General features: G+C 37.8%; 3 protein-coding genes and 2 long non-coding RNA genes across 6 annotated transcripts; all 5 read left to right on the top strand.

Moving 5' to 3' along the window:
• Window positions 1-34,137: 34,137 nt before the first annotated feature.
• Window positions 34,138-38,099, top strand: LOC125682478 (uncharacterized). Its single transcript, XM_048923105.2, has one exon. The coding sequence runs from the start codon at window positions 35,372-35,374 to the stop codon at window positions 36,383-36,385; it is 1,014 nt and encodes a 337-aa protein (XP_048779062.2). The 5' UTR covers window positions 34,138-35,371; the 3' UTR covers window positions 36,386-38,099.
• Window positions 36,628-37,782, top strand: LOC125680122 (uncharacterized). The gene has a single exon (XM_048919560.2). The coding sequence runs from the start codon at window positions 36,628-36,630 to the stop codon at window positions 37,780-37,782; it is 1,155 nt and encodes a 384-aa protein (XP_048775517.2).
• Window positions 38,100-38,772: 673 nt separating the features above from the next.
• Window positions 38,773-40,089, top strand: LOC125680121 (uncharacterized protein F54H12.2-like). The gene has a single exon (XM_048919559.2). It carries the CDS (start codon window positions 38,773-38,775, stop codon window positions 40,087-40,089), a length of 1,317 nt encoding a protein of 438 aa, XP_048775516.2.
• A 13,072-nt stretch (window positions 40,090-53,161) lies between these two features.
• LOC125652061 (uncharacterized) lies at window positions 53,162-65,290 on the top strand. Of its 2 annotated transcripts, XR_008798030.1 has the most exons (4): window positions 53,162-54,043; window positions 55,325-55,682; window positions 61,333-61,513; window positions 62,547-65,290. It is a non-coding gene; the product is annotated as an uncharacterized LOC125652061 (long non-coding RNA). The 2 variants fall into 2 exon arrangements; XR_008798029.1 differs by having other exon boundaries at window positions 53,162-55,682.
• A 4,316-nt stretch (window positions 65,291-69,606) lies between these two features.
• Window positions 69,607-71,590, top strand: LOC125660778 (uncharacterized). Its single transcript, XR_007364472.2, has 2 exons — window positions 69,607-69,745; window positions 69,913-71,590. It is a non-coding gene; the product is annotated as an uncharacterized LOC125660778 (long non-coding RNA).
• Window positions 71,591-72,089: the final 499 nt, after the last annotated feature.

Here is a 72,089-nt window from a genome sequence, read left to right as displayed (position 1 = left end):
AGAACTGTCTGTTTTTTTCAAGTTCAATCGAACATATGTGTGTGTGTTTAGATTATAGAACGTACCTAGTTGATATTCTAGCTTAACCAACAACCATTTGCCTTCCATTGCGATTTTTGCCGACATTTTTAAATGCTTGGACAGTGTGTACAGTGTTTCAATTGATTACACAATAGTCGCTAAATGCATCGGATCTGCCAATATCACTTAGAAATCGAACGAGTTCGAGATTTAATGAATTGAAACTATGGAGGGCCGCCCTCCGTGCCTCTCCAATAATATATATATATTATATACCGGCAAGTACTGCCCTCATATAAACTCCGCAGCTGTATCGAATGGTGGTTTAGAGACATATATATTAAACATATTTGTACGAAATACAAGTTAATAGTTGAGAAGGTGTACAGTGTGTGATTATTTGTAAAATTAAGCAAGTATTTATCTAAGATATACTTGTTCTAATATTTTCGTGTTATATAAATACAAGATATAGGTGTTCAATTAGAAAACATAAAACATGAATCCTATGTTTCACGACGATAGTGTGTGCGAATCACCAAATGTCCACGATGCTCCCAATGCTGAAGTGTTTAAATTGCAGTCGAAGCGTTTCAATGTATCTAAGAAAGCTCCAAGTGAAAATCATCTTATGGGACATATGTATGTACCAGGCTACCATAATAAAATAGAGAATGGGTTTACGGGCTTTGATTTGGGACTGACGAGCACAACTCAATACGCATTGGTAAATGGCGATAAACTCAGGGATGGCAGTTACCGCCAGGTTATCGCGTTGGTGGACGATCCAAATCGATTGACAGACAAACCTCTAGTGATCGGTGGTGCTGCGTATAACGACTACATGCACAAAATTTTGTCCAGACAGAACTTCCGTACGGAGTGTCCGTTATGGGTGACACAATTCGTACACCTATGCATAGCACACGAACCCGGACAGATGATATCCATGACGTGCGATCGCACCATGTGGATGAAGATAGTGTCAGCATTTAATACGAGATATAGTAATAATGAAGTCTTCGTCCCGACACACAATTATACGGAAACTCCGAAATGTAGCGATGCGCGCACCGACTACTTCGCACCGTTAAACGACTATAAGTTCGTTATAATTATGACCGGAGACAAAACGAGTAACGAGCAGATACGAATCATGGAAAAGTTTGCAACGGGAGTCCTGTTAGACACGGATTTCAGTACGCATGCACCATGGCTCCAAATAAATGAATTTCCACCTAAGGTTATATTACTCTCGGACAAGGATCGGGAATATTCGCCAACTACCTTACAATGTATTGGAGGGGACAGGAAACCTCAGTGACAATAGAAGTTTTATATATGAATTTGTATTAAATGTGATGGTAGACTTGAATTTGTTTTGGTATGTAGTCAAATTGGAGGGCAGTACTTGCCGATATATAATATATATATATTATTGGAGAGGCACGGAGGGCAACTCCGCAGTTAGAAGGTTGAACACGTTCGATCATGGGAATTCCCCTAATCCTTAAAAAACGAACGAGTTCGAGGTTTAGTGAGACGAGCTGTGGAGGGCCGCCCTCCGTGCCTCTCCAATAATATATATATATTATATACCGGCAAGTGCTGCCCTCCAATACACCCGATGAAATAGCTTCAATTTAAACACAACCCTAGTACTAGAGGCGTATATATATCATTTGTCAACTGCTAGACATGTGTTTGTATTTATATTTGATGTATATTTTATATTGTGACCAGTACTCGCATGTTAAAATTTAAAAACATTTTGACGCTACACATGTGTTTGTGATAAAACATGTAGCCGAGTGTATCGTAACACCGTGTTGGCGATAAACTTGTACATAATTATATCGCGATACCACTGTTGGTGATAAAATTGTATAACCATTATTTTTATCACACACCTAGTATTTTGTAATAAAACCATTTTGTTGAACACGTTCATTTTTTGTGTTTTTATATTATTCATATATGAGGCAAACGTTACCATTTCTTGAACGTGATATGAACGTGATGATCATCAGCAGAATTTTGTGTAACCGGCACGTGAATGATCGTAACATTGTATATAGTTATAAATCGATACATGTTTCGTCATTCTCGCATCGAGTTATATGATATGATCTACATAACAAAACGCAACCAGAATGTTTTTTGGTCTACAAGTCATCGGGTTTATTCACATTCATAATCCTGGAAATAAATTTCCCAGCATTGATATAATTTACAAATTCGTCAATATTGAAAAATAATCCACAGAACAATGTCAACAATCTTAACACTAGACATATCGTTAAAAAGTTAATAATCATCCATATCAAACGCCTCCATCTATCTGCGAATGTGAGAGCGAATCCAATAAGTCCAGATACCACAGTGAACTCGGGCACCAAGTCTATACGACGTTCGTTGCGATTCCACACTAAAGCTCCAGAATACACCTCAGTATAGGCATCTGGTAATTCCGAATGTTCACTCATCGTACGCATACACTCCTTGAAACTAAACTCTTGTCTACACGTGTTTACTGATGATATCCCAGAATACTGTCTGTATCTGGAAATTGTTATGTTGGCCCCAATATTAGACCCTGTAGTGTGGTACTCTATGTTGATGAAGAAATCGTCATCGTCGACAAAACCTCTAGGTAATACGCCGTACACGTCTCCGAAAGATATATTGACATTGGAAACGTTCGGTACACTAGCCTGATACATGTCGATACTCCCTTGATAATTGAACTTGAGTCCGTTTTTAAGTAGTAAACTGGTCATTTTGTCGATAACTTGGACAACTGGTTTATGATAGGGTACGACCTCTCGAAGTTATTGATGGATTTTAACGCAGTTCTTCTGAACAACGTACAAATTGATCCTTTAACAGATTGATCTAAATCATATTGATATTTGGATATTTTCATTAATTCGCGATGTATCGTATTTATTATTAATATGCATCGAGGAGGGCTCAAGTTGTTTACAGCGATCGCAGTTTCTATAGACAATTCGTGACGGCGTAATATGGCTGCGATATCCTCATCCATCGTTTCGAGTGGCAGAGTGCAACAAGTAAAAAACGATGATGGTTTAGGACCATTTTTATTTAATAATCAGAACATTGTTCCAGCCGCACCATTTACAATATTCCCATTGGTGGCATCCAGTACCAAACCTATCAATGTGTATATTTGCTCACACAAACCAATAGTAAAACTTCCGAAGATAGAAGCTAGAATCGTACCATTCAATAATGTAGCAAACGCTCGTGTTAACGTGGAGTTACTACATGAAAGAATTGTTCGGGTGGAAATTGCGAATGCGTTACTTATCGGGATAAAAATGCACGATTCAAAGAATACGGTGGTTTTTAACACGAAGCATGAAATTAATTCTATTTTACAATCGCTCAATTATAACATTAAGAAGTACATTATGATACATCTACCGACAACGAAATTTTTCAAAGCGGATGCGATGTTGAATCAGTTTAAAAAAGGTGGTGCGTACTTGACTACACTACGAAAGAGAAACCTTAAGTACGATCATCCCAAGGTTGCGCATATGGAAGAGTCGGTGTTATATATGAATGGTATTAGTGAACACGAATGGACAGCTACGTATTGCATGGACTTCTCCCAGCAATTCATATTCACTCGTGACGACACTACACAATTCACTATGGGATTCGATATTGATTCGATAGTGGCACTAGGTCGAGACGGATGTATAGCGCTCGGGCAACCCGTTTTGTTAGATCCAGACTGTGATATAGATTATATAATGTCTAATTCAAAAAAATACAGTAATACTATGATGAATATGCGAGCTACCAAGCAGAAGCAGAAGCGACTCCGTCGGAAATAAACCGTTCTGATACAAAAAAAACTATGTAAATGGATCAAATAGCAACATACGAATACAAAGTTTGGGGTTATACCATGGGTACGAGAATGGGTGATGAGTTCGAATTACTAGAGATCGTTAAAGTTAGAGTTCAAGGAGGATACTGGATACGAAATAGGACCAATGTCACTTTTAGAGGGTATAACGACTGGACATTGTACACCAGACTCGCCGGTTCAATTGTTGTTCATAGCATGTGTATATTATATTCCGAAAATAATAAGATGCTGTACTACTTAGATCGAGATATTAACCATATGTTTGAAGGTGTTGGTATAAACTCACAAGCGTTATCGTTGAACGGGATGCTACTAAATATAGTCGACAGCACAGGATGTACAGTTAAGAAAAAAAAACGTAATTTCCATGGTCCGAACAAGTATATTCTGTATAAGCAAGTGTCCGTGATAATGCCTAACGAATGGAGGATGGAGATCAGTAAACCTAATCCACACATCAATGGTGCAGCCATAACTGAGGATGGTCGATTAACATTTAATACTAGAGACAAGGATCTTAAAAAAATGCCACAACAATGCAAACACATACGGGGATACACGATTGGATCTATAATAATCCCGACACATGTCGATGAATCACCGGTCATTAAGTGGTTCAATAAAAGCCAAGACTTTCCTTGTTCAATATGCAAAACTATCAAAACGATTGCTAAAGCTAACCCACGCGTAAACGTTAAATTGGCACTTGCGGAATCCGAACTATTAATGAATATGTAATATTTAATACAGCACCGCTCATGTGATTTTTTTTATTAAACTGTATCAGAAAAATAACGTACACGATCCCATGTGCGATCTACAAAATAGCACTCGTCTAAACGATTCGTCGATACGACCGTCTCGATTGGTTGGTTTGGTAATAACAGTGTCGTATGGGGGAATTTATTGATTGACTGTACGCACGATATCTATCCCATCATACTCCTCGATTATCTTATCGAACGATTCCGATACCCCAAAACATATTTGCATTCTATCGTCTATATATTTTCGCACACCTTCAAATATCGCCGTCTGTTCGTACCCATCATCAGTTTTAGTTGTTTTGGATGCTCCGATATGTAATTCATTAGGAGATCCCTTCCTCTTACGATTGCGCATATTTTCGCAATAGTATTAAGTGCGGAATTTTGAATTAATCAATATATATATATGTACCTGAATCATATAAATCGAACGAGTTCGATATTTTACCGATATATATGTGTTTAATTTTAGTTCATTTTTTAAGTAAAAAGAACATATTACACCATGTCGAGCTGTAATTTCTACGAGAAACGTTTGTTATATGTTCAAAATATGATGTATGTAAAAGTGAATTACAACCAAGTAGCATTAAAATGCCCAATGGCGAATATGTTCGCTATTAATAAGCCGTTTGCGGAATTGATATCTAGATCTACAAAGGACAAAAAGGGTGATGATAGGGTTCCAAAGTTAGGCTGTGTTCAACTCCACTGCCTATTGGTGGACGAAACGGAGCCCGATGCAGATAATGAAGATGCTCCAAAACCCGACGAATGTGGCGCTATATTAAAAGGTCGAACTGTTATAATCAACTGTATTTGTCCAGGATACTCGTGTTACGTCGACCCTTCGGTAGAGACCGGTGCAGCAAAGACGCCCGTATCTCGCAGAGTTAGCGAAATAGACTGTTTTGATATAAAAACTAAAACTTACAAACGCAAAGATATGTCTCGTGTAACATATGCATTCAAGGGTGCGCACGACCTACAATCTGTGGATCCAGAATTGATTTACGACAACAACATTGACGATATAACATCGTTCACAATCAACAAGAACAATAGATTCGATTGTGGGAAGTGCAAACGAGTAAAAGTCGATTCTTTGTGCATACCGTGCAAAGGGTTCCGATGCTTCGATTGTCATGACCACGATGATACCCACTGCAGCATAGTGCGATACACAAAGTATATCCTCATATCATCGAAGTTGATCAAATGTACAACGCCACTAACGACTAAAGTTGGATCCGTATTGGCAGAATATGTAACATTTGCACATCCTTCGGAATTGGATTGGGCCGACACTGTTCAGCACGAAGTGCATATGAATGACAAAACTGTTCAATTCTTTTTTTAAAGTATATTGTTTTTTTATTCATACACATGTGTAATGGTTATATATTGTGTGAATTTTACAAAATAAATGTTTCTTGCAAATATAATTACATAACGTTTGTCTATTGTGTACACAATAACAATGGTCTATACATAAAACAGTTATTATTCTATACGCACATAATCTAGCCTTGTAACAAATGAAAGTTTCAATATGGGATCGTTTAATAAATCCCCATTGTACAATTTCCTTTCTACACTGAACATTTTTTTACTATCTGGAGTCATGGCGTTGATTATATTATCAATCGTCACAGGTTGGTTTACACGCTGTTGATTCTGAGTGTTGGTGTAAATCGCATTGAATGCTAACACACCTTGACTAACATCGGTACATGTATAATTCGATATAACATAATCGGAAGGCTTTATTGCATAAAACTCTTTTTCCGAATCTATGTAAATAATACACATCCTGTGTTTACCATGACACGAATTAATTTGGATTGTTAACATATCGTTAGCAATTTCGCCCACAATACTGCTCTCGGTAATGACGACTATACCCATTTGGTATAGCTCATTAATGCCTACCGAGGATCCAACACCCTTTAAATATCCGGCATAACTGTTAGTTGAATATATTGAATAAAGCTTCGGTTCCCATACACCATAACCCCGATGTAATTTAGAGCTGACTCCGGTATAACACGTGAGCGTAATAAGCCTCATATGCTCTCGGTATCTGAATGAGTTTATGGCTGCTACAGTTTCCATGTGTTTTAAGCACAGTATTGTGAAACTAACCTTCGAAAAAATTTGTTCATTTGGGTCGTCTAACTTTATACGGTGGTTACTTTGTAATTTATCCACAATGTCATGTTTCACTTTTTCCATGCGCATTGGTCCATGTATCATACACAAGATGTGTATATATTTCGACCACTCCGGTCCACCACACGTTGTTAACACCAAATCCCTATTTATAAATTCAGTCTCGTACCAAGCTACAGGACATTCAAATTTTTTGGCGGTTTGTATCATATAGGCGGATTTGTAAATGAAAGTTTTAGGACGTTGTATCATATATGAAAACTCCTCATTTAAACATATCACCAATCTGGACGAAGTAACTGTTGGTATCTTGGGTTCCATATCGATTACTGTATTGGGGGCACTCATTATCGTAATCGTGCAGTCGTAGATTTGATAGTGGTGTTGGTTGTTAAGAAAGTTTCAGATCCAGTCTTAGTTTTATGTATGTAAGATAACATATCCGGATTGGATTGGTCTGATAAAACACATAAACAAATTTCCGCAATTTCGACGGCCACCAGCGCGCGATTTTCTTTGCGAGAATTTACATCTAAAGTTGTGGTTTTCATCGATAACTCTCTAATTATACCTATGCTATCGACTTGCATGTTGTACACTTGAGTACCCAGACCGTACAATAGAGATATTAATCCAGGGTACCATTGTGATATTACACAATTCTTACCTAACATTAGCCTACTAACTTTCGTTAATTGAGTTCCATTTAACAAAAACATTAGCATTTTACACAGCAATATTTCGCACGCTACATGTTGATACATCCATGGTGCGTAATCTGCAAACACCAGTACGTTCATCTCGTTAGTATAATCTATGGACGAGTCACTATTTGTTCTGGTTCTAAGTTCGTGTGCAGAAAATAGCCCGTTCAGATCAAAATCTATGAATCCTGATATGGATGTCTGCGTAACTAGTATATTATTGACAAACTTGAAAAACGTGTCGTTGTCATTCAATATGTCCTTTCGTATGTGTTTCCAGCTATGCTTGTAACAATATCTAGCCAGAGTCATCGCTGTATAATTTCCATTAGAAATCGAATTGACCATACTGCACATTCTATTTATTAACTTAATGTTCTTAGCCATCAATTTGGCGCGTCCAAGGTTCGTTACATACGATGTCTCCATATCTATACTAAACACACTATGCACATTGTTCAATAATTCACCAGTCTCCTTAATCAATTCTATTATGGGGATACCACCCATCACGAATCCATCAGATTGATAATTGTTGGCGGATTCGCTTTCGTGAGTGTAGAATTTGACCGGATATTTGCACCAATTTACACACGAATGTATTGATATTCGACTAGGGAAAAAGTTCGGTTTAAATATCGTCTTATGGTATGACGCCATCGATTTAGTAACACCCTTCCGAACGTTATCGTGTATAGCCACACTTCTAGTCAAGTGTACGATCGAGACTTTTGCTTGGTTCATAGCTGCAGTATTCGATAGTGGAATCCTATTGATAAAACCGGCTCTGGTATGATCTAAAGGATTTGCGGTTGGTAATGGCATATGGTAATCATTTTTGGCAGCCTTGTATTTGACAGTTCTAGTTCTCAAATTATCGATACAAAACGCCTCTCTAACGCACATGTTCATTATCCGATAGAAACATCCATTTACCATTTCTGTAACTTGATTGGCGAGCATACTATTCGATATCCAACCCGAAGGTTCTTGTGGGTACATATAATTCATCCTGTTTAGAGCACAATTTCTCTTAATTGGATCTGTATAAAAATCATACCTCGGTTCATCATCCGGTTCCGTATGCGACTTTCGAGTATCTATAGAGCTTGGATGTACAAATTGTATATTCACTTTGGGCAATATACGTGTAAATGGATCTGGGTTTTGTTGATCTTTAGCTTTAAGGTTAACGAAATGTGATTCGACATCAGATCGTTTATCTAATTTTTTTAGTTTATCTACAATGTCAAGATTTATCGATACATTTTTACGTCGATTCCGAGTTTTGCCTCTTCTTAAAACATCTTCGTTATTGGTTCCGATATCGCACCGTATGGCTAATGGGATAGATTCTTCATTGCGCATTCCATGTGTGTCACGCATTCCATGTGTGTCACTCATATCACAATGCAGAACGCCATCGATTGACACATTCGTTATTTTCCTTCTCTCCACCCGTTGTGAAACATATTTAATTTGATCATCCTCACACCCCTCTAAAAACGCGCCCTCAACGTTTTTAGTTGTAAGCTCAAAGTCGTCGTTATCAGGAACATCTACTACGATCGATTCGACATCGTCATTGTTGTAAAAACTTTTGTCTTCATCGCCACATCCCTTAACCCGTTTTGTAAATTCGCTTAACATATTGTTCATATCAACTATTGAATTAGCATCATCCTCGTCAGAGAATTCCATCAATTCCTCTTGGTCGAAATAACCAAAATTCATATGTTCTGTATCTTCATCATCGCAACAGCGGTTCAACGATGATTCGGGAGATTTACGTAAATGATCATCATCATCTATGACCATTTGCGTGTGTTTGCTGACGACATCATCACCACTAGCAGCACCATCATCATCATCACCATCATCATCATCACTACTAAGAGAATCGTCCGATGAAGATGAACTGAGCTGTGTAGGACGCGGTGTTTGATCATGTATTGAACTTTCAGACACTTCAACGAGCTGTGCACGAGGCAGTGTTTGATCATGTCTTGGACTTTCAGACGCTTCAACGATTGTAATATTGGATTCGTTACCACTGGTATAGCCATATGGGCCTCCACCATTATAATATGTCAACGAATCATCATCATCATCATAACCACGATCATAACTGGGACCGAGGTTATTGACATACAACAAATCGTCATTTTCTGAGGTTCTTCTGTCTTTTTTAGCACAGTCACTCGATTCATCGTCCGCAGAGCTAGCGTATCCATCTCTCGCATCACCACGTCCTGTTGATCCACTATTGATCGATTCCGTATCGTCATCGTCATCGTACTCCGTCAATTCGACGTCATTGTCTACACGACACCCTGAGCCCAATACAGTAGGCGTATCGTGAGTCTGTGGGGGAGAATTCGATCGAATAGACTCTCTACATAAGTTATCATGTTGAAAATATCGTGGTATAAGCTGTTCCCCACACGATATCGGTTGTAGTTGCGGTTGTGGTTGCGGTTGCGGTTCGGGTTGAGATGTGAATGTAAATGGTCCCGATTCGGAATGAGATCCAAAATTAAATTCTGATCGTACCGCTTGATTATTTTTAAACGAATCAGACTGCGGGTTAGATATAGCAGGCTGTGGGGTAGGTCGGACGGGTTGTGGAGCAGGCTGATTTTCAATTGTTCTAACATTGGCATTCGCACATTGTTTTTTAACCGGATTCGGTATTTCGGTAACAATATCACTATTTTCAGACTCACAATGTTTACGTTTGCTTCTTGTATTTGTTTTAGTTCCCATTTCTGCAATTAGCTGTGCTATCCCGTTCAATGTTTCAGTAGACAATTCTAAATTGATTTTTGTATGTCGCACGGAGTGTGTAGGTTGCATCGGCTGTGCAAGTGGTACATTTTCTTTACACACATCGGGAATTATCGGTGTAGAGGGTTTGGGCACATGTGATAGTACATGTTTACCCATTTCGGCTTTCGAAGTAGTTTGGTTGTAACCAGAATTCGCGCTAGTACATTTGTCGGTCGATTGCATGACGCCAATCTTACCAGTCCTAAGTAATTGTTCTTGATTCGCAACATAAAAGAAGTTGCAAAATTTTATCGCATGTTGCTTATCAAACGGTCTACTATTTGAGAACTTATCGCAGTATGTAACGAAATCGTCATCGTATATAATAGAATCCGTTGTAGCCACATTAATTATCGATCGTATGATGTGCTGTATCCAATTATTAGGAAGATCAAGTATAGTTTCAGTAAACATATCTCTTGGCGAACGTCTAGCTATATTTACAACTAACATCAACGCTATCTCCATGCTCATTAACTGTTGCCATTTGCATGCTGCCAAGATGCACGACATGTATGTCAAGTTTGTATTGGTTACACCATGCTTCTCCATAATCATGTCGGTAACACTTCGAGATAAATAATTCGGCGAATGTATGGTTATCGCACGCTCACCATTATTGTCAATATATGAATGTGTAACGCACACGGTATAATTATCTATCCAAGCTAAATATATCATTGGAAAGGATTCAGCATTGGGTTTATCGGTACGCGATTCAATATTCCCATCATCAAATATATAAATACGGTCAATGTACGCGTGGTGCATTATGCTTAAACATGCTTTGAAATACTTCACCCAATCACCTTCACATACACCGATCCCATCTATCGTTACTGTGTACGGATGTATAGCCCGATCAAAAAAACATTCTTCTGTTGCTTTTGGAGCAGTTGTATCCATGGGTTTCAAATTCCATACAACATCTGCATACGCATTTTTGGCGAATTTGGTACGATCGAATTCGATACGATCGAATCCGGCATCTATATCATGACCAATGTAACGCACTTGATTCGATGACTGATCATCGAGTATAACGCTAATATTGTCTTCATCTCTTTCGTATCCTTCATTATATCGTTCGTTACTTCTAGGCTCTGATGATTCTGCAACATAACGATCCACCGAAGGTTCTATTATAACCGAGTTGATTATAAGAGACGATGATTGATTTTCATGAGCAACCACACGTTGATATTTCATATCCGATGGATATATTTTCCCAGTAATGATAATGTTAAAGAAGTCTCGCAATATGCACGCGTATTTTCCGTGCACTAAAGATATTGAGTCCATCGTTTCACCAATTAAGTTAATTCTACAAAGAGTTAACGCTATTAGACACGATAATGGTCCACACATTTGTGTATATCCTTGGTTTATTGGCGATGTGAAAAATATGCTGGACGTTGGTGAGAAAACTCTCTTCACTTCTGCCACATCGATACTCGACAAAGAGCTAGAGTATTGTATCACATCATACGATCCATTGGTGAATCTCGCGTGTAACACAACGAAATGTGCATTTTTATGAAAAAACGCAATGTGGTCGCGAATACCTTTATTAATCGACACTGTTGTATTAGTTTGCATAATGTCGCTATGAATGATAAATTGGGCATGTCCATAGTTAAAGTTCAATATCGCAGCAAACCGACTAACACTATTGGCTGATTGTTGTTGATTTATAGAATTACAATTCATAGCTTCCGCGATAGCTATTTTTCGGGCAAGCTGGTCTGTCTCGTCACCGGCTCGCAAGGCTAACCGCATATCCGACTGATGTATTGGGCTTACCATTTTGATTTCTGTTTATCCCCGCTATCTTTTTCCAGTTCGATGCGAGTTCGAGTCTAGTTCCGTAACACACTGTTGAAAAATACACACTCATTATAAAACTAATAATAAGATCGTCACTTGTAGATCTAGTCTTCTTGCCAGAGTAAGTACGCGACGAGTCATCCATACTAAATGTTTGGGCTTGAAATTTAAATCTTTCCATCAGTAACAGATTTGATGATGTTGTACCACCCAAATGTGCCCATATTTTCACACGCCTGTTGTTACACCGGTTCATAATTTGCCAAACAATTTGCGTTTTATTTTGATCCAGCCGATATCCCGGCATAACGGTATTTTGTGTTGTCAAGGTCATGGGGTCCCTGCTGGAAACACCGCCATTCGGAACGCTATAATACAGATACGATCGTTCTTTAATGTTTGGAGCCATACATTTCGTTATCATGCTGTAAATACTTTGAGCACAAGCTTGTGACGAGTTATTTTCTAGTATTATGAAGTATTCCGGTTTAACGCCCCCATCGACATATTTATCAATGTGATCTATAGCGCTCAACACCATCTTGCCAATATTGGTTTGAACGTTAACCATATCCTGCACTCTATTGAAGAGTTCTGCCATGTACAACACGATCGGTGTAACATTTCCGTTATGTTCTTCTACTCCAACAGCACATAATCCGTTGCCTGACTGATCTGAGAAGTTGTAGCTCGGATCGATGTATATGTACACATACGACGGTCGATGATTGGTTGTACATTCGTAAGAACATATGTAGTTAATGAAATCTGCCGAAAACTGTTTGACGATTATATCTGTATCGTTACGATAAAACTCGTCTCGAGTGTTAACTAGGTCGGTCATGGTAACAATACCCATTTCGTCCGAGTACATCTTGTTGCTACCTGTTAAAACATCGGATACCAGCTTGTTGGTGAAGTCCAAATTGATATGTCTGGGTTTTGAAAATATTAGGTCTCTGCAACCACTCTGTTTAATCGCAAACTCCATGTGATCATCACATCCGCAGAAATAATTAACCATGATGAAATTAATCCCGCTATCTCGTTTAGTGAGTACGGATATGCAATTCAATAACATTTTCTGAGTAGACGCTGTCGGACTGGAGTATATCCCAACCTTACAAGATTCTTTATGCGTCAAGGCCAATATCGAATGGGTGATTCTAGCACTAATTGTTAAGGCTTCGTCTATATAGCATACTTGGGGATCTGGTCCGCGAATTTCGTTCCTACCATGAGTAGAATCGAATACTGATGTGGTATTTCCTGGGTACACCATAATAAAACTGCAACCTCCTTCGTCTCTTTTTATTTTGTACTCAGCTCTTTCCACTAGAGCCCACTTGGCGAGAAACACTGTTACTTCCGAGGACATACGTTTTGCGTTTCTGAGATCCTTCGATACAAACATGACTTTAATATCCCTGTACGATGCGAGCATTGCTGATATTCCTAATGAAATACAAAATGATTTACCATGTCTACGAGGTATAATTTGCATGTGATGTCTGCGCGTATACATCGCTATGAAATGTTCGATGTCATACGTATCCATTCCAATCATGGGTGTGAGAGCCATAACGAAGTGTTTGAGTATCCCAGGAGTTGTCGATCTGATATAGTACATCAAATGTTCGTACAGCGAACTCTTTTGAAACGCTTCGAACAATTTTCCATCATCTCTCATTAGATGCGTGGCGATATCTAGAGGTTTTCTATGTTTTTTAATTTCGTTTAAAATATATAGCATATGTCCAACATTCCCTTCGAATACGTTGTTGTCAGACTCTGACGTTTCGTTTTCTTCTCCAGCCATATCACAATCATCATCGAATGGGTCTCTCATATTTGGTCTCGTCACATATTGCGTACGATACGTGGCACCAATGGCCATATTGGAAGGATCGTGCCAAACCATTGTAGATAACATGTATTTCTCGTAATGATTTTTGATTGCGGTAATGCACGTATCTACGTACGACATATAACCCCACATTAAATCGTTAGCACATTGTCCTCCATCTGAATTTCTAATGAACGGGATACCATAAGTCCCCCGAGGTGTAGTCAAGTACCGCATATTTGCAAAAGTGCGTGACGTATTTTTAAACCAACAACAAATATATTTCTCAAAGATAAGTAATTTTATTTCTTCTAAAACAATGTATAGACTTACATATATAAAAATATCGATCATCACATGTACGAAGGGTTGAATTTGTCATCCGATGCAAGATGCGTGTTATTCACAGTAGCTTTAATTTCCACGACAGCATACAAGTCGGCACCACTCTCTTTGGCTTTAACAAAAACTCCGTCTGGTGCAGATAAAATCCTCAATTTGACAAGTTCATACGAATCCTGTTTTAGTGTGTGTATCAACTCTCTGTCTACAACAATGTCTGCATGATACGCGAGGAGTTTAAATGTGACAAAGTACGTATCATCGTTCGTCATCATAAACTGTCCTTTGTTGAGAAGTTTGAATTTATTGTTGATGAGAAAATACTTAACTTGAGATAATAAGTTTTTGTCAGATATAACTTTTCCTTCCTTCGCTAGGTCCGAATCAATTGTGGTTGTAAAATCGTCGAACGAAGCTTTACATTTTTTCATATACTCCAGAGATATAGGTTCGTTTTGCGGAGAATCATGAACACTATCCAATACGGCAAAGCCTTTTTTTAGCATCAGTTTGTTGTTAGCACCAATATTTCTGAGTGACGATGCGGTGAGTTCGAATGGATAAAATATTACTTGACCGGAACGCTTTTGTTGAACAGTTCGCTCATAAGGTTTAACATTTCTATATCTATGTCTACCCATTCTCAGATAAAAACGTCGTCTAAGTGAATTGATGTTGAAATTTTCCATTATTTATCTCAAAGCACATATGTGGTATTTGCATCAAATAGTGAATATCACCGATTGACGAAAATGAATAGTCTAAAGTTATTTAATGGCTTTACCGGACCGCAATATACGCGAGTTCCGTCATATACGGATTCGGACATCGATAGGTTCGACTACAACAACCCTATGTTAAAAGTTCAAGGGTTGCCCAAACAGTTGTACGTGGAAGCGAGAACACACGATAAAATTACGTTGGATGACTTCGCGCCCTACTTAACGTACTTGGTTGGCCACTGCTACCTATATCACACAGCTAGATCTCTATCGCAAGATCCACTAGGTTGCGCGTTCGCTATTTCACACACCGAACTAAAACCTGAGACCGTAAAGGATTTCAAGTGGATGGTGAAAGTGGACACCACTCCCCCAGCAACAATCACTGTGCCAGGAGCAGACACACCTGCAGTTTCATCCGCTATGGTTTCGTTTACAGCACAGTGGCCTGAAATGGCACTAACCATAGGGACAGAAATTGATACGCAGTTGTATAATTATTACAACAACATGCTTAAACAGATGGCTCATATGCGTACCCCGGATAGAATTTACGACCACATGGAATCGGCATTGGACGCTAAGGTTGATTACAACCAATTGCAGTACATACGGATGATAGAGAAGTTTCTACAAATGTGTAACGCCAGCGCACATTCGTCGACCATATCGCTCATTAGCGGAGGACTAATTCAGGCCACGGAGACCTTGTACAATTCGTCTCCGGATATAAGTACTCTACCCACAACTTGCGGAACTAGGCACAATTACAATAATGCCGACTACTCCCGCGAGCTAACCTTGAATTACCAGAGAAATACATTTGGTATGAATAAGGTTGGTACCAACATGGGGCCTGTAGCATGGGTTAGACACGCACTAAACGTTTTCGAGAGGAACACGTGTATGACACTAACACCACACAGACGTCCTCATGTGATGTCCGAAGGTATACGATACGATATAGACGGAATTATTGTGTGTACCAAAGAAATTATTGACGTAATATCCAACAGTTCTAGCATCGAAAGTCGTCGCGGCACACTCGTTCAACATCGAGGAGAAACCCAGTTCTCCAGTGACGATCTAACCCCTATGAATAACATGGCTTCAGCCACCTCTCTTAAGCGAAATGGTGTAGGGTACGATTTTAAACCCGAGGAGCACATGAACATCAAGGAGACTACTGGGGATACAGACAACTTCTTATTCCTAATGCATAAGAAGAATCGGTACATACTGTCAGAAGTCCATATTGGACCGACCAAGGTTGTCGAGAATATGAAGAATGCCAAACTGATACACAACGCTTGGTATGACGAGTTTGTACCCACCGGTCTCATATTCAAAGACTGTTATCAGATGAACGGTATCAGTGCATACCACGTGCCTCAGGAGACCATATATTACGATATCGGCCTAAATATTCGTCACACGCTATCCGTGGCTCACGCGGCTAATTTCGTGAACTACGTGATGACTGGATACGCCGCTTTAAATAACAAGCCCGGCGTCCCTTGTGAAATGGTGCCGTTTCCACAAAAATCTTGGAAACAACACACTAGAGGTAATTTCCCAATTTATTTGTGGAATGTCATAACAAACAGTGGGGGTGCAACTACAACATTTCCGTTTGGACATCTAGCAGCAGCACCCGTGAATAGACGGGGTGCCAATGCTCACAAGGTGTATTACCACAACGATTTCATGATCGATAACTTCTACATGAATGCGTCAATTTTTCTATCTAACGCGCGCGTATTGTACAACACAGGAACAGCTTTGCTGGGAGTATCGAGCCTAACATTCCTGGCGATTAACACCCGGTTAGTTAATCAATTTATGATGCAAAGAATTAAACCTACGGCTGGTTGGTGCGGAGAATTCGGTAGAGAGTTTAAAAATAGCCCAAAACATTTTGTTCTCAAAATGAAAACAGCCTTGATGTCGATGATAAAAGGACTCGATTCTGACCGCGCCGAGTTGTTTATTTGGTTGACCATAGGGCTAGAAAACAACGCCAGTAATTTACTGCAACTATTGGCTTCTGGGATCAACCCTGGAATCGGTGTGAATTTCTTCAAACGCCGTTACGTCGAAACGCACGGTATGGTGATCGCTCAACCAAATGCCCTAAATATAATCCAGTCCATGCACACAGCACACAAACAGACATACGCAAACGGTGCCAAAGTCGATAAGATCATATATTCAGGAAAGTCGACATTCGCCCCGAATTCGCTCGGAACACCGTCCATCAGATCGTCATCCGCCTACAAGGTCATGACTCACGGACACGACGCGTCGATAGTATTCAACCCTCGTGATGCCGACCACATCGACATAATGAACGACGTATATAGCGGTAACGATAGTACCTACCAGATGAGTAAAATGTTTTTCCCTGTGCTAGTGAACCCTATACAGGAAAGTTACATTTTAGAAAGAGGAACTAGTCCTCTAGGTAGATCTCCTCTACAGTTTGACTCACAACAGAGTTTTGATGATGGTTTTTTCAACCATGCAGTGAATGACTGTCTGAACCCCGAATGTTTCACAACAAATCTGATGTGTGACAACATGCGATTTAACCCCAACATTTTAGGTTACGGACCCGATATGTTCAAGAAGGATGGTGGCATATTTTATCCGTACTGCAATTTCATACCAGAACGGGCTACAATAATGTGGGAAGTTAAAACACACAACAAGAATGTCGAGTATGCTGGTGGGAACAATAACGGTTACTATCCAGGGAAATTTCCCAATGGTTGTAAGATTGGTTCGTGGTCGCCAATCAGATCTGATGCCATCGGATGCGCTTCTGCCAGAAAATGCGCAACAGACACTCAGCTTTTCACATCTAATCATAATATTAATAACAGTAATGCGATCCTTCACTCAGCAACTGACAATTTAGGTCTGTGTTTTGCATATACTGGATCTACAATACTTCGAGGCTTGGAAGCTAACACAAGGGGTGATTTTTAATCACACTAGATCATCGATTGTGTATATTATTTCTTAAACAATTATGGAGATTTTTAATACATCTTACGCTAGCGGTTCATACCTATCGTCACAAATTGACTTTCACAAGTTCGACAACAGCAACATAGCACCCATGGTAAATGCTGACGCAATGACCTACGATAATACAACCTGCAAATATGAGGATCTTTTCATCGTTGCACCAAAGGGTCCAGATATCTCTTCTGACGAATTGTGTCAACTTACCGTTGACAATTTAAATTCTGGAAAGGCGTATTGGCGCATGGGTGACCATATCTTAAAAGGACATAGCGTTAGACTAGATACGAGAACGCAAGTTGTCATCCAGCACAGTGGAGTGGACGTGTTGCGTGTCGGAAGTGTCGGCCACATAATACCACCATGTCCAAAACTACAGATGGAGGGTAATAAATGGGAAAGCCCCAAGTGGTATTTTAAAATATCACAGATAGATGACAAGATGTATTCATTACCATTAATTGTGTCTGAAGTTGAAGTGATGAACATGAAAGACGATACTGATATGTTACACCGCGCAATGAGCGACTACGTCAATAATGTTGGCCCCACCCATTATGGCGCATTAACCAAGACTCGATTCAATAGAGCATTTGCGAACGTACCACTCAAGTCTCGTATAGCCAAAGTTTTAACTCCTTGGTATTTCAAACGGATCAATGTCATAGATCGTATCTCACAGAGGAACCGGTTTAAGATTCTATCAAGGTTGTCTCCCCAAACGACGTACTTGGATAAGGCTATGTCTATCAATCCCGGAGAAAAAATGATGATACAGTGGTTGTAACATTTGTTCGTATAATGTAAGGTATTATGTGTGCTGTTATTTATATTTGTTTTCCCGAACGATTGTATCATTTGATCACATTGTTACATTAACCATGTTCGTAATATTATTGTTTTATACTATTTATAAACATATGCGTGTTGCGATTATTTTATTAAACCTGTACTACCCAAAATATACCAGCATTTCTTAGTTTTGATATCACAAAACATGACTAACAAGGACATTAAGGTTGAGGTTACCGAAGACTTTATCGGCCTAGTGAATCCATCACTAATCCAAGAATATGGGTGTAAATTAACGTACGATGACACCCATAGAATCATGATTCTGGCTAGCACAACACGAGATACTCAACAATTCACATGGCTAATCGACGACTTGTACAAGAGTACTCCAAATATCATATATGCTACAGAGACATTAACCTACGTAGCAGGACTAAATACGAAGTATACCGCGGAAATCCTAGATAAATGTAAAACGTTGAATGATCCCATACTAGCACGCGCCCGTTCTGAGGAGAGTGAATGTTAATTATTTGTATATTATTTATAAATGTGAAACAGTTCAGACATCGATGTTATATAGGACTTTTACAAGTGTTCAATACAAGTCTTCTAATCAAGATGAAGTGTCACAGACTGCTAGGCTTGGTGTGCACGACGATACTCATTTTGGTATCGTTACTAGTGTTCATTTTAAATATGTTCACGGAAGTATACAACACTCAATTGATTTTCACCACGACTGAACACAAGTGGTTCCCTTGTCGCGGAGCAAACATCGTTATAAATTGTGCTCCTAACAAGGATTACCAATTGTTCAAAAAGGACGAGAGTACAAGCGTGAGAGTTGGTTGGGCGTTGATGATATCAACATTGGCTAGCGCAATAACATTCCTGATTCGATACACTTGCTTATGGAAGAAGATTGAAGACTGGGTGACAAGTGACGAGAATGGTATAGATTATACCAGATGGATAAATTTAGCAATAAACCAGAGCGTCAAGTACGCGTTCATGTGCCACATGATTGGATCTATGGGTGTAAACGACTGGGTTTCAAACATTTGCATAATGGCGCTAGTTAGAGTATACCCGATATTTGTCAACAACCAAAACCGTCTAGGAAACCGATTTTTGCTCGTATTGACACAGTTGGGAGTATGGGGCGTTCCAGTGTGTAAACTAGCAACTTCGTACACTTGGATAAACATGGGAGGCATCCCTCTAACCGTGAGAGCCATCATTGGAGTCACTGCGTGCCACATATTTTCCATAGATATAATCCAGGCTTTTCAGATTAACAAGTATAATCGTGTGGGGACTCACATTGCATACGACGTATCTCATACACTTTTTGAATTTGGCGTAGTGTTCGCATATTGGTTCGCTTTGTTTAAAATATAATGTTGTACATTTATAACTACTCCTTGTGTATCATAAAGTGAACAACAGTCTTGTAATATTTGGGATAAGACATTTTATTAATGATATTATTGTATAGTATACATGCATAAATAAAATCATTGAAATCGTATGATATTGCCATTGTTTCTGTATATCACAACATAATGACCATCATTGATACTCTTAGTAATGAACATTTTAGAGAGTTCGTCTTTGGCATACATGTTTGGAACTCCAACAATATTTGCAAAGTCAACAGACATGATTGGAAACAAGTCTAATTCCACAGGTCTAACACCCTGAATTTTGCCGGACGTCATGTATGTAAGAATCATACATAATACACAACAGTCTTGACTAGCGCGCTCATCCGCACGATCATTATCGCGCACTTCCTGGTTGTTATTATCACGTTTAGGTTCACGCTTAATATCACTCGCAAGCAGCTCTACGTAATCGAGAAAGTGCTGTTTGCTTATATCGTTATGTATACTTCCATTATACAAGCCGGGAGCTTGCGCTATACACATGTGTGGTAAAGGGTTCAAGTCTGTACAAACCCCTCTCTGTTGGAAATAGCAGTTGTGTTTTGTGCACGGCGACGTGAGGTGAATAATCCAACCTTCTGGTAATTGAACGTTGAATAAATTCCCCAGGTACGTAATTCTTTCAACTAGTTTTCGTTGTTCCGGAATCATTGCTCTAATACACTGTTCTTTGGTATATAGAGGTGGTGGTAGAGTTTGATCATTGACTGCGAGTCCAATATCCATCGTAAATTGGTTTATGAAATCTTTCGTCGCACAAGCGGGTGGTGCTATATCCACACCAAAATAGGGATTGGCCTTTTGCTTGGCTTCGATTTCTTCCAAAGCCTGCTTAAAGTGTAATATCGATTCATTAAGGTCTGCATACGACGATCCTGCCATACTCGAAATAAACGTGGTGGTAACGTCTGGTGTAATACCCAACAGTTCCGAGTTTTCCACAACTATTGCATGATTACACGTGGCTGCATTATACATATCTACAGCAGTTAGCAAATCTGCAGCCTGATCCCCATCTAACAACATTTCGTTGTTTATATCTACATCCATATCACAAGACATTTTGTTTGGATTCTATCAATTATATTTTGGTCACAAGTATAATACAATACATACATATATATATCAACAGAGTTCAAGGTAATGGTGTCTAATAACAGTAATAAGTAAATTCATAGTAGTCCCAGGTTTTAAAAATCAAACGCGTTCGTTAATGTTGAATCTCCTGGAAATGTCCGTTCTAGGATATATCTTATCGTACATGGCCTGAAGCATCTGAGGTTGTTGTTGTTGTGGGAGTTGCTGCTGAAGCATCTGAGGTTGTTGTTGTTGTGGAAGTTGCTGCTGAAGCATCTGAGGTTGTTGTTGTTGTGGAAGTTGCTGCTGAACAATCTGAGACTGCTGTTGTGGAAGTTGCTGCTGAAGCATCTGAGGTCGACGCTGAACGTTCTGAGGACGACTCGGAGGTCGTTGCTGCACAACCTGAGGGTTCTGTTGAATACTTTGCTGCATGTTCGGAGAGTTCTGTTGGATGGTTTGAGGCTGTTGTTGCATGAGTTGAGGATTTTGATGATCGGGTTGAGAGTTCTGCTGCATAGTATGAGGACTCTGCTGAATGCCCTGAGTACTCTGCTGGATCTGTTGTGGTTCCATCTGACCAGGTTGGGTTTGCAGAATTGGCTGGGAGTCTCGAATCGGTTGTGATCCAATGTCCCGATCGATCTGGGAGAGCCCCATCTGATAGGAGCGATCGATCGGATGTTGTCGCATTCGCATTTGCGGTTGCATCTGAGGTAGCTGATCTTCGTACTGATCGATATACATAGCATCATTATGACCCATTCGGCTTACTGGACGCCTATCCATGTAGGATCTAGGGTATCTAGACTGCAAAAATGCAGCTCTGCGGTTATCTTCTGGTAGGTCTATAGGTCTAAAGTGAGTTTGCTGAAATTGAGTAGTTCCTGCGGGAACGTATTCTTCTGCATAATACCTGGGTTGATTGTGCTCTCTACGAATCATTTTGGGCTGTGGGTAATCCAGTTCATAGTCTGCCGATCGTTTGTTAGATCGGATACGATCGTACCCGATTTGTTGAGGCCTAGGTGCCGGTTCGTAGAATTCTGGATGGGGTAATTCTTGATCATACCCATACCTATAATCGCGATAGTCTACACGTCCAACATCCTCGTATTGAGGAGATAATACTTTTGTGTGCATAGCCTCTGGTCTGCGAAATGCCATGGTTGTAATAAGTTCGGGTTCGGGTTCAGTGTTAGAATCAGCTGATGCTGTTAGGTACTTTGGTTGTAATATAGGTTGACCGTACTCAGTGCTATGAATTCGATTCAAAGATAATTTTTCCTGGCGAAAGGGATATCTTAAATAATCCAAAATGTATACAGAAATATAATGGCTGTACGTGCCACTGTTAGTTCCATTATACATGGGTTCGCGCGAAATGTTATTAGGTTTTGATATGAATTCGATCTCTGTCCCCATTCTTGCCGGAACATTCACTAACGCTATGTGATCAACTGTACACATCTCAGTATTATGCGATAGACTAACGCTGCTGAATATATTTTTGAATAAATCATCGAACGATGTTTTAGATTTCTTTTTTTTGTAAAGTTTGTGCATTCTCTGTATAGCTTGCAAAAATGGCACTCTGTTGATTACGAATTCGACACATATTCCCGCCGAGGTATTCGTTACTTTATAAACCTCTCCCACTCGATCAAGCTCGGCATCGTGATCCACGGTGATAGGTATTTTATTGCTCCGCATATAGAAGGTTAGTTTTTCGGCCATGCTATCATCGATGTGATATTTGCCGGGAGGGTTTGGACACACATCTTCTTTGTGAGGACATTCATCCCGACACCGTTTGTAAACATAGGCTCTACAGTACAAGACCTTAACAATCTTATGTTTGTTCATGATTGAGGCGTTTCACTTAATATATCGTGCATTTTTTTACACAAATATATAACTAATAACTGAATAATTTGTTTGATGATACATGTTTTTTTAATTTGAGTATAGCAACACATAAGATACACACATATAATACGTTCAATTCGAATATATAAGCAAACGTTCAAATTGTATACAATGCATAAAAGAACCACGCACCACAGGCTGCTCCCAAGAGAGAAAAGTGATGATCGCTAACATATGTATTTCTACTACCAGAATCCAGTTCATTATACATTGTCTTTTTGTCCATAATTCCAGTAGCAAGAGTGCTAAAGAAGGTTGATACTGCGAACAAGATCCATGTTGATACCAGGGGATGTTTATATATAACGATAGATTGTATACTAATGATTGTAATTACAGCCATCCCAATTAGACACATTCCGAATATCGCCAGTACGGTGGCAAACATACAGGTACTGAGGTCTTTCAATCTAAAGCTTGGGCTAGTTAGAGCATAGTCCACTGGTAATTTAAGCATTCCGAGCATGAAGAATGTTAGACCGGATGCAATGGTTGGATGTGTTGCGAGGATTGTGGGCGCGGAGTCTTTGTGTGGTAGGTAGATTGCCGTGAGTAGAACTATGGTATTCATGCACATGGATACAACATGTAGCAGAGCGCCTCCCGAGATGGTATCTAGGAACGATTTGTTGAATAGCGACTGTGTATACTCAGCGGAAGACTTCGTGATGGTATTGTTGGTATACAACACATCGAGCATCTTGAATACTTCTGTGTTTCTAAACTCGTCGTCATCGCGACGAATCAGTGGGAAGATGGCGAACATGGCTGTATATACAGCATACCAGCACGCTATTACAGCAAAACACACGAACAAATCCGTTTTATAGGTAGTGTCATTTTTAACAAGGGCTGGTAGGATAATTTGAGCTGCTGCATACAAGGACGTAGCTAATCCTATGAATCTCCATACTCCAGCGATCAAGCTGTAAGGAAGTTTGTATAGCATGTTTAGAATGACTCCAGCCGCGTAGTTCATAAACATCACTGGTAGTATGAGACCGGTCACCCATTGTATCGAAATTGGAGATCCCCACGGGTAGTGTGTGCCGGTGTACACAATCCAAGGCGTCAAAACTAGGTTACCCATGACTATGCGAACCATGTATCGCCTCATCTCCCACATATATCCGTACCCGGTGTTATCTGGGACGAAAACTTTAAGTCCAACGGCAAACGATGCAATTGAGCATACGATCAGGGCTATCGCTTGGGGTTTGTTGGCCGTCGATAACATGGTGACATTCTGGATGGTAATCATGGATGGTACTATGGCAAAAAAGCACACTACTCTCAGCCATGATGCTAAAATTCGACTGGATGAACCCTTGGTGCGGGTCTGCTCAAGTTGACTCTCCACATCCAGCTTTACGGTACTATCCGCATTAACGTATTGGATCTTGTTAATGCACATGGCGTAGCTTTTGATACAATCTACCAAGAATTGACGAATCTTCATACCAAGAGCAAGTTTTGCTTGTGTTATTTTTTTAATATACGATTCAGGTATATATAGTTATACAGTATTAAATGTACAACACATTCGATATTTGTTCGTACGTAATCTGATCACAAGTGTCTAATAGCTCGAACTCGTTCAATCTTTAGTAATGCAATAGCTATGGAGGTTGCCCTCCGTGCCTCTCCAATAATATATATATATATTATATACTGCCACGATGTGCCCTCCACAGTAAAGTAGAGGGCAGCACATTTGTAGTCCACCACTGTTAAATTTAATAAAATATTTAGTGTATAACTCGTTTAATAGAGGCATGTACATGTCATTTACATTTGTTATTTCACTTGTGAAACTAGTTTTCTAACAACACTTCTATGATATCATATGTAACAACTGATATTAACATGGCATATACAACAGCGTACATACAAACAACATACAATCGATTGATAACAATTTGTTTCTCAGATGCAAATATTCTGCTGTAGTTCATGATCAATACGAATGTTCCCAGTATGTTTGGCATAAACATGGGCCAGGTCGTTACGAATAAGATTCTTTTAAACAAGATTATATACGCAAACATTACATCTGATACTACACAAACGAACATAGCGACAACCGATGATACTAACGGCACGATGGTGGTTACCGTAGTGTTCTTACACTTTGGAATGATACAGTTGTACAGTACATATAAGGCTCCCACAAGTACTAGCGACCCCAATCCCATGAGACCATCCATGATCGACACTTGTGCATCAACGGTGTTCCCTTGAAGTAATTTATTATGTATCGGAGCAACAACGTTCCAAGCTTGACTTCGTACTGTAATGAGTCCCATGTACGCGCACAGTGTGGTGATACCGGCTACTGGAGCCCAAATGATAGCGCGTTTGGTCACACTCACTTCTAACTTGAGGTGGGGTTTTTGTAAGGCCAGTAGTTCTTCGCTAATATCCTTTCTCCGCTCCCTGAGTTCCTCTACACTTAGTCCATCGTCTTGCGAGTCGATATTATAACCTCCAGCGAACGAATAACACACAGTGGCTATCAGTATAGTCGGCAACTGTCCCGCAACAAAGACTGCTGGATTGAATATGTTGTACGGGATTCTATTGTATCTCGCAAACGAAGCTATTTCTATGATGGTTTGAAATACACCGTGGGTTATCATTGCAAAAAAGGCCCATTTTGTAACATTCACATTTTGCAATCGCGATAGATTAGTCAAGATGGCTCCCGACTTGAAACTCATTATTGCTAGTGGAAATATGTATGCGAAACACATCGCAGGTGCCATGACCGTTTCTATGCCAAACGCGTGATATATATATACCAGGGCATAGCTAGAAATAAACCAATAATGAGAGTGTAGCCGTGTCGATGTGCGCTTCGCAACAGACTCATATCGGTATATCGTTTGAAATTATACTGTCGTTCGTACGCCACTCCTAGTCCAAATGCGTAACACAATGTTATCGTGGCACCCTGGTTGACGAGCGGGTTTAGAACACTCAATGGTCTGCTCGAGGATATACACACGACAAATGGAAACATCGTTAAGTAGCTCAACGTGTATAAACTGAGGGCTGACACTGGTACATATTTGTCAACCGTTGGCCATAATATTCTTTTGTCATCATCGCTCTTTGGGAACATCTCCTTCACAACTTTTACATCGGCTGACCCCATGTTGATGTCGGTTTTACACGTGCCATTACATGTATTATCATCCTTTAAATACTGTCTTTTTTCAATATAAGGGACACCTTTCCGATTTAATATGAAGTCTCGCGGCACATCGTTTAACATTTCAATTCGCATATCGACAGGTAACATGGCTTCAAATTCTAATTTGGTCATCGCTCGCTTCGTAAATACGTAGCCCTCCACAATCGGCGGTTTGTTAATTGTGTACCTCACATATTCAACATCTGAGAGGAGTAGCATGTGTGTAACATTATTCGAGTAGAATGATATCGTGAACGACCAATGGTAACTCATTTTTGATCACATGTATTTTATAAACGAGTCACAAATTGATAAAAATCCTCAATATGATCGAGTTTTTCGCTGGTTATAAGCCGCCAGTCAGTTTTAAACTAACCTCCGGAGGGCAGTAGGCTGCGGTATATAATATATATATATTATTGGAGAGGCACGGAGGGCAACCTCCACAGCTATTGTTCTCCTTAAAAATCGAACGAGTTCGAGGAAGATAAAAGTCATCACATAGTTAAAGTTTTTTTTGCATTTAATGGCATTATTGATAGCATGAAGCGCTTATAATTGTTACAATAAAGCAATAAATATAATAAACGACATGTTATAACAATGTATACAATACTAGTCTAACAGTTTATACATATATATACTCTCCAACTAACACAACTACATTACAAAACGCCATTTGTTTCGTGAACTAGCTGAGTTGCAACACTAGCGATCAATAATCCAATAACCACAGCAACGACCATATTTTGGAGCCACAAGTTTCGTTGCGATATCGATTGTGTTGTATAGGTGATAGATGTAAGCATCATAGTGTAACCGATGACACCCGATGCTGCAGTTGCGGTTACAACCCACGATGGGATGAAAAATTGTAGTGTAACAATACAAAATGTTCCGTACGCGAAACATGCTAATGCTACGAAATAGAATAATCCCATTAGAACATAGTTGATTTTGCCAGGCTCGTTTACAACTTTCTTCTTTGTCAAAGTGTCTAGGTCATCCTCTGCATTATAATCATAATAAATGAGTCCCGCTATAACCATCAGTCCTCCTATAGCCACACCAACAACTCCGTCTACCGAGGATAATAAAGTTAAACACATCGTTCCACACCCAACCCAATTCTTCATTTCAATCAGTCTCAATTGGATAGATAACATAACCGCGAAGATGATATAGGGTATTGCTGGAAACACGTATATGTACACATGATCTATGGTCTTTCGGTCGTTCACGAAATCGACTGCCCCAGTGTTTAATGGTTCGTGAAGTTTGGATAACGGCGTGTGACCATCGGCGTCCACAACAAAATTCTTGTCCACGAGATCGCTACTTCCAACAATGTTAGTCATAACCATCATCACAATTATGAACACCATGTATATACCGAACACAATGATTGGTGCGTTGTGAAATGTTTCCGAGAGTCCTATGTTAATACTGCACGAGGCGTTTACGATACCAAATGATGATCCGAGTATACACAATGCTATGTATGCGGGCTTTAAAACCGGCACCGATTCGAGGTGTTTCACACAAGACAGAATAGCTCCACCTTTAAATGATGCGATTGCTAGCGGAATGAGATATACGTAACATTCTAATCTACTAACAACACCATCGAAACCGATATATTGAAACAATGACCACGGTATCGTTGCGCCAACAGCCAGCGAAGCCTGGGTCATGAGTGCACTCATATCTGTCAAAATCATTCCATCATTTGAATCTAAGCCTCCAATTTTAGGTAAACTCATTCCCAACATCATGCCGCCCGCAAGAACTGCTACACTAACATCGTATAGTAAACTGTTGTACAAAGACAATGGTCTACTCGCCGATAGTACTACGAATATTGGGAATAATGCCATACATATCGCCATAGATATGCGTACGTTTAAACCTGCACTAAAGTCATCGATACAATCGTGTTTGACTTCATTGCATTTCTCCTCAACTTTGGTAGGTTTATCCGCCAAACCATTTATTATGTTTATGGCTTTAGTAAGATCCCCCATGTCATTCCCAATGGGTGGTTCTGCATCCACGTCTAAATTTACGGACGAAAGCTTGATGGATTCTGTATCCAGTCCATAATCTACATTAGACATTCCTACGATTGTTTCCCCAACACCCATGATGTATGTATATGGTTTTAAAAAAACCAGTTCTTCGACTATAATATAATAAAAATGTATATACATCTAATTCATTTTAATATGTGGAAATAACAATTTAAGGCAGTAACAACAAATATATCACATTATAAAAAATACAAGCATATGCGTAGACATGAAGTTTTTAGTACTTTTACAAGACATCAATGTTCTCAACATTAAATCAACAACAGAAAAATATCAATCCATTATACTTTCAAAAAAAACGAAGTCATTTTTTTCATTCCCACCGAATGATCTTTTTTGCTGCTCCGTTTATTCACCGACTTGATTTTCGACTTATTCTTAACTGTTTTTTTCTTAAAATCGTCCTCTATATCCATAATAATTCCACTATCTTCGCCTTCCCACTCCATAGCGAGAGTACTTTGGTCAGATTTCTTGGGTGGTTTAATCTTATTCTTCGACTTCGATTGTGCGGATCTCGGCTTCTTAGACGCACGTTCTAAAGGGTCGACATCACAATCATCCAGTCGCGTTCTCTTCTTACCGCACTTGTGTCGTTTAGGAACAATTCCTATGGTTGGTTCCGTACTAATTCGTACACCATCGATCACGGCTGTCGGCTTATGGTCTATGATGTTAACGGCATTATCCATCTTTGTCCATGCTGTAATTTCACGAATTGTCTTTGTGGTGGACTTAGTCTTTTTGGGAGGACACAACTCACCAATTGCACTGATGCGATCTCCGGAGTTGAAGAAATCGTTTAGGAATGTCGATTTAGTTGCGTGTTTGGTGACAACTTGCGCATCAGTATCTTGTTCGCAATCTTCGTCGATCACCGTTGGTTGTTTGGTCTTCTTATTACCAATGATAGATAGCATGCTATCTATCGATTTCGATACGATGGCGACATCTTTGGGTAGTCTACGAGCGTTGTTCGTTGCGCGTATTTGTGCCGAATTATACGTAGAATTTCTCGGTTTTTGCGCCAAGTTAACGATCGATAGTGGTGGTACGACATACCGGTTTGATCGCTCACATCTTTCGGGGATCGAGAATTTGGTGTCTGGTCTGTATACGCCTCGAATTAGATCTTCGAATTTAGCACCGGTGGCACATCCCAACATGTACATAACTGTAACACTTCCTGCATTACATCGTACATAATTTTTGTCGTGTGCAACTTATACCGACCGTTATTCTTTGTTTCGAATTGTGTCACGGAAGCTAATGACCATTCGTCACCCGGATCGATAGGTGTGATGAAGAGTTCTCTGATTTTAACTTTTGTACTTTGTACAACCGGATCGTGTTCCTCACACAACCTATCGATCATCTTGGCCGACTTACTAGTTGTACCCAACTTGGATCTATCATATGATGTGGTTTTACTGATACTATGCAACGACAACGAATTCGATTCCACATTCCGACCATCTGCCATATCTAAGATTGACGATAATACATTTTTCCCAATATAATGGTATATATCACCGACACAAGCGTTGATGTCTGAGTGCGCCACGGCAAGATCCATAACTTTGGCCATAATTTGTTGCTGTAAGGGCATGACGGCGCGCGTCTTGACTACAGACAACCCTTTCGACAACAAGGCGTTATCCTTTAATGGGATCATGCCCGCATACCCCTTTTGTCGATATTGTAAAAATGGCACCATGACCTTCTCCAGTTCTAAACCGGCTACACACGTATTGACTGATGTCAATTTTTTTATCATGTACTTTGACATTATCGCTGTAATGATGAATGCGGATCGATACTTGGGGTTATCCTTCATAGGTTTGCTTTCTAAGTCCTCGAGAATCTGGGCAGTTGCTGTTTCGTCGACTGCAAAATCTTCAGACTTGAAAAAGTCGCAAATGTCTCCCGCAGTCCACAATGCCATTTGCGATATGGGCACACGGAATCTGAGGAATGTAGAGTCAGTGTCGCCATACTGAATTGCCACTTTATTCGCACCGTAATTATCCAGCAAACAATTGTTGATATTTCTAATGCATTCTCTAGCTTTGGATGTTACGGCGGGCATAAAAATGTATGTATCCAACATCATCCCCAATATGCCGTACCGACTGTTGATTTTCCGTTTCAGCGTGTCACAAATTCTCGTCAAGCGATCCACTTCTTCTTTTGTGTTGGCCGATTTAATCATCTTTTTGGCGCGCATTCTGAAATTGATGTCCGACTGATACTCAACGATAGATGGTCCTATGGCGCCGGTACAACTTTTCAACGTAAATACGTAAAATAAGTTCACATATTCAATCATCTCTGGCCCAAGTTCCAGGTATTGCCTATACGAAACACCATCATCGTCTCTCTTGGTATTCGTAGCCCCAAAGTCGCGACCTTCCACCAACTGTGGGTTACTGAGAATTTCTTTCAGAGAAGTGTGTCCTTGTTTACAGATGTTTAATTCCACCATAATGTGCGGATATTGACTTGCTATATCTAGCACGGACACGGCTTCGTCTAGAATAATCCCCTTAAGGTCGGGTTCTCCAATAAAGGCACCAGCGTATGGAATTTGTTTACCGGATATGTTGTACTCCAATTCGGACACACTTTCTTTAATTGCGCTCATAACACCATCAATGTCAGCTTGGGTCAAAAATTTGGTGTTGAAGTAACCCAAACATCCCGAATCGTTGCCAAATTGAGCTTCTTTTGCTGCTCGCACAAATTCCTCTGTGAAGTACTTCCCGTCTCGCGTCAAACGATCTTGAATGTATACTAACACAATTGACACATCGGAGTATGTTTTGTAGTTATCATAATAACTTTTCCAGAGACCCGCGACGCACGTGTATTTCGAGAAATGCTTAATTGTCGATACAGCAAATCTGAGAAACTCGTCCAACACCTTGCGAGCAGCATCGACTTTCTTAGATCTCGTGAAGTAAACTGAGAAGCGAGCTCGTATAGCTTCGAACGGAGATAAGTCTATCGGATTCAAATGAATTGCCGGCATTAGCATATCCATAAAATCGATGGTGTTGAGCTCCTTCTTGTCGTAGTTTGTGAGGGCCTCGATAATGGATTTATTGTTCCCGAACGCTTTCACAGCCTTTCTGTACGCGTACGCGCCACAATGGTATTCTCTAATGACTTGCAGAGCAGAATCTGTTTTAACGCAGTTTATGTCAAATGCGTTACCAAAATAATGCAGCAAGTCCTTAAATGTGTTCATTGTAGAAATGTTCATACTCCAATAAACACCCTTGTCAACAAATCCGTGCCGCCGATTTGTCATGGCGTGTGACACTTTATGAGGCGCTGTAGCTCTCCCGCTCGCATTAACTTCGGCTGCAACACCTACAGCTCGCTCTGTAGTATCGTGATACCCTATACACTTAAAATGTTCTCTAAGAAATAACTCTGCAGTTAGATCGCAATCTATGATGTTGTATTTCGCCAACAATGGATCCTTAGCCATGTGCATTTTCCACATGTCGCTATACTTCACATCAGCTTTGCGTTTGTTGAGGTATTCATTGGCCGCATCGTCTAATTTGGTATCATACACATCAAAAACATCGATGTGGTGATACGCTTCGAATGTATCGTGGGAAATTTTATAACACCACTTGGGTATCAATCCTCGTGGATATTTCTCCAAAACTCGCTCGGTAGCCTTAATTACCGCATTTCGACCGGGAATGTCACAAGCGGAACTGTTCAGAAATGACAAGCTATCTGATAAGTCAATGTTGTAACGTTTGGCAGATCGTAATAGCACGGGGACATCAAATCCTTTGCCGAAAAACGAAACCAAATAGCTCGGGTTAATTCGCAATATCAAAGAGCAAAACCGGTTTATCAGTTCCTTTTCGGAAGACACAGTTATTAGATTTGTGGGTCGAGATTCATCCATGGTTTTAGAAGCATTGGTCAGTTCGGATCCCGACAGGCGAAAATCCGCACACGATGTCACCAAGTCGGAATAACGCTCCGAAATCGCGTTATCATATATGGATCCGTCTTGTTCCTCAGAAAATCCAGCATATTTCCCAATTCCAATCCATGATCTATCGACTATTTTATCCCCGACAGTTGTTGTGACACCAATCATTATCACAACATCATCAGTCTCCATGCCATCGTCATCCTTATCCACAGTTTCTATATCGAAAGTACAAACAACATTGTCTCGAGACAAAAACCTATCAATTGCTCGTAAGGGTGCGCGATTGCAGCCTATAGAGAATACACAGTGTCCTTGTTCGATCAAGTGATGCCAGCGGTTGGCAGTATTATCTCCCTCAACCATTATGGCATCAAACTCATCATTGTCTGAATACACAATTCTAAAATGATCCTCTAGTGGGGAAAAGTCAGAAGTTACACTATCATGTTTCAATATTATTCGTATCTGCTTGGTATGCAGGTACGAGATCACATCGTTCCACATGATAAACTGTTTCTTTTATTGGTAATTGTGTATTAAAATCGATGATATGATGAACACGTGTATTGATACGTAAGTCTATTTAAATTATTTCGATCGGTACAGTAGTGTTAATGGTTAAGTAATAATGAATAATATAACATATATATACTCTAAACATCGAAGCCGTTCGAGTTTTTTTAAATGGCGAAGGTCGGATTTACTGTGGAGGCCATAGCCTAACGCTGTAATATATATATATATTATTGGAGAGGCACGGAGGGCGGCCCTCCATAGTTACCCATTACTAAACCTCGAACTCGTTCAATCTTTTAAAATGGGTTTTCCCCCGGCCTAGAACACGTTCGATTATTTAGCTGCGGAGTTGCCCTCCGTGCCTCTCCAATAATATATATATATTATATACCGGCAATGTGGCCCTCCACAGTACTGACAACCAAGTCTAAATATCGATACAATGAATGAAATTAGCACCAAATTGAACAATAATTTAGTAGTAGAGGATTGACAAGTCGTTATTAAAATGTTACACACATGTTCTTAAAAATTATATGCTTTGATAACACTTGTATATTCTTTTACATATCAACACAACACACATGAGTAGTAAGTATAGTAGTCTGGGGTCTGTATAGGGTCAGTCACCTTGACCTAGATATGGGGTCACCTTGTGAAAATAAGGTCAGGGTCAGTGACCTTGACAAACCAGGTCACCTTGATAAAATAAGGTCAGGGTCAACAACCCTAACAGCCAGGTCACCTCCGCATATAGGTCACCTTGATAGAATAAGGTCACCTTGATAAGATAAGGTCACTGTGATAAAATAAGGTCACCTTGATAAATAGGGTCACCTGGATATATGAATCCGTCTGAGGTCACCGTTTTAGAGTAATTACTAAGTCACCTTCACGGGGTCACCTCAATATACATGTCACTATACCTATTGTTTCCGTCTAAGTCATCCATCCTGTCCTATAAATCTCGATATAATTCAGTATCTTACCACACATTTTAATTACTTCTTTAATCATGGGTGAACACAATACACAGTATAAATGGAAAATTCTTGCGTGGAATTGTATTGGAAGAGATCAGAGAAAATTTACTCTATTAGAAGGAGAATGGTTTGACAAAAAGGAAGAGTGTGTTGCCGATTTTAAAGAAACAATGAGAGAAGGATACGATGTCGCAGACTGTTGGGGAACACAGGGATACTTACTAAAACGTCGAATCATGCCGAAAAAGTACTGTTTGTAATAAGTAAAGTGTTTTAAAACGATGGTGAAAATACAGAAGAAAGTTCAATTTGACAAATTTGTTCAAATTATATCAATACCCTGTGAAGATCGGAAGGGGATATGGATGCAGTATGCTATAGATAGAGCCCATTTTAAAAGGAGAATTGAACAAGCTGAGATATTATTGTCACCGACTTTACTTTTGAAATTAAATGACATGAAAATGTCTGAGGTCAAGTGTAATCAACGTTTGAAATAAGGGCGTGACACAGTTACTGTGTATATAAACCGATGTATTTTAGCAAAAGCAGTCATACATCTTATGTTGAGAAAAAATGGGAGGTCTGGCAATCGAGAGACAATTGAGGAGAATAAAATTGCAATGGATCAGAATGTGTGAACATATTTTATACGTTTTGATCAAACAGAAAGAAGACGATCTCTTACTACTTACATGCATCATGAAATGTATGGAAACTGTGTTTGCTATTAGTAAACAGATTAAAAGTATGAAAAGGGGAAATATGAAAGTCTGTCAAGCAAACTGGAAAAAACTTGGATGCCAGGTGGAAAAGTTTAAAGAGTTGACAGAAGAAATGGACAACATCATGTATCGGCTTGATTATACAAAAAGAGAAATAGTTCGTCAGTCAAATACAAGTACCCAGCGGGTCTTTAGAGGAATGGTGAATACTTTAAAAAGTATTTTAAATACATTTCCAAACAACAAAATCCTGAGAAAGAAAAGATTTAAGAGAACTGTGAATTTATGTCAAGGTCAGGATTTTACCGGTTTTTTTTAAATCAAGATAATGATAGACAATCAAAACGTCTGCAGTCACTTTAAATGTACAACACACCACTCCCATCGAAAAGTCTACGGTCAACCAACCCACGTGATAGTGTATTATAAAAATGTAGTGGCTATGAACATATTTCATCAGACCTGAGTTGATCTTATGGAGCACTACATCGTTTCAGCAGTTATGGAGCCAAAGCACCAAGACATTATTAAGGCTAACTACACGACTTTGGTAAAGAAAATGATACCATCTTCGGTCGCCGGACATCTCTTTGTCTCTAACATTATAACAGACGAAATGAAAGAACAAATTGAAGCAGAGAAAACCAGTTGCGACAGAAACAGAAAACTAATAAGTATCATTCTCCGAAGAGGGCCTAAAGCTTTCAGGGGTCTCCGGGTGGCTCTGATGAAATCCAACCAAACGGAGTTATCCAAGCTTCTCGCTGGCAGTGATGATACTACATCCGAGTACCAAAAGAAATTAGCCATGGCCAGGTCATTAATAGTGAGTACAGCCGAAAAGCGAAAAGTGAATGTGGAACCACAGAGGAGCTCTGTTGAACGACAAGAGTCTCAAAATCAAGAACGATGTAGGATCAATCTGGATGACTTCAATGACCTTTTCCTCACAGCTGTTCCCTTTAAGGGAGAAATCAACATTCATATCCGTCACTTTACTAATGCAAACGGTCACTTTTTTGCAACAAAGAAGGGGGTGACGTTTCCGTTATCAAGATGGCTGATGTTTGAATCCATTCTACCAGATATCGAAGAGAATCTGCAAAGCAGTGGAACGGAAGAAATGAAATGGCATATCGGCGGTGGTGTGTATGTCTCCATCACCCCCGGATATGCTACGGTGGACATAAGACACTTCTGGAAACCAGAGGATGCCCCGGAGCCGGTTCCAACACGAAAGGGTGTGACGTTAAACAAACACAAACTGACCAGATTACTACAGGCCATTCAAGAAGTGCGAGAATGTGTTCCCGAGTTAAATAACGCAGAACTGTGTGCATTCAGCGAATCTCATCAAAATCAACTGGGGATGTTGAGTTGTCCCGAGTGTACACCCTTCGGGTATGAACCTAAAGAGACCAGTGCCTCCATGGAATGTAATGTTGGTGACTCACAAGACTTATTCATAAGTGAAAGTGACTGTGAATAAAGTACTGTGAAATCAGTAATTTTGTAGATGTATTCTTGTTCAGAAAAAAAAAGGTTACTGTAAATTTAAAAGAACTTTTTGTATAAATCATAATGTTTTTGCAAAAGTTATATAATGTAATAAAAAGAAATAAAGATATACTGACTTCTGATTGGGCATATAGTACAAGATAAATAATTAAAAGACTACAAGGGTATATAATACGAGGGAAATAAATAGAAGACTACTCAGTCAGGTTCAAGATGTCGAACTATACAGACTATTTGAGAAAACTTTACTATACTCCTGGAAACCCAGGGTCATTCGGAGGTCCAGAAAAACTCTATCAAGCCGTAAAACAAGATGGGAAGTATAAAATAGGAAGAAGACGAATTAGACAATTTTTGAACAATGAAGATTCCTACAGCTTGATGAAACCTATTCGTCGTACATTTCCGCGCTCAAAGGTCGTAGTCGATACAATTGATTCTATGTGGGACGGTGATTTAGCTGATGTCAGCAATATTTCTCCCAAAAACGAGGGTTATAAATTTTTGTTAGTGTTGATAGATATTTTCAGCCGTTATTTGTTTATAGTGCCACTGAAAAATAAGCAACACCAAAACATCACAGATGGTCTAAAATCTGTTTTTAAGAAAGGACGAAAACCGCATACTCTTAGAACAGATAAAGGTAGTGAATTCAAAAATCGCTGGGTAAAGTCCTTTTTGAAAAAAGAAGGCGTTCATACCATATACACCCAGAACGAAACCAAAGCAAATTATGCTGAAAGAGTCATCCGTACCATGAAAAATCTAATGTATCGTTACTTCATCAAGAACAGAACATATCGTTATGTCGATATTTTGCAAGATTTAGTCACTAGTTATAACCAAAGGCCCCACAGATCTTTGGGTGAAAATGCACCTGCAACTGTCAACGAGAAAAATGCAGACGAAATACGACTTACTGCATATTTGACCACAAAGAAAAAGAATCCTAAGCTGAAAGCAAGCAAGTTGGAAAAACCAAAGGAATCGATGAGTAAGAAACGGAATAAAAAGGTTTTTAAGTACAAAATAGGAGACGACGTGCGCATTTCACAGTTGAAACATTCTTTTCAAAGAGATTACCAGCAGAAATGGACTGAAGAGTATTTCAAAGTGTCTAAGCGATACCAAAGAAATGGAATACAAGTGTACAAAATAAAAGATTTAGCTGATGATCCAATAGAAGGTACTTTTTATGAATCGGAACTTCAAAAAGTCATGAAGTCAGGAGATATTCTGTATAGAATCGACCAGGTGCTGAGAAAGAGAAAACGCGGTAAAACAAAGGAGGTGTACGTAAAATGGGAGGGGTGGCCTAGTAAATTCAATTCATGGATTCCAGAAAGTTCTCTTGAAAAACCTAAATAAATACACATCTCATCAATGAATCAGCATCAGTCAAGATGAGTCTTCGAATGGTGTTGAGCTCTACTGACAACTTGGAGTATTTTGACAATAAACCGAATTGTTTTCGAACTCAGTTAAATAAACAGGTGCAATTAGATGGATATTGGACGGTCGCTTTAACAGAATTTACAACAGATAGCTGGAATTCGAACAAGAAATCTCGAGAAGTGTTCATTTGCTGCGACATGTGTGAAGAAACCTTTGTGGGCGGTAAGGACATGCCCCTCCTACGTAGAGTATATCTTGACGAGAAGCCGGAAACCAACATTATCTACAAATTACCATATTATGTCCCCGTGAAGATCGGTCAATTACAACAGATCTGTATATATATAACGGATAGAGCAGGCAACTTAGTGTCATTCTTAGACGGACCTGTGAGCGTTACACTTCACTTTAAGAAGTTTCCCTACGTTTTATGATGAATAGCAAGACGTACATCAGTGACCCTAAAATCTGGGAAGCCTTTTACAAAAATATGGCCGAGAAGAAATTTAATCCCTACAAATATAAACCGAAACAAATAGGAAGAGGTATGAGAAGTCGAAAATCTTACGTAATACCCATTAGGCCTCATTCGCAATTAGAAACTGTAAGCACCATTCCTCAAGTGACACCCGTGGCCGCCGTGGAAGAAAGAGCCAAGACAGAACACCTAAAAGACGTAAAAGAAGGTGTCCCTTTTGTCAAAGTCACCAAGGGTATAAAAAGACCAAGGAAGCAGTCCTCTGTCATTCCTTCAAAAAAGTTGAAGACGTCAACATCACAGAAGAGGAAGAAAACTAAGGTTATAAAGAAAAAATCTACCCAAAGGAAGAAATCTTTTGTCACGAAAAAGAAAACAAACGGAAAATTGAAGAAACGACAGACATCCGGTCTGAAAAAGTCTCAGAAGAAACAACATAACGATTTTAAGATTGACAGTTACAAAAACATCTTTAAACAGTAAGAATGGCATTCTTAAGCAGTGAAGATAAAGACATTGCGCAACCCATGGAACTGTCTCTTTTTGCTTCCCCGACTAATCAAGTTGCAGTGGAGAAGGTGTACTTTACGGAAGCCAGACCGATTTCCAGTATTGGAGTGTCAGACACTCCCATAGAAATAGTCGTATCAGGATCGGGAGCTGAATACATAGATTTAAAAAGAAGTCGATTATATGTAAAAGCCAAAATTGTGAAAGCCGATGGTACCGCGTTAGCATCCAATGAAAAGACTGGGATCGTTAATTTACCATTACAAAGCATGTTTTCTCAGATGGATGTCTACTTAAACAACAAGTTGGTTTCCTTTAACACAAACAATTATCCTTGGAAGGCTTACCTGAAAACAGTCTTGTTTGGTGGAAAAGAGGAATTATCTTCCCAGAAGCAGTCCCAGTTGTTTTTCAAGGACGAAGGAAATTTGGGAGACGCTAACGCTTACAATGGCGGCAATGCTGGACTAGTCTTGCGCTATGGCTATACACAAGAAAGTCATGTATTTGAACTGGAGGGTAACCTCATGGAGGATATTTTTGACATCGATAAATACCTGATCAATGGTGTGGACATCTACATCAAGCTCTTTAGATCTAGTGCACCGTTTCTCGTGATGTCTGCACAGGCCTCTCCGGCTTACAAACTAGAATTAATAGACGTCGTGTACAAAGTGGCCAAAGTACGAGTCGATCCAGGTGTTCTGTTGAACCACAGCAAGCAGATAGAATCTAACCCTGTGAAGTACACCATCTCAAGAAATGAATTGAAAATGAACACCATTCCTAAAGGATCTACAGAATTTTACTGGGACAACATTTTCCCGCAGGCGATACCCGACCGTATCGTTGTGGGTTTGGTCGATCAGAAGGCAGTGAATGGAGACTACACAGCCAATCCGTTTAATTTCGAACATTTTAATTTAACAGATGTAGGAATATACGTGAACGGAGAAAGCGTCCCAGGAAGACCCTTAAAAACTGATTTCACGGCAGGACATTATTCGTCAGCGTATGCTCGACTGTTTGAAGCATCTGGAAAATGGAATCAAGACGCTGGTCTGATAATAACTCGAAACAACTATGGAAATGGATATTCTCTTTTTGTCTTTACCATAGACCCCTGTGGGTTTGGTGAAGAATATTTAAACCTGATCCGTCGGGGAAACACCAGACTCGAACTAAAGTTTAAGCAAGCAACAACAAAAGCAGCCAACGTCTTGGTGTTTGCTACCTTTTCTTCTCTACTGGAAGTGGACAAGACCAGGGACATCAATTACATTCAACCATGAATTCGAAACAGTTACTCGATTTTGTGCACAATGAACCTATCCTAAAACGATTTGTGAGAGGAGTTTATGCCAGTAATACCGTACCAGAAGTCGTGTCGCAATATCCAAGTGCCTTCATCATCAATACGCAACCTTTACCGCTTCCAGGGGAACACTGGATTGCTGTAATCATACACAGTTCTTCGGAGGCAGAATTTTTTGACAGCCTCGGGAAACCTCCAGGGAATTACCAAGAAATTGAGAACTTCATTTATAAGAATAGTAAACACTGCAACTTTAAATGTAAACGACTTCAACCTTCTTATTCGGATTTGTGCGGCCTTTATGTACTTGTCTTTTTAATATCAAGGCTTTGTCTTAAAATATCTTTGTCGAGAGTTTATGCATTATTTTCTAGTAGCATTCAACTAAATGATACCTTTGTACGTAGTTTCATACATGAATATTTGTATCAATAAATATTAAGCATTACATTGTTGACTTTGTTTTTATAAATACTTGTTCAGTTTACAAGTTTAATCATTAGAGAATCAGCAGGGGAAAGAGAAACATGGGTACAGAAAGGGAGTGGTGGAAAACAAAATCTCTACTACCATTTTCAGCACCCACTACGATATTAATCTGTGGTAGTACGCAAAGCGGAAAGACACATTTCACTAAACGACTTCTGCAAAATGCAGATGGCATGTTTTCCACTCCAGTTGAAAAAATCATCTATGCTTATTCTGAACATCAACCCATGTTTAATGAAATGATGACTGACATACCGAGGTTAATTCTTCATCAAGGATTACCTTCAAAGGAAGATATAGAGCAATATACAGAGGGAGTAAACCACACGATAGTGGTATTAGACGATCTCATGCTACAAGTTGCCCAATCTCAAGATTGCGTACATTTATTTACGGTCACTTCCCATCACCGTAACGTTACCACCATGATGCTCTCTCAAAACTTGTACCCGCCTGGTAAATATGCCAGGACGATATCCCTGAACTGTCTAAATGTGATTTTATTCAGGAATTACCGCGATTCTCGCCAGGTCATCACCTTTGGATCACAAATTTTACCAGGCAATGTGCCATATTTCAAAGCAGCATACGAAGCTGCTACACGTCCAAATTTTGGTTATTTACACGTTTGTCTCGAACCTACGCAGAACAAAGAATACCAACTGAGATCTAACATTTTACCGGGAGAGGACATGGTGATTTATCGACCCCTATAAATACATGTACGTAATCCCAAATTCATTCACTCCGCAAAAATGAATGGGAGAATACGGAAGCAGAGGGCATTTTTACATTTTATGTTAGGGGCAAACATTGTTCAACAGAAATTGGTGATTAAGTCATTGACTAGTGAACAACTGGATGTTATCAGTGAAATAGCTCTGAACATTTACACGGGAACTTATCCTCTGACCAAGAGGTATATAAATCAGCTGAAACCTTACCAACCGTACATTCGATTGCTGGGATCAAGAGAAGTCAGTTCGAAAGAGAAACGTGACATTTTATTGAAACATTTACCATTAGTGTCACTGTTACTGAAGCCTATTGTTCAGTATATAAACAAGTATGGCGAGAGAAATGATACTAGTGCCTAAATTAAAATACGAACGTCTCCTTGGAAAAAATGAGCATATCAAAGAGCCTGTGAAACCAAATACAGTGAATGATGACAAGGACCATCCACTCGTGCCCGAAAACACCTTGACCCATACAATGACGAGTGAATCGATCAACGACACCTCACAGACAGGAAGTGGTTACGTCAGTAGAAGGAAAACAATTGGAAAACCTCCTGGTGTGCCCATGAAACGACGCAAGAAACATATCCCATGGCTTACGTACTGATGAATTTGAGGAAAAAAACTTTTTTTTCGTTCAACAGAATATATTGTATACAATGCAATGATTATTATTGTACATGAATCACATACGTGTGATTGAAATTTCAGTGTTCAAATAAAACCAACTTCTTTATGTCAAACAAATGAGTATTATAATTCTTATTTTTCATGGATTTAACAAAATCCAAATGGCAGTGTATCAAGATTGGGTAAAATTCTCCTTTTTGTGTACACCATTTGATATCGCTTAGTTTCTACTCGGTTTAACAGCTTTCTTTTCCGACTATCTCTGGATATCTTACAAGGGTTGATAATCTCAATTTGCTTATCTTGTGCTGTACAAATCAATGATTTGATAGCTTCAAAATTGATCATTTTTGAATTAACCCAGTTTAATGTAAACCCTCTGACTTTACATTCTTCCCTACCAGAGAGGGTGCGATACGCATAATTTTTGGGGGCCCCCGACACGAATTCTACGATATACCCATCTTCTGGTGTGATTTCGTTAGTCAGTTCCCCTAAAAAGTTTCCAATAGGTAGATAATGCAAATCGCCGGAATTATGGGTTTTAAAAATGACACTATCTGTATCAAAGTACAGCACGTTCTCCCCAAGACGATCTAATACACTATATAAGCGTAAACGCGCATGCGCAGTAGTGAAAGTAGCCAAAAATATGTTTGTTTTACAATCAAATGGCATGAACAATGGATGATTACTCCATTCAAATTGAAGGGTATCTCTGGAAACAATGTGAAAATTATGAGGAATTTTCGTGGGATCGGAGAGGACCTGAAAAAAATTATGAGACTCAGAGTCATGGAAGAACATGCTTTGTCTCATACTTAACCTCTGGCCAAATTTCCCCCAAAAACTGTTGAGACAGAGTTTGGCTAAACAGCGTAAACCTGGATTTTTCTGAATTTTGTCGTATTCTAAATCTATCCCCTCTTTTTCTTTGTATTTTCGTATGTATTCCAGTTTCGACTCTTCGCTGTTACAGTCGGACGGAAATCCCGAGGCTTCTTGCTTAATCTTAAGAAACGTATTAACATAGTTTGTAAAGAGACCCCCCTCCCTCAACGAAGGATCATACAGAGACGACTGCTCGAAATGGTAGACCTCGTATATCTTTAGAATTTTGTACCCTTTTGACACAGCCATTTGGATTTCAGGAGTACACCACGTGCCCGTGATGGCCCTTTCCTCTACAGAACATGCACAGGCGTGCTGATTTTCAGCATCTGCACACGTTGAACACAAGGGAAATTTCAGTTTTCCTTGTGAGCGGTAAGGAAGCACAGGGTGGTACAACTTTCTTGGGGGTAAGACTTTGATTTTGGCAAGACCAAAGTAATCGGATATATCCCGAAAATCACTCGTGATAATAGTTGGATGACCCACGGGATAACGACAGTATTTATTTGTCCAAGGGTAGAGACTGGTGAAGTCAAAATATTGAATTTTCTCGTCCTCTTTCGCTTTATAGTGGAGTTTAACAGCATTAGTGCGACCGCCAAAGAAACTATCCCGGGGATCAAGTCTGTCTTGTAGATCCAATGTGTTGATGAACTGTTGTAAATCCTTATTTTTTTCCAGTTGGTATCGAAATTGATGCTCCCATACGACTATCAGATGGTATCCAAGCTCTTTCAGATCTCTTTCTCGCTTTTTGGTCATCTTGAAAAGCTCGTCTAAAGACTGCTTTGTCGCAGGGTGTTTGACGTCAGTTCGATCCTGTTGGAAGCAATCCGGACATCCGTGGTACACACAACCTTATTCATTTAAAAAAAAATCGATAATTAGAACATGTTTTAACACAAGATTTTCCGCCGCCGCCGCCCCCTCCCCTCAGCTAGGGAAAGGGAGGGGCAAATTCGGTACTAAATGTTGTAAGACAGTCAAGAATCTCTTACCATAAAATTCGTATATGGTGCCTTTTCCCCCAGGATTCTCGACAAAACCGTCGCATCGATAATTGGTGCCTGGTACGCGATGTTCTCCCCCATTGAGAGCATGACGTATATTTACAGGTTTCCCGCGTTGACGACTTCGATACATCAGCCATTCTAACCATTGAATGGAGATTTTACTATAATTCTCTTTGCTGACGTATCCCTGAGATGGTACGACGGCTATGGGACTTGTCAATCGACGTTTGCCCACTTCCGTATTGTCCTCTTTTTCCAGATCACTAAGAGCCACCCATTTTCCATTAAGCCATACACCTAGCACCCCCTCAAAGTCGTCCAACGCGTGCCAAGTGGATGTCTGGTCTTTCGTGATTTCCACTTCTACGTTGTGTTTGAGAAATAAAGTTTTGTAAATACCCATGCACACACTGGCGATTGTTACATAATCAAACGGGTCTACACCATCAGTGGTAGTCTTTGAAATAGTACCATCGGGTTGAACCCTTGAACACTCTATTGTCGTGGCTTGAAGGACGGTATTTCGTAAGGCTATACAACCTCTTCTCAAGATGTCAACATCAGAGCGACAATACTTCAACATTTCGTCCTGAAAGTTGAACACTTCGGAACGCTTACTAGCATGCCACGTCATCAGCTTCTTTCTCTCTCCAGACGACATGAAATTGTATCCGTAGCATTCTAGAGCAGGATAAGACCCAATGTACGTTTGATTTTCCTTTGTGTTGAAAAAATGGGGAAAGAATCCTTTACACAGTTCCTTTAAACCGAAAGCATCAGGGATCTTTGCCAATTTCATAGGTAGAAAATTTAGTGAATCCAAAAAAGTTAGATTCAATTTGTTGGCGATATGCATGTACATTACTTTTGACCCGTTGTATATGATTTTATCTGGCCGAATCGAATGTCGATCAATCAGAACTTCCAAAATAGGATAAAGGTCAAAGCTTTTTGCATTATGAGCTATCAAAATTGTGTTCTTGAGATGAGGTTGAGTCACGTAGCTACAAAACTGTTCTGCGGTCCTTTCACCTTGAAAAATCAGTTCTCTATGTCCACATGTATCTGGACAGGGCGGGCGAACGAATTCTGATTTTTTTATCTGAGCGCATATGTCACAACGTACACCACATTCGCTACAAATGGAGTCCTTGTTTAATTCTTCGTTTTCACACGCATGACAAGACGTCTGTAAGACCGCAAAATTAACTCTGTGTTGTTGCAATCCACACGACGGATCGCAACAATTTTGACACAGCCTACAACTTGCACATTGCCGCTCTGCTTTTGCACATTCTCGGCATCTGATGGCAGATGGGGTATAGCCTTGATCACATTGGAAAAGGTCGTCTTGGCGTGTCTCAAAGTCATAAAAAATGAATTTTTTCTTCAGTCGTTCCTCTGGATCAGACTTAATGGATTTTTGATAGCAAAGGTGTTCTCCTACATAGAATTCCGAACAGCTGGAACATTGCCATTCTCCACAAACGTGTAACTTAGGATTGCGTTTCGCAGCCGACAGTTTAACGCGGCATTTCTTACATTGATGCCACAATTCACAAGCCGGTGGTAACTTGCTTTTCCGTACCAGTTTCCCCACTTTGTGTCTTGTAAAGCAGGCGAATGAACGACAGACACGGCCACAAGATCGGCATCCTACCTTCATTTCCGTTTCGGGGCAATCATTGTGTAGGCACACGTCACAAGAAATCGCGCAAGTGTGTTCACATTTGTTTTTATAAGGTTTCAAACACAAATGACAAAAATAACTGGCATTAAAGAACCCTTGAATATTTCCAATACCATGCCAATGTTTTTCATTTTCTGTTTCTACGTGATACAAGTAAAGAGAAGTTCTTTCTGTATCCTCTTTTGAAACTCGAACAAATTTGTTACCCACCCGGGACGACACTACATTGATATTTACATCCAACAGGGTTTCAAAGGGTTCAATGTCATTCAGACTCAAGTACCTGTTGACAGGTACGTCTGCTCTTTCGCAAAGCCACGTCGCCATTTCTGTCTGGTATTTCCTGCGGGACTTTTTCAGCAAATTACCATAATAATGTTTGGGAACGGTTCTGTGTTGAATCGCGTGGCTCATTGTGATGCTAGAGTCGTTTCCGATTAAGCGAGACCACGTCTCTGCATCTACTTTTCGGCAGGTTTTCAGAAAACAGAGACCTATAGCTATTGGTAAACAGAGATTATTGTCATTTTCAACGTACAGTACCGATTTCTTTCTCTTCAATGAATTATTGGGTCCAAAGAGCGAGGTTACCGATAATTTATTTCCACTCCAGCTCCCACCCTTTGGTAAGTCGATTGATCCTACGGTGATGAGTAAATTCTCATCCACAGGAATCGTTTCGTTGGAGTTGAGCACCTTGGTAATTTCGAACATCACCACATCGCCATCGAGGTTTTCCAAGGATTGTAATGGGACGACAATAGGGTTGTTTAAATTTGGGTGACTGAGTACCACTCGACCTAAATCGGCATCTTGTCCTCGTGCCTGTAACAATACATCATCGAACATGTCATGTAATTTTTTGTAAATGTCTACCAATTTTTCCCCTTGCCATTTATCATTGAATTTTACTTTAAAAGTCGTGTCGCGGGCCAAATTCTTTTTAAAGGTCCGAGTCTCCCTTTTCCATATAAAGTAAGCTTTCTCTTCTTCTTCTTCATCCCCACCCCCCGACTGCAGGCTAGTAGAGGGATGATTATCTTCAACAGACTGTCTAGGTCTCTTGAAAACTGGTCCCATATCGAGGAGGAGCTCTTCCCATAAATTATCCATGTGCACTTCCTTCAATCGGTTTTCGATCTCAACGTCTCCCCTCAGACCATTGGCTTCCGCAAACAAATTGATGGTATCCGCATCCGTTAAAGAATCCAAGATTTCTTTTAAAAGACTATTACCAGCCATGTTCCAAGTTTTTTTTCTAAAAATTAATATGGAAGAAAACATTTAAAATATTTTCTTTATGCGTAAGTAAAAAAACAGATAAGTGTTGTTCTAATCATTGATAATGACATGCAAACCATGACTAATGCATCCTGAAATGGTCTTGGAGATGTGTTGACTAAAAAATGGATTATATAATCCCAAAGTATATCTTTAAAAGTAACAATTAGTCATTTATGTTCAGGAAGATAACCATATACTATGACACTATATTTCAGAATCGGGTAAATATATAATCCACTTTTGGTTAACAAACACATAATGTAACAGTAGACTGACGAAGACCTATCTAGCTGGCTAATTAAAAAAGAGAAAGAAATAATTTTAAATTTGAAAATCATTTTTTAATCAAAATACTTGTAACAATATAAAAAAAAAATGTATACAACCTTATAACACACACGCACACACACACTTTTTGCGTAAATCAAATATAGCATAGCAAATAAAAAAACACCTGTATCGTCACATTATACGAGTTGTGTCCCTTTCCACACAAAAATTCCATATTCCTCACTTAAAATTATGTATGGTATCACATGTTAACATACTTCACCTTTTTACAGAAAACTGAATCTCTACTGAGTATTCAGGCGTTATTATAATCATTGAGTATTATATTTCAGTCTTAAAATAAAACCTATTCTTAATTTATTAACATAGAGCAACATACATAAATATTGCACGTTTTATATATAAATCATACATGGTACCAATTATAAATCTGTATCCGAATTTTAAATATCACTACCTATAATGACTTTTAAATACCACTACCAATTGCAATTTTTTTTCTTTAGTGTGTGTGTGTGTGTGTGTGTGTGTGTGTGTGCGTGTTGTTTCGTTAAGCTTACAATATTCTAACCATGAGTTTGTATTAAACCTATCTGGTGAGTATTTTGTACTTTGTAAAAATTGTGACTAGAAACAATCAAACATTCTCCTCATTTGCATAAAACACCCCATTCAACTGGTTAAAGATATTGTGTTAAAGGGGTTCGCACCTGAGATTTCTACTAATGTCAATTTTTTGGGAAGTGTATTTTTGATTTCTACATTGAAGGAGAATCAAGGAAATTAAAAGAAAAACTGGGGTCGCAATGCTTGTTATTGAGCTACAGTGTCCTAAACATGACCTTTTTGCACTTAAAATCCCCTCAAGATTTATTCATTTTAACTTGATTTCTATGTTGGTGTCAACACAACATATGCAACACAAATCAATCACTATATAAAATGGATAGATAATTATGTTTTCTAAAAATGCAATTAAAAAAAAAAGTTTACTACTAGTAATGGAAATAAATAATGACCTTTTTGCACTTAATATACCGAAAATTTCATAATATTGAATTCGAGACTTTAAAAGGACATATTACTACTAATGTCATTTTCTAAAATTTTGCATATTCTTCAATGTCTTGTCTTAAAATTTAAGATGGAACATAAAAAAGTAGGGGTTGCAAATCAAATTTTTAAATTATTGGCAAAAATACTGAATTTCTATACAAAATTTCGAGTAAATTAATCTAGACTTTTTAAAGAAAATGTGTTCTATTTGGAAAAATATATCACCCAAATTAATAAAATACAATATTTCAACTAGTTCCAAGTCTCACCTATTTGTATCATGAATTATAAAACTGAAATACATATATAAAGGTAAGAAAACAGAAGATATATTGGATGAAACAGAAACTGCAAAATCATGCAGACTTAGAACTTTTTGATTGATCGATCCTTCCGCCACAAAATATAGTCCCTGGCAAACTCTTTCAAAATTTGAATTGACACAAAAAATTTAACTGCACAGTGTTTCAGTAATAGATGTGTAATATGTTTGCACCAATGATATCAGTATTGATCCTGTAGACACTTAGTTATAACATCCTGCGCGGTTGTGCTCAAAAGCTCAGGAGCCAACTTCCTTAACATATGTTAACATTCTACCCGATTACCCAAAACCCAAAACATTCAGTTGATTAAAGATATGTACTACCCGTTGTACCCGATTTGCAACCAAAAAAAAAACACCCAAAAACAAAACATTCAGTTGATTAAAGATATGTTCTACCCGTTTGGGGAAAAAAAAAAAAGTTAACCCAATGCTTGTTGTGTACCTTCACAGGCCAACCGTTTGCAAGAAAAAAAATATTCAAGTTGGTTAAAAAAGCTAACCAATGCTTATCGTATACTTTCACATGCTACCTGCTTAGTGCTAGCATAAAAAAACATTTAAGTTGGTTAAAAAGCTAACCAATGCTTATCGTATACTTTCACATGCTACCTGCTTAGTGCTACCATAAAAAAACATTTAAGTTGGTTAAAAAGCTAACCAATGCTTATCGTATACTGTCACATGCTACTTGCTTGCATAAAAAACATTAAGTTGGTTAAAAAGCTAACCAAAGCTAACCAATGCTTATTGTATACTTTCACATGCTACCTGCTTGCATAAAAAACATTAAGTTGGTTAAAAAAGTTAACCAATACCTATTGTGTTCCCGCACATTCTATTCTTTAGCATAAAAAAACATTCAAGATGCTTACAAAAATAGATATGTAGAAAAAAAAGAACATGCATGCCATTGCATCACAAAATTACACAACTTTCATGAAGCACTGTACCTAGTAGGTGTTGGTAAAAAAAAGTTATTAGTTTATGTTAACAATCTAAAGGCTAAGTCTCCTCGGTGTCTTTGATCTTGTACGAGAGGAAACTCCTCCCTCAGGACTTATCAGGGGCTTAGTAGATCTCACAGTGCTTGGAGGGGTAGGACTGATTGTGCTGGGGGTTGTGGCCAAGGAAGGAGGAGTATGTGTCATCAAGTTGATTCCCAAACCAGCTGTCTGCGGGGTGAATGTTGGATTCAAGTGTGTAGAACATGATACAGGTGTTGAAGGTGGTGCTGAGGGTACAGATGGGGTATCAGAAGTTGATGGTGCTGGGGGTACGCAACTGCAACACTGGCACTTCAACTTTGCCAATAACCACCGCTTTAGAAGAATTAAAATGATGATGATGGTTGTCACAACAGCCCATGCTAGCATTCCTATCAAAATTTGAAAAAAAAAATTAACAACATACACCCTCACATACTTCTGCAAAACTTGTAGCATTATTAACACACAGATTCTCTGTCAAACATTACAGAGTCATAATCATTATCATCGGATGCAGACATGTATGACTGGATTCGGTTTAAATCTATTTCTGACCTGGAAGGTAATTTACCATGTCTTGGTTTAAATATTGCACGACTTCTTTTAAATTTCTTTTTGGATATCTTAGTTCTACATTGCAGCTTGTTAAACTTATCTTTGATTAAAATTAACAAACCAATAAAAATACAAACACTAAAACCAAGATTTAAAGAAGGAATGAGTGTTAGACCTTTTAACTCGTCATCCACAAACAGTTCATCATGGTCAGGAACCTCTTTGTTTTTCTTCTGAGAATCTACAATAATAATTATATATACATTATGAAATGATAAATGATACATTATATATGATAGAAATGCATAATACATATTTAAAATGTTAGTGTGGAAATACTTAATTTTAAAAAATACAAACTTCTTTTTTTTCTGCTTCACAGTGTATCAATTAATAATTAAAACATATTCTCCTAAAACAAGGTATCAAACTAGCATCAAGTTTTTTGTGTTTTGTTTTTTTTAAATCAGATCTTTGACAGAGACAAAAAGAGAAAAAAACCTTACCATCAACTACAATAGTTGATAGATGAGGCAGGGTCCCATGTGCCTTACTTGATGGAATGACACTGATGAATTCGGATGAACGGCTATCTGTGGGGGTCCTGGGGGTCCCTGTTGTAGTGACACTGATGAATTCGGATGAACGGCTATCTGTGGGGGTCCTGGGGGTCCCTGTTGTAGTGACACTGATGAATTCGGATGAACGGCTATCTGTGGGGGTCCTGGGGGTCCCTGTTGTAATGACACTGATGAATTCGGATGAACGGCTATCTGTGGGGGTCCTGGGGGTCCCTGTTGTAGTGACACTGATGAATTCGGATGAACGGCTATCTGTGGGGGTCCTGGAGGTCCCTGTTGTAGTGACACTGACTAATTTGGATGAACGGCCATCTGTGGGGGTCCTGGGGGTCCCTGTAAGTGTTGTAGTGACACTGACTAATTCGGATGAACGGCTATCTGTGGGGGTCCTGGGGGTCCCTGTTGTAGTGACACTGACTAATTTGGATGAACGGCTATCTGTGGGGGTCCTGGAGACCCCTGTTGATAGTCTTGTCGGCATTGGTGTGGATGACACACCTAAAACATAAAAAAATAAATCTGTGTAGCCATTATTGAAATTTGAAAAATTTCAAGGTTTTTGTGAGCGTTAGTTTATCTTAAGAAATCTAATGTTTACTGATGTTTTTGAGTTTAACTGACGAGAAAAGATTCCGGTTTTGACACGATCCCTTTTATGCGTATCTCTGTAAACAAACTTGAAGCTAGCATTGACCTAGTTTGACAGATGTTTGAAAAAAATCAGTTTCTGTATGCTACCAATTCATCATTGATTTTACATAAATCAGCGGCAATGTTATCTCCTGTGATGTTTTTTAAACGTGTCCTTAAAGTCGATGACTTCCCTTCAAGCTGATTGTACAGAAAAAACAAATCAACAATGCCATGTGCTTGCCATGCTTGTTTTGATCATTTCCGGCGTTGACAAAGGTTAAGTGAAGCATCATTCGTATCTACTCGGCCATTTTCTACGAGAAATAATTATTTATCGTTCATGGAAATGGCCGAGTAGTTACGATTGCAATTTTTTTCCAGCAAGGTGCATTATGGGATAACCGGAACAGAAGTTCCCTTGCTAAAATTAGACTTGGTCTTTGCTAAAATTAGACTCGGACTTTTCCGTTTTATTTCGATTTAGATTAGTCTAAACAAAACCTAAATCCTATGCTAAGACTGCATTTTTAAAAAAAAATTCCTATCAATATCCAATATACAAATACAATAACATGAAGATTTTTTTTTACTACAAAGCAGTGCAGTACTTACTGTTACATCGTTTTCCTTGGAACGTGGTCAATGTGGCCAGGATGGCTGGGTCAACTTTTTGGCCGCATCTACCCACGAGAATGTCCCTCACGTCCTCAGATCCATGATTCAAAATTCGTAAGCAGGGTGCAGCAACTAAGTCGATGCAGTTCGCTACACCGTTGTTTGCTGTACATAATCCGCATCTGGGATAACCACTGATAATGGTTGGCAAAATTGCCAAAATGAAATACATGATGTACTTGTACAACCAAAAAAATCCCTTGACCACATGCATTGTCTCCGCTCCGAGTAATATGGCGTCCAAACATTAGATCTTTTCCCTCCCTCCTCTCAAAACTCAGCGCGTGCAAAATTGTCACATGACAGCATTGATACCCATATTTGGTATCAACGGATACTGACAAAAACCTGCGGGTCTTTTTTTTAAAATTAAAGTTGATGACATATGTAACATCATAAGCAATATTAACAAACTAATTGTAATGTAAACTGAAACTGTTGTTGAAACACAAAATGGAAGAGCTTTCATTAATTTTTAAAATGATTCAATAGCAAGTGAATAATAATTAATCAGTTCAAATTAATTACGCAAAGCACATATAATGATTTCTTTTTTATATTTGAGTAAATATTAAATAAAGAATTTCATTTGATAAATTAATTTTATTATATTTATTTAATTGTATAAGAATATATTCTATAGATACGCTAGGACGCAATAGGTCATATTTAATTTGTCCTATGGGTGGGAATGACCTAAAAACCGCGTTTTTATGGGTTAGCTTTTAGAACATTTATTGAGATATGAAAAAATCATGTCACACCTGTGCAAGCTTGTATTCAGATAAATTTATGGGGAAAATGTTCAAAATAGGTACATGTATTTCATACATTAAATGTAGTCATATAGAAAATGTAATACAATTGAATAAACTAAAAAAGACTAAAGTAAAAATGTTATGAACCGTATAAATATTCAGAAGATACGTGCATGACCATTACAGATATTTTGTACAGAAACAAAGGATATACTAAGTTAATTGAATATATAACTACAATTCTGTATGAATGTGTGTGTGTCTCTGTTTTAAAAATATATGTGACAACGATTTAAAATTAACTTTTAAAAAAAAAAAGATTATTACTACATGTAATGATATTAAATAAACAAAGTTTACGGTATTCAGAACATGTATATTCATAATATCTAGAATATAATTATGAACATTATTACAATTATCACCCGTATGTGTGTGTTTGTGTGTGTGTGTGTGTTTGTAAGCCCTGTCAATTGAACCAGTGAATAAGAAGGCACACGTGTAAATCAACACGGGGTCGGCCAAAGGAACACGGAAATGGTGGTGTTCAGTTGGATTTTTATAAAAATCAGCATAAAATCATTAAATAGGTCATCTACCATCAAAATCCTGAAGTGTTTACTTAACAGGATTTATGAGATGTGTGTAACAAGTGTGTAAAGATTTAGCACTCGTCCATCTTTTTTCCTTGCGAGCATGGCTTACACACTTTCGAAGTGCGCATGCTCTGTTTTAAATGACGTCATTTGTGATATCATCATAATGGAGTTTTCCAGGGAAAGAAGTTGGCCCATCTGAGGTAAGTAAACACGGTTGAAAGAATTTTTTTGCATATTATCAATGGGTTTTTTATTACATAGACTGATTAAATGGTGTTTCATACCGATCGTGTTATGTACAAGCGACAGAGTACCCGAGTTACTGAAAATTTTGATGATAAAAGTGATAAATCTGCGTGAACTGTTTGGTTCTTTTTGAAATATAATCTTTGCAGTTAATGTACTCTGTATACTAAGAATTCATATTGATTTTGGATAGAATTTCACAAAAAGATTTGCGCCAGGTCCTTAGGAATCCCCCCCCCCCCACGGCACATTTTTTGGATGATTGGAACGTATACCCCTTTACATCTGTCTCCCTACTTTGAAGTTTTTTCCAACGCCATGACATAAATAATAAATAAATAAAAATGCAAAAATAAAAAAGAAAGATGTATATGTATACGGATTGGCATGTTCCACTTTGTCCGGGTTGAAATCCCTGAGGATGCAAATGTACATTACGCCGCACTGCTTGCAGTACGTACATGGTACAGGCGTACCGCATAGGTATGTAACTACTAAGACTATAAACCAAAGAGAATATGATATGTAAAACTATTACTCTGAATGCGTTTTACTTGTTTACAGTGTAGCCTGTCGGGCTGTGGTGTCACACGCGTGGTTTACACGTGCACTTTAGGTGGCAGTGGAGGAAATTCGAACGATGTATGGATTATTGTCTCCTGGTAACTTTGGCAGTTACCTTTTGCTTTCAATCTACTTTTTAAGAATAATTCAACCCTCGCTAATCATTTCCAAGCTGCTTTTCGATCTTTGAAGAATGATCTTCAGCTACAATACAAAATTAAGGGATGATGTTGTGTACTGAGTTTTTCTTGATTGTTTACATCTGTGATTGTTTATGTCATGTATAAACTGATCAAGCTGTACAGTGTCATGACATATAGTGGCATAGCTTCCATTTATATGCTTGCGCATCATTTTGTCAGAAGAAGAAATTTCTAAAATTAAGATTTTTAACATGTATATGATTATATGTGTTTGTTTGATTTTAGTATAATACCTGTAGAGAATATTTCAGTAATATGAAGTGCGACACATTTAGACGCATGCATGTGGTGTTTAAAGGTCTCATCTGAAAGACCAGCAACTTTCTCTTTTGAATGCTAAATATGACGATGGAGCATTCACCTCACTACCTACATTTACACCCTAAATAAAGTACATTAGCATGGCTCGAAACCATGATTTCTTCATCATGAAGCAAATGCTCTGTTACCACTGAGCTACCAATTTTTTAACATGAATTCATACCTAAAAATTTTAAAAATTTATAACTAATTTTTTGGTTAATTCCATAAATGTTATTCCTCTCTCTAGACACAATTCTGGGTAACCCCCTGCCTTTGGGGATATAAGCACATCATTTCTTTCAGAATGGGACAATGTCAGGAGAGCTTTTGTTATTTGTTATACTCTTAGTGTTGATGGTATCTATGAACAACAGGATAATGTTTTTAGATTATTATTTCTGATATCATATTTGTAAATTGTTTATGAGGGGTTGTTAAAGTTTGTGGACAAAAGGACACACTTATTAAAAATTCAAAGTTATGATAAGTAAAAAATATAGGAGATGTGTAACAAGATTGTAGATTTGAACATTTTAATTTTAATTAATTTTTTATAAGTATTGATTTCAGATACATGTATGACATTGCATGCTTGATCGGGGAGGGGGGCTACAGTTAGATAATATTCTGGTCAGCACATTCAATAAACTACAGTTGTACATGGAACTCATTAAATCACTTCTTTTTCTTTCAGTGGTCTTCAACTTTTAATCTCCAAGAAGGAAATGTAATTAAAAGATGAATAAAGTATCCCTAAGAATACCAGAAGAAAGGCTGTGTTGAGAAAAACAGCCCTTCCTCAGTACCTCAGAACTAGATGATAGCCCTTGTTACTTTATGCTGAATATGACACAGTATAGAAGATCTGATCATGAAGAAGTTACACCATTGATACACTTGCCAACTGCCAAAACTACTTTCTGATAGTATGACGAGATTAGAAGATATCATGGTGTAGTCATGACACAAACTGCAAATCAAAGATTGTCTTCCCCAGAGGATGAACAGAGTGCTTCACATGGATAACATTTCCTTTTCGAGTTTTGAAATTAGTAAGTATACAAAATATTTTAGGCCACATAGTCATAAAATTATTTTTTAGATTTCCATCCTTGCTTGGAAAAAAATGGGGCAGGTGGTGTATTTTTTATTTTTCAGAATATATATTTCCCGTTCATTATACTCGCATGTTGCTGTAGAGTGTAGATTACTTCATATTTTTTTTACATTGTTTTCTTTGGACAGAAAATTTTCATACAGCAATATTATAATTGTTTTTAAGTGATTTTGAAGTACATTTTCATGTAACACTGAAGTTGAACATTCTTTTGCGCTTTTTTGAATAACAGTAATTTTTAGCTCACCTGAGCTGAAAGTTTAAATGAGCTTTTCCAATCCCCTGTTGTCCGTCTGTCTGTAAACTTTCACATTTCTGACTTCTTCTCAAGAACCACTGGGCCAATTTCAACCAAACTTGAAAAAAAGCATCCTTTGTGAAGGGCTTTCAAGTTTGTTCAAATAAAGGGCCACACCCCCTTTCAAAGGGAAGATATAATTACAAAATTGCAAAAATAGGGTTGGGTCATTTAAAAATTTTCTCCTAAAGAACCACTGGGCCAGAAGAGCTGAAATTTACATGAAAGCTTCCTGACATAGTGTAGATTGAAGTTTGTTCAAATCATGACCCCCATAGGTAGGATGGGGCCACAATAGGGGATTAAATATTTTACATACAAATATAAAGGGAAAATCTTTAAAAATCATCTTCTCAAGAAACACTGGGCTAGGAAAGTACAAATTTACATAAAAACTTCCTGACATAGTGCAGATTCAGGTTTGTTAAAATCATGACCCCCTGGGGTAGAATGGGGCCATAAAAATCTTCTTCTCAAGAACCATTAGGCCAGAGCAGTTTACATAATTTACATGAAAGCTTCCTGACATACAGCTCTGTAGTGCAGATTCAAGTTTGTAAAAATAAAATTTCCAAAAGGTGTCGCTGTGTTTGGTGTAATTTTTGTTCGTTCTGCACAAACTTGCTGACTCAGCTTGACACAGCCTAGGTGTTCATATGTAATTTTTTTATTTTTCGTAACTTAAAATGTCGTGTAGCAATGGTGGCCAGATCAAATTTTCCTTCCAATGTTATAATAGGACTAGACATGGGTATCATTTTGCATACAATTTAAAGTATGTTTTTGCATATACACATTTTTCTAATGCCTGTACACATTGAATTATTAAACACCAGGCATGTCCTCCTATCCCCTTTACAAGCTATGTTTGTGTGGGGTTTTTTGGAGTTAGATTTTAGGTAGGAGAAATCATGGCCCCGTGAGTAGGTTGGGCCACAATACTTAAATAGGGATCAAAGTTTTAGAAGCGAATATGTAGAACAAATCTTTAAATATGGGCCAAGGTGAATCAGGTGAGCGATGTGGCCCATGGGCCTCTTGTTTGAATATGCAGTTTATGCAGGATCAGGATATGCCATTGCCGTATCCGCTAATTAAGGCCAAAATAAAAATATTGTTTGTTTCCCCTCGCCCGACCGAGTCTGAAAATTCACACCGACCCATAAGTTTTTATTACGCCATTCTGATGAAGTTTTTTTTTTTTATTTTAAGAAAATTTCAAGGTCGTTTCTGGTGCAGATCAGTATTTTATAATGACAAAAATTTTCTATATCTTCTTTGGTTTCGATCCAAAATTAAAAAATAATAATACGAATACAGGAGGTGTTCTGGTCCGAAATCTAGAAATTTCGCCGCCTCCAGCTGGAGGCGGCATTCTCTGGCTGATTTCAAATACTTACAAGCCGAATTCAATTTTAAGCTCATAACTAATCAATAAAACGATTCTTCTTGTACTTACTAATATCGATTTTATGGGTTCTTTCATCACATAAACAGTCTCTTGAAAACATTTTATCAAACTGTCGAGCTTTGTTTTGAGTCACGAGACTCGTTTGCTCAAATGGCAGTGAAAATTCGGTTGACTACAACTGTTGGTTTCTGTTTAATATCGAATTTTGGATTGATATTTTCTTTTAATCGATATTAATAAGTACAAGAATCATGATTGTTTTATTGATTAGTTACAAGTGAGTTTAACATTGAATTCGGCTCGCAATTCGGACTAGTGATCTGCAAGATCGAGATGGAGAAATGTTGTCTATACGAGGAGCGAGGAAACAAGAGAATTCGGGGCATCCAGTGTGCAAGTTGTGTTCTTCAGTAGGGGAAAGTGTTGATATTTCAGACGGATGCGATATTTTTGACAGTCAATCAGAAGCATTTTCAATTTAACTTATTTCTGAACTAATGCTATATTTACAAACTGGAAAACACCTAATTATATGCACATGTGTAACTCAGCTCTGATTGGTTGATGTCAGCATCCATTTTGTTTGATCGGCAAAATCAAGTCCCGTTGAAACGTTTTCTGGTAAACTAGATCTACCGATATCATTTAAAAATATAATCAAAATCACTATCATATACAAATTAAGATAATGTGCAAAAAACAAAAGCATAAAATGTCAGTGAACCATAAATAAAAGACAGCAACCGAGTTTACCAATTTTATAACACCATGTGTCCAAAACTAACACCATTGTCCATAGTTGCAACATTCTCCCTAACTTTATTTAAGTGTTAGTATGTGGCATAAATAGCAGAGAAAATTCTGATGAAACCCAATGTTCGTCGAATCAACCAATATGTATACATGTAGTCCAATGCCTAAGTTTAGTGGTTAGATAATGAGCATTTCCAAAATACATGAAGTACTGTCCGAAATATCGACACCTTCTCTAATTGCAAAACGTGGCAATCAAAGCAGAATTTACGCGAGAACTGACTATACGAGTTTGATGAGGAAACATGGATGATGTGCTTCACGACGTTTGGTATCGGGCATTGTTAATGGTTATGGGAATTTCATAATAAATAAAATTCTGCTAGCTAAAAAAAAAAAAAACTTTTTACCTACCCACCGACCTTCCTCTGAAATTTAGGGTCGGGAGAGGGGAAACAAACATATTTTTAAATGTGGCCTAATGAGTCATAATTACCATCATTGTACCACAAAGCAACAGTCACTGTACTGTAGTTCTTTTGCTTAACATTATTCAATTCAGTTTGCCATCATCTTCTTCTAGTCTAAGACACGCACACTCAATAATAAAAGTTCCAAACACAGAATTGGGAAATGGCATGGTATCGCATACTTTCACATTCAATAGCATCTCTATTAATCAATTTTAACAAGGCATACATGTGCAGTCACTTGACCAAATGCATATCACACTGCAACAGTCCTTCACAACTACCACATCTTTGGGTACCCTTATAATAGAAACATGTCAAATATAACCACAACATGCCAAAATGTTAGGGTCAGTCATTGAAATGCTCTAAATGTTTGATATACAAGCCAAATATTTGTTCTCAACTTCTTTTAAAAAAAAAAGAAGGTAGAATAAAAAACAATGGGGTGGATAATTTTGAGAGGGGTGGGCGTGGATCTGTAAATATGAAATTCTATGTGGCCTTAAGTACAGTAAATATGAAAGCAGATCTTAGTATTTAACAATTTTGTTGATCCATAATTTATTTACAGATTTTATATCATCTTATTTTGTATAATTAAAATCTTAGATGATATATGTAGAATAATTATATCATTTAGCAAAATGTAATGATTTGTAAACTATAGATACATATACATGTAGTAAATTTGTGTAACAATTAATCCATTCAACCCAAAAATGAATTTGCATATTTTAATTGATTTTTAGCTCACCTGAACCAAAGGTTCAAGTGAGCTTTTCTGATCACATTTTGTCTGTCGTCTGTCTGTCTGTCCGTCTGTAAACTTTTCACATTTTCGACTTCTTCTCCAGAACCACTGGGCCAATTTCAACCAAACTTGGCCAAAAGCATCCTTGGGTGAAGGGCTTTCAAGTTTGTTCAAATGAAGGGCCATGTCCCTTTCAAAGGGGAGATAATCACAAAAATAGGGTGGGGTCATTTAAAAATCTTCTTCTCAAGAACCACTGGGCCAGAAGAGCTGAAATTTACCTGAAAGCTTCCTGACATATTGCAGATTCAAGTTTGTTCAAATCATGGCCCCGGGGGGTAGGATGGGGCCACAAGGGGGGGATCAAAGTTTTACATACAAATATATACGGAAAAACTTTAAAAATCTTCTTCTCAAGAACCACTAAGCCAGAAAAGCTGAGGCCAAAAATAAAAATTGATTTGTTTGATGTACTCCGACCGACCAATCAAATTTGCTCCTACCCGACCATTTTTCCAGCAATTTAAAACTTTTTTGAGGGGGGGGGTCCCTTGAAAAATAGAAAATTCTCCTTATTCTAAAAGAAAATATTACAAATTTTCATGACGTTAAAAAAAAAACCAAAAAAAAAAAAAAAACCCTACCTACCGACCCACCTTGAAAAATGTGAGTCGGAGTACATCAAACAAAAATATTTTTAATGATGGCCTGAGATTTACATGAAAGCTTCCTGACATAATGCAGATTCAAGTTTGTTCAAATCATGGGCCCCGGGGGTTGGATGGGGCCACAATAGGGGATCAAAGTTTTACATACAAATATATTTGAAAAATCTTTAAACATCTTCTTCTCAAGAACCACTGAGCCAGAAAAACTGATTTTTACATGAAAACTTTCTGACATAGTGCAGATTCAAGTTTGTTCAAATCATGGCCCCCGGGGGTAGGATGGGGCCACAATTGGGGGGGGGACCCCATCAGTAAGCACGCCCCCTACTTCCGGTGTAATGGCAGTAACTGCAAAAATGAAGGCCATTGTGTACAATACTTCATTATCATTTAATGTTGTTCACGTTCTTTTGACCCAGGGATCGAATATTTTCCTACAATTTACAGTGGATCAAAGAGAATTGTTTTATAGTTTTTTTCTTCTTTATGCATATATGACCCAGAATGTCTCTGCAGAGCACAGATCTACATCTGGCATTTTCTAATGACTTAATGTTAACTATTTTTAGCGATCAATTAAGTTTTTTAAAATTAGTTTTTCAATCAAAATTAGCATAAATATAAATCTATAGCTAACCAGGGGTATGATGCATGTGACCCAAATTTGTCATTATGCGGGGGCCTATATCTATTCTACGAAGTATATTTGATGCGCATTAAAGTTTGAAAATTTTAATTCAAAATATGCATTAAAACCGCTGTTTGAACAAGGCATAAGTATCATTTTAAAGTTACATATGTACGTAAGTATCTTTGCTAGATATGATGTTCAAAAAGATTAATCAGTTTTTTTAATTACTGATTAGATCACCTGAGTGGGTATCAGGATTGATAAACTAAGATTTTGAATTTTTAAAAAAGCTAACAGACAGATGAAAGAGCTTGATAAATACCATAATACAGTCCATCATAACATGGGTGCATGAAAATCAGGTTCTAGAGCAGATATTAATATATTAGGTAGAACATTGATGATACGTCTGGTATATGTAAGTTGTAACACCCTCTTCATTAATACTGTGCATTTTGACAAAATAGTATATGAAGTCCAGTGGTTCCATTGAATTTGAACATATGTTGAATAAATATATAGTTAGTAGTGGTAGGGAACAGGTATTGCTTGAATGTGTCTACTAGATTTCTTGTTAAATAACCTTCACTTTAATTTCAGTCAAACATAATTTTGCATCAAAGAGAAAAAGTGGCTTTGACATAACCTAGAAAATACAATATTCATTAAAAAGAGCATGGCACCAGGATAGCTAGATGCCCATATTCCCAGCAAAATGAGCCAGTCCTAAAGAGAGTCCACTAGAGATGAAATAAAACTCATTAAAATGTATTGAGAAAAGGTATATATATACAAGTTTTGATTTGCACCTTAAGAGTATATTGATAATTTGTATTTTGACAGCCTCCAACTGAAATACAATGAAAATATTGCTGCAGTACTGTAATTATGTCTCCCCTCTTTCAGGGGAGATATATTGTTTTTGTACTTTCTGTCCGTCTGCCACAAAATCTTGTGAACACTTCTCCTATATGGCTTATCGGATAGACTTGAAACTTTGTACAATGCTTCATTGCCATTTGTAGATGTGTATATTGGTGGGACAGAAGGATCCAATTATTTTCCTAAAAGTTAATAGTAGATCTAAGAGGGGTGGAGGATGTAAAATACCTTGTCAACACTTCTCCTCCTATATGGCTTAATGGATAGATTTGAAACTTTGTACAATGCTTCATTGCCATTTGTAGATGTGCATATTGTCGGGACAGGAGGGTCCAATTATTTTTCTAAAAGTTAATAGTAGATCTGAGAGGTGTGGAGGATGTTAAAATAGCTTGTGAATACTTCTCCTATACGGCTTATCCGATAGACTTGAAATTTTGTAGAATACTTCAATGCCATTTGCGATGTGCATATTGCAGGGACAGATCAAAGATCCAAATGTTGTCCCTAATATAGTGGATTGTAGTGGTGGAGGGTGTAAAATAGTTTGTGAACCCTTCTCCTATGTGGCTTAATTATTGGAGTTCATAATGTCTATGTTCCTGCTCATGCTTTATCTTCCATACCATGCAGTACATTAAGGGGTTGGAGGTTTCATTTGGAGCACTTCCCAATTTGGGGAGCTGGGGATACATTTGTTTTTCATAAAAACAATCTGAAGTTATGATATATTTGTCATAAAATGTTTATGATATCTGTATCACTTTGAATCTTTAAAAATGATAATTGATATGTGAATTAATATTTACAGCTGATCATTTGATAAACACTTACTTTGTAGAAATAGAAATTATGATTTTTATCTAATTGTACATTTATTGCTACCTTTTACGAAGACCTTTTACTAATCACTTCTCTAAATATTTTTGCAGATTTGTCAGAATGTTATGCATCATGATCAACAGAAAAAAACTTCACAGGTAGACTAAAGCTGACATGGGATGAGATCCTAAAACGAGACCTAGAGTTTAGAGGATTGGATAGGATCAATCCACTGGGTCGCCAAGTGTGGAAGTACAAACTTCAACCTCGACAGGACAGCCAGGCCTCACCCTTGCAAAAATATTAATTTGGCCTGGATAGTCAAAATGAGTGATGATGATGATATCAAGGTCTGACACTGTAAGCTCAGTAAGGGTAGATGCTGGCAATGGAGCTGTTAAGCAATACAACAAACAGGTTTAACATTGAACATGTTTATGTACTTTTTTAGCTCACCTGAGCCAAAGGCTCAAATGAGCTTTTCTGATCACCTTTGCCTGTCGTCTGTCTCTCTGTAAACTTTTCACATTTTCATTTTCTTCTCCAGAGTGAACCACTGGGCCAGTTTCAATCAAACTTGGTATGCATCATCAATAGATAAAGGGTATGCAAAAATAGGGTGGGGTCATTTAAAAAACCTTTTCAAGAACCACTGGACCAGGAAAGTTGAATTCACATAAAAGGTTCCTGTTTTGTGCAAATCATGGTATCCGGGGGTAGGGTGAGGTCACAATCGAGGATCAAAGTTTTACATTCATATATACATGTAGTACAGATTCAAGTTTGTTAAAGGTCATGGCTCACAGGGGTAGAGTGGGGTCACAATAGGGGATCTAAGTTTTATATGTGAAATATATACAAGGAAAATCTTTTAAAATCTTCTCCTAAAAAACTAGATGCAGAACTAAACCCAAAATCGTAGCTCTTTGAGAAGATATTGGGGCAAGTCAGAGCGCTAGAGCTTCAGATGAACCCCTTATTAAAAATCTTCAATTTACGGCACAGAAAAAAAGTGCATGGTTAAGTCCCTCTATCACTGCATTCCTGCATCGCTGTCTCATGAATTTAATATTAAATAATTCCTAACATATTTTCCCACTATACTTGTTTCCAAGCATGCTTTCAAATATTCCTTAAACCCACATATAACCTAAAAACTCACAGCTTCAAGTGATTTTCTTTGTTGATGTAGCCATGTTAGGTATACGTAGCCAGTCAATTTGAACCCCAGTTCATTTCCATACTCGTACTCATTTTGAAACATAATGTCTGTGTGAACTAATATCCCCACAGATATTTTTAGTGAAATATTTTGGATGAAATCATCCCAGTTGGGTTAAATACTTATTATTCAAAAACTGTAGGTTTGAATATTGAACTAATCTCACAGCTTTCTTAAGTTTGGTCCCCATCCACTCTAGTCTGTTTTTACGCTTAACTATTGAAATGGAGTGTAAGGGATCAGACTAGGCTTTAATAGCATTATCAATTTTCAAAAGCTTTAGAAAAATTATACAATTTTAGGTCTCTTGAGTAAACTCAGATGACATATGGCTATTGGTCTGCGTCCGTTGTAGTCCGTCGATGTTAACAAATGAATATTTTTAACTAAATTCTATAACTGAAAGGTGAAGATAACGAACAGCGATCAATCTACGATTCGAATAACAGAATTCTTTTCAAATTTAGTATGAAGCACACAAATTTACATTAAACCTTCCTGACATAGTGCATATTCAAGTTTGTTAAAATCATTTCCCAGGAGGTATGGTGTGGTAACAATAGGGGATCAAAGTTTTATATGCTGATATATTTAAAGGAAAAATCTTTAAAGATATCTCTTGAACTATTTAAGCTAGAGCTTTCATATCTTGTATATACAATTTTTATGGCAAAACAAATCTGACCTATTCAGTGTGTCCTGAACTACATTGTGTTTAAGGTAAAACTTATACGGTACCAATTTTGATGCACCAGATGCGCATTTCGACAAATAATGTCTCTTCAGTGGTTGGCGTGGGTTCGAATCCTGCTTGCACCGGTAAGTGAGAAAGTTTCCCAGTTTACTCTCGGAAGGTCAGTGGTCTCTTCCCAGGTACATTGTATCTGGGTTCTCTCTTCCACCAATAAAAACTGGGCACCACCAGATAACTGAAAAATTGTTGAGTGTGGCGGAAAACAGCTAAACCAATCAATCATATTATGTTCTTTGACCTTGTGACCCTGAACTCTGAGTTTGACCTACTTTTAAGAAAGTATAACTTATTAAGTATATCCAGGACTATTTTAGATAGGGCTTTCATGTATTGTATATAGATTACTTATGGCAAGGTCTTTCATATCATTCCAAGACCTATGACTTCATACCTTGGTCTTATCCAGAACAGCAATATCATGCTTGTCATATCTTTGTGTTATATGATTTCATTTTAGTAATGTTGTGTTCTTTAGAGGTAGGTTTGGGTCACATTATTCATGAGAATAAAGATTGATAAAATAGCATTTAAAAATCAAAACAGCAGGGCCAAGGTGACTCAGGTGAGCGATGTGGCCCCTGGGCCTCTTGTTGATTTTGATATTTGTACAGATATCGTTTGTATGAGAAATGGAACTCTTTTTTTTTCTTTTACAAATACATGTATTATCATGTGGATCCATCTGTGTTGATTATTTAATCAAAGGACTACATTGAATGTATTAAATGCAAATTTATTGATATGTCTGTGGTTGAATTACTCATGTATGTATACATTTTTTTGGCACATGCAATTACATATATAATGTATATATATATATGCTAATTGTACATATAACATCTCCTGTAATATAATAAAATATATGACTGAGAATAAAAGACCTGCTGTTTTCATTGCTACCATGGAACATTAAAAGATTAGAATAATTCAAATACATGTATCTTAATGAATTCTCTAATATATGAATTTGATATTTGTATACAATTGCCTCACTGGTGTTCAATGTGGACTTTGGTTTATCATTTCAGTTTGCTCTTTATATCAAATCAAAATTTAAGACAAATAAGGAATTATTTCCGAAATTGGTTAATATGGTACATTGCAGTAAAATAATCAAGAGTTTATTCATATGAGATAGCTAAATTCCACATGGATAACCAGTGACTGATTCTTAATTGTCAACATTTTCACCAAACAGTTTAGAAATTACCCCCGTACATACTATTGGGGGATTATAAAATTCCTTAAAAAGTGACATATTTTTAAATATCACCTTTTCAAGGAGAAAAATCCCTTTAAGTATATGAATCCTATGAAGAAATTAAAAGAGAGGTGGCTATAGGTATATGCGACCCACCTGATCTTTATATTTCTGCAACATATTCAAGTGTGTTTTTATCACTTGTATGGTGAGATTCATTTGTGGCAAGAGCTGTTATGATGTCTCGAGTCAGAAAGCACCAGAATCCACTAGGAATAGTTTTAGATCTATGGAGTGCCAAATTAACAAACTCAAATATTTGAAGATATCTTTAATTATTTGAAGATATTATCAATTCATTTCATGCACGCAATCAAAGATCTCTTCAAATAATTAATATCTTCAATTCTGCATTATATATATATTGCGAGCATGAATTGAATTATTGATATCATTATTTATTCTGCTGAATTGATGCACGCAATAATTTAATTGTTGCTCTCCTCAAATGAATTATAATTTAATGATACCAACAATAGAATTAATGCATTGCTACAATTCAATTGAAGAGAGCAATAATTCATTAATGCTAACATCACTTAATGTGCACAATAATTGAATTATTGCTCTCTTCTATTGAATTAATGATATCATTAATTAAATTGATGGGTGGAATAATTATTTTAGAGAGATTATCTAATTGAGATATAATCTTCAATTCAAGATATCCACAATTGAATGATTTCTTTAATTGAATTGTTGCTCTTTTAAAAAAAAAAAATGATGCGCGCATTAATTGCTTATGAAATAGCCTTGTATATATAATTAAAAAGATCCTCCATTGAATTAAAAGAGATAATCAAGTCATTCATACAGAGCTCTAAATTAATTTTTGCGAGCAATATTTCCACCACATGGATGTGCGCATCAATTGAATTAATGAGAGCGATAATTGATTTGATGCGCGTATATTATTGGACTTCAATTTGAGCGTATGTAAAACATTAATAAGATTTTAAAAATCAACCTGGTGAATTTGTATTATAAAGGTCATGAGACGACACGTCCAGTTTTTGAACAAAAACAGAAGGTAATATATTCCCTTGAATTTGCAATTGGTCATCTCTGTCCTCAGATCGGCAGGGAAAGGAGTGGGGGTCCAAATCACTTTTATGAGGGAGATTATTTCTCGTTCGAAGGCGCGAATTGCCAATGTTCAGGGAATGTTTTAAATCTCTACTTACCTTTCGAGACTGAACTAAGTTCATCAATAAAACTTACAAATATGTAACTTGAATTTTACCTTTCGTTATAATAGTTCAATTTATGCGCAATGTACCAGGTTCAATTGTCGGTGTATTTCAGACGTGGTTAATGGGGGGGGGGGGGGGGGGGGGGTCCAACACGTAATACGTTTAGGGAAGGGCGTAATGAGTGCCAAAGGCACAAAATCTCTGAACAAAAATATCTAAGATGAAGCAAAATCGTGATTTTTGGGGGTTCTCTATTACAATTTTGTCCTCATATTTCAAGGTGAGATGACAGTCAAAATTGACATAATGTGCATGTACATATCATAAACATGTAGATATTTTTGTAACAGTATATAAAGGAACCGGGAACAAATCCTGATTCTGAAGTTATGTTATATAAACTGGTGTTATAAACCGGATTTTCAAAGAATTTATGGTTTTTGCAACGTTTGATTAAAGTTTTCTGTAAGGTCACATCTATGTAGTTACATATATAAACAGAATGTTTATGAAAATGTTCCCTTTTAGAGTGGAATTAAGATATCGCGTAACATTTCTTTACAAAGATATCTAATTTTTATTCATGTCAAAAGTCAGCAAAAAACTTAAAGTGATACAAAAAATGTATATAACTATGAATACTTGTTTTAGATCCTTTAGGCACTGTATTACAGAATTTTGATTTTATTTATCATACTTTTTGGTCGAATTACTACAGAGTCTGGCCCGTACAGCATGCATTGGCAAACGAGGGAGTCTATAATCATAGAAGTATATATATATATATATAATAATGATGATTATCATAAGTTATTATTACAATAAAAGTCATCATTATGGACACTACTACCCCTCCCCCCGACCGGTCGCGGTAGCTCATTGGTAGAGAGTTCGCTTCGTAACCGGGAGGTCGTGAGTTCAAGCATCGTTCATGCGTCAAACCTAAGACGTTAAAATTGGTAGTGTTAATTGCTCCTTCGCCAAACGCTCGACATTTAGAAGTGAGAATCACGGATCTTTTGGATGTGACCTTATAAACGTATATCCCTTGTCGTACATGTAGTAGGTGTTGGCACGATATTTCAAAGAACCCTCACTGCTACGACCCTGAACCCTATGGATACATTGGATAGGTCTAAATTCGTGGTACTCCGCTTAAAGCTGGTTACGTCTCAATATGAATAAAATATTCTCGACGGGACGTAAAATATATAATCAATCATCCAATCAATACTACCCCCCCCCCTTTATTTTTTATTTTCTTGCGGCGATAATTTCAACGAAATGTGTGGATTCCCTGTCTATCCCATCCCAATTTCGATTTATGTCATCGTTTCATGCTTTTTTGTAAGCTTTAGAGATTTGGCCTTATTTATTTAGCGTGGTGAGAATGATTGTTTGGATGTTTCAGAGTGTTTGATTGCCCGTGTGTATCAGAGTGTTTAGCTGGCTGCGTGTATCAGAGTATTTAATTGGCCATGTGAGTCAGAGTATTCAATTACACGTGTGTATCAGAGTGTTCATTTGCCCGTGTGTGCCAGAGTGTTCAATTGCCTGTGTGTAAAGGAAAGTGTTCAATTGACCGTGTGTAAAGGAATGTGTTCAATTGCCTGTGTGTAAAGGAAAGTGTTCAATTGCCTGTGTGTAAAGGAAAGTGTTCAATTGCCCGTGTGTAAAGGAAAGTGTTCAATTGCCCGTGTGTAAAGGAAAGTGTTCAATTGCCCGTGTGTAAAGGAAAGTGTTCAATTGACCGTGTGTAAAGGAAAGTGTTCACTTGATAAGCAAAAATTCAAGGAGTGAATAAAACGATATTTCACAAATTTCGACCGCAGCAATGTCTTCTATGTTGTTTTTAGTACCAAATAGTAAATTTTCGTACTAAAATACCAATAACTGTAGAAGTGTTCAGTTGCAGGTGGGAAGTTAAGGTGTTCATTTGACACGCGTTACACGTATGTGTGTGTGTGTGTGTGTGTGTGTGTCTGCTTATTACGATGATGTAGTCTCAGATCCATCTATCGGGAGTATATTACACACACAATTTTTGGGTACAACTGGCTTTTTTTAACTAGGTAAATATCGTTAATCACGTACAGTGGTGCGTGATAACAAGTTTTCTTACGTGTCACGCAGATACGTAAATAGAAGCGGTCAATTCAAAGATGAATAAAGAAAGCATGACATCAGTTAATTTAAAGACACCAGGGTCGTGAGGTAAATTCTATTATACACCCACTTGTGACGTGTAGTATCCTCCCTTAATGTCAATACTGGTACCCCAGCCCCCATACTTAAAAAAGAGGAGGGGAGTGGGAAAAAAGAAAATCGCAAAAAGTCGGTTTAATGCGTGACTTTTGCTTAATCCTACACACAATTTTGCAGGGTATATAATCTAGACTTGTTCAGACAAATTTATACAACTCGGTTTTTCTGAAAACAGTTAATCATCAGGTTGATAACATGGAGGATTTCTCTGATTTATTGTAAGTAAAATAGTTTTTTTAAAAATGCTTTTATAAGTAATTACAGAAAAAAATTCAAGAATTCCAGCATTTAGATTTTAATTTTTAACATGTAAAACTTTTTAAAATATAATTAAATACCTTGTAAGAATTATCACATGTTATACTTAGTTTTTTAATTTAACTATCTACGCTTTAAAGAAAATTTTTAAAAACTTGATGCTTTAAAATGTATGTATAATATGTGTGAGAGAGGGGGTGTGTGTGTGTGCGTGTGTGTGTGCTCTCGATTAATGGTCTTGAAAATACACGTCTTTAATTTCTCTTAATTTGTTGATTAAACAGTGATTTGGAAACATCTCCTGACTTTGAAAATGTATGGGAAGAAATCAATAGACAAGTTCCTCCCTCTTCTAGGTATGAAACAACATTTTTAAGAAGGATTTATTTATTTATTTTTACCATAATATAATTTTACCATCATTGTATCTCTGTAATTAAGCAAAGTACGTCGCTCAAATGTTGTTTTATGAATTATAATTTTTTAAAGATAGGTTATTTAATTTGGTTAATTTCTTTAAAAGGCCTCCCTGTTCTGATAATCAAGCTACCAAGACTGAAGCAAAGACGGGGGATGTAAGAACGACTTCCAATTCCGTGCTAAGGACTTTACTGAATAAAAAACCAGCAACAACCCCTTTGACGGAAACGAAGATTAAATCAGAGAATGCCCCTCAGTCGAATGAAGCGACTCTGTCAAAACAAGACACGACAGTTAAATCGGAAATACCTTTTAAAAGGTAATGATACACACTATATTTTATTTTTTTAGTTATGCTTATTTTGTAAAATAATACCAATATCCTAAGAAAAAATCGGACGCATTATTATTATTATTTTTTCGTTTTTTTTATCATTTTAGATACACATCCGCTAGTACCACTAGTTGTACATACTCTCCTCCTGACGATGAGAACTGGCCACCTGCAGCAAGTTCACCATTTGCAAATGTCGAGGATTCTATCCTAACGACTTTAAGGTAATTCAGTTGTTCTGACTATTGTAAAGGATATAACAGATAATGCTCTCTCTCTCTCTCTCTCTCTCATAAATAAATAAATACATGTAAATAAATTAATTAATGACTATAACAATGAAATTCTTTTCTTTCTTTCTATTTGATAAATAACATTCAACATAAGTTTGTATTTGTATAGGAGAAAGAATCCCAATAAATACGAAGCATTGAATCGGAGGATAACAGAGCCAAGGGCCACCGCTACGCGGGAATTTAAAGTTTTAAAAGCCCTCCAGAAAAGAATAGTCCAAGACATGCAGCAAAGTGAGATAATAGTTAATTATCTCACTGACAAATATGAAGATGAACCCGAGAAGAAGCGGGTGAAGTTTTCTTAAATTCCATTGGAAATTGGATTGTGAAATGAACAAAATATACAGCAGTGAGAAATAATAACTTGAAGATCTCACGGGCAAATATAGTGATGAACTTCAAGCGAACCGTGTTACTTTTTTGTGTGTTTTTTTTTTTACATACGTCAGAAATTTGTTTTAGATATTGCTCGTGAAATGAATAAAACGGTATTGACCTTGTTTTCTTTTCTGTTGTAATATACTGAAATTATGGTTTGGAGAAAAAAAAGTATTTTCCCAAGGTAACAATATGAGGCAGCGGGATACACTAAGTTTAAAGATGTTTTTACCATACCTTCAGAAGGAAAACAAATTCTTCAGTTACTCTTCCTGCAATTTTCAACTTGTATTAGATTGTGGTATATGCCTTAAGTATTTATACAGGGAAATATCAAGGTGACTTAGAAGTAATTAAAACGAGTGGTAAGATACTGTATTATATAGGGTTTTATAAGACAGGATTGGGTGACCTTAGCCGGAAACAAGAGGTATAGTGACATGTATATTGAGGTGACCTAGTAACTAATTCTAAAACGGTGACCTCAGACGGATTCATATATCCAGGTGACCCTATTTATCAAGGTGACCTTATTTTATCACAGTGACCTTATCTTATCAAGGTGACCTTATTCTATCAAGGTGACCTATATGCGGAGGTGACCTGGCTGTTAGGGTTGTTGACCCTGACCTTATTTTCTCAAGGTGACCCACATATCAAGGTGACCTGGTTTGTCAAGGTCACTGACCCTGACCTTATTTTCACAAGGTGACCCCATATCTAGGTCAAGGTGACTGACCCTATACAGACCCCAGACTACTATACTTACTACTCACATGTTTGTAAATAAATGTGAATATATTATAACGCAACACTGCTGTTTGCGATTTTATGTGGAATATACTACATATTACAATATCAGTGTTCGTGATAAGTATGATGGCTTTGATCATGACGCTAGTGTTGGTTATAAATGTGAAATATTACTCCGTAACACTAGTGTTAGTGGCAAAATGTGAATAAATTTGTGTCGTGACACTAGTGTTTGTGAAAAAATACGAACAATTTATATCGGAGAACTAGGGTTGGTGGCTAAAAATGTTGGTATTTTGGGGTCGCTAGTAAATAATGCCCAAATTTTATCACGACACTAGTGTTTGTGAAAAAATACGAACAATTTACATCGTAATACTAGCGTTCGTGATAAAATGTTGAATTATTTCGTGTTGTGATTAAATATTGACCAAATTCTATCACGATAATAGTGTTTGTTAAAAAGCATGAACAATTTATATCATAACGCTAGTGTTTGTGAAAAAAATGTAAATAATT

This window comes from Ostrea edulis, chromosome 8 (genome assembly GCF_947568905.1).
Source record: "Ostrea edulis chromosome 8, xbOstEdul1.1, whole genome shotgun sequence".
Taxonomy (NCBI): domain Eukaryota; kingdom Metazoa; phylum Mollusca; class Bivalvia; order Ostreida; family Ostreidae; genus Ostrea; species Ostrea edulis.
This window is presented reverse-complemented; position numbering and strand designations above follow the sequence as displayed.

Bases quoted from the DNA above. Each gene is read 5' to 3' on its own strand.
- LOC125682478 (XM_048923105.2), top strand. From the start codon at position 35,372: ATGGAGCACTACATCGTTTCAGCAGTTATGGAGCCAAAGCACCAAGAC.
- LOC125680122 (XM_048919560.2), top strand. From the start codon at position 36,628: ATGTCGAACTATACAGACTATTTGAGAAAACTTTACTATACTCCTGGA.
- LOC125680121 (XM_048919559.2), top strand. From the start codon at position 38,773: ATGGCATTCTTAAGCAGTGAAGATAAAGACATTGCGCAACCCATGGAA.